Below are 71,452 nucleotides of genomic sequence, written 5' to 3'. Positions count from 1 at the left end.
CACAATTTGGAGAAGCATATCTTAGCCACGACTCATGTGCTTGATCTTATTTATGGTCACCCTAAGTTGACAGCCATATTTCTGCCGGTTCCTTCATACGAGAATGGACAGAGAAACACATATTTTCAGGCAAGAGGCTATACTGTAGGTGAGTTGAACAGGGATGTCATTAGTGCTGCTGACGCCATGCACAGGGCTAGAGGGGACAAGCCTAGCTGTCATATTCTAAAACTAAAACTTATCCACACAGGCAAAAGCCATAAGCAATATTCTCTCTTCAGCCTCTCAGAACTCCTTACCATTTTTTAACTATTTTGAGATTACATTATAATTACGTCATTTCCCTCCTCCCCTTTCCTCTCCACCTCCAACTCCTCTCATGAAAACCCATGGCTTCCTTCTCTTTGGTACACACACACACACACACACACACACACACACACACACACACACACGCCTGTAAATACATAAATATAACCTTCTCGGTCTGTATAATGATACTTGTATGCATGTTTTCAGGGCTGAGCATTAGGGGCAAGGTTACTGTGGAGATGCAGTGCTCTGATTGGAGGCAGAGACTTAGGCCCTTGAGAACCTCTAGTTGAGATTTCTAGAGAGTGTCTCATTCCTTCCTCATGTGATGCATTTACTCCCATCCTTTATGATACAGGCAGAGTCAAAAAAATGCATTCCTTTAATCCCAGCACTGAGGAGGTTGAAGCAGGCAGATCCCTGTGAGTTCCAAGCCAGCCTGGTCTATGGAGTGAGTTCTGGCACAACTAAGCTTACCTAGTGAGACCCTACCTCAAAACAGCAACAACATACTGAGAAAAAAAATATAGATCAAATCCCATTTGAGGGTACAGACACACATAGGGACAGAGACTCAGACCCGGGCACAAATGGATCCACAGGACAGCCTTTGGGCAGGCACAGAGTCAGACCCAAACAATACACAGAGAACAGGACAGAAAACACAGGGAGCAGGAAGTCGAGATTGAAACGTAGACTGGCTCTTTGTTAAATGGTTTAAACAAGGAAATGCCTTCTTTCTTTCCTTGATGAGAATACAATGCATTATCAGACACTGGGCGTGAACCACCAACACATCCGATCCTTGCAGGTAACAGCTGGCGTGCTCTTCCCTGGAGAAGGCCACCTCTCCTGCTCCCACCATTACTTTGTGACCTGCAGTTCTTTGTCTAGGGCTCAGACAGCAAGAGTCCCCCCCCCACCAGCACCCCAGCATGGCTATTGGTATCCTCCTGGTTCTAATCCTGTTTAGGGACTGTTGAGACTCTGTGGGCATGCAGATTCTGACATTTCCAAGAGTCTCAGCCTCTCACAGCAGACTCCCTTTCCTCTGGATTCCTCCGCTCCTTCTGCCCTTCCTGAGCAATGATCCACGAGCCTTAGGTGCCAAAGTTATGTTGTAGACGTCACAGCTGGGACAGGGCTCCACAACTCTGCATTTTCTTCGGGTGTGGGGTTTGTCACAATGGTCTCTGCTTACTGCAAAGAGAAGTCTCCCCGAAGAGAGGTGAGGACCGCACGTCTCTGTTAGTGTAAAACCACACACTTTTCCAGTGTTTTCAGTCAGCGTTCTGCCTGGTCTAGTCACGTGGTGGTTGTAGGTTCTCTCCAGAGGGCCAGGACTTCCCTGCTGCTGGGGAGTTGGCGAGGTTCCCAGTTCCCCTCATGAACTCTCTTGGCCATTTTTGGGTGCTCATCTACCTCTGTGTGCTCTTTGTCTCCGAGTAGCCGAACGCTGTGTCACTTCTCCACAGTATCGTAGAACCTTGTGTGGAGTCAAGAACTGTGAGTGTCTGGGAATCCAAGTCCTCTGGACAGCAGCCATTGCTGGCTAATCACTGGGGTATCCATGTAATTTTGCAACCCCATCTCCTGGGCTTCTGATTCCTACAACTCTGCAGTGGAACCCATAGCATCTCCAGAGACCCAGTACCGGCTTCTGCCAAAATGATACTCGGTACAATCTTGCTTGACACCATCCTATTGCGAGCTTTCTTCTCTGTCCTGCTTTTCTCTCCTACAGTTGGGAAGCCTACTCCTACTGGAGTTCCACTTGTCCTGCTTAACATATCACGGGCGCTGGATTCTTGATCAGAATTAGCACCTGCAGGAATCCACAGTCTTGTAGTTCAAATGGTAAATGGCCCCCTGGTCTCTGACACTTCAATACTGGGTCCCCAGGGGGCGGTCCTGCCTGGGGAGGCTTTGGAGCCTTGGACTTTTTGGAGGTTCTGCCTTACTGGGGGCGGGCTTTGAGAGCTTAAAGCCTTGCCCCGGTTTGAGTGTGCTCCATGCTTCCTGCACGTGGCTGGAGATGTGAGTTCTCTGTGTTGTTGCTGCCATGCTTCTCGACGTGATGATTGCTGACCGGGCCCGTATCCCTCTGGAACCTTGAACCCAAGACTAGCCCTTCCTTCTCTAAGTTTCCCTGGTCATGGTATTCTCTCAGAGCAGTCAAAAACTCACTCATGCATAGGCCGAAGCCAGTATGCAGTCGTTTGCCAAAATGGTTTAATTTACACTCTTGCTTTTTACAGGGGCTACCACTTTCTCACCTATACCTGGTCTTTTCAGAGTCTGGCTCTGTAACAGTTATGTCCCTCTGATCTCATACTGACGAGCTTCATGTCTTCAGTGTGTGTGCTAACCTCGGAACAGTCAAGTCAAAGGAGAGTCTATACCTTTACATTTTTATTTTTTATCTTAAAAAGTTTTAGCTCCTCTCTCCCCCCTCTTCTACCTCCCCCTCTCTATTGGGTGCCTGTGCAATGTATGCATGTGGTACCTCAGAGGGAGGCATTTGTGAGCTCTCTTAAATGGGTGCCAGGAAGTTAACATGTGTCCTCTGCAAGTGTTCTTAACCACTTAACCATCTCTCAAACACCAATTTTAGTTTTAAATGTGTGTGTGTGTGTGTGTGTGTGTGTGTGTGTGTGTGCGCGCGCGCGCGCACACACGCGTGTGTATGCCTGTGCATGCCTTTGGAGGAACCTTAATATATATTTAACAAAAATGGTTATGTAGCTTCAGAATTCTGCATATTACCTTTCTTTTATTTCCTCTCCTCCCTTCCCCTGCCCCTCTCTTTTTCTTTTTGGTTTTTCAAGACAAGGTTTCTCTGTGTAGCCTTGGCTGTCCTGGACTCACTTTGTAGACCAGGCTAAACTCGAACTCACAAAGATTGACATGTTCCTGTCTCCCAAGTGCTGGGCTTAAAGGTGTTTGCTACCATACCCAGCCAACATTATCTTGCTTAACATATTTCTGAAAATCTCTCTGCAAATAGAACATGGATCTCTCTTATTCCATTGTTTGTTTGTTTGTTTTCACACTGTACTACATGATGGCCTGGAACTCACCATGGTAGGCCAAGTGTGCCCCAAATTAACAGCAATTCTCCTGCCTTAACCTCCTAAATGCTGAAATTATGGGCACAAACCTAAAATTCTTGTTTTTTCTAAGTGCTGAGCCCTACTCTATGGTGTTGATTCTTACCTATTTAGTTCCCACCTTTAGGACTGACATACAAAGCCCCTCAGATGGGTGTGCCAGCTGCTCAAAAAGTCATAGTGAAATTGCTAGCTGTAGCAGGATATACTATTGTCCAGATAAAAGCAAAAGTTAGTTTAGAATTATAAAAGTGGCTTTCATCAATTAAGAATATTTGGAATGGGCATGCCAGCATTAAACATCCCCATGAGGCTAGGGAAGCTTGAATTGCAAATGCGTGTTTCTTCATATTTTCCCTCTGTTCAGTCTTACTTTGCTTACTCAATACATATGTTGTTAGTGACAGCATGTTTCCAAGGGAACTGTGTTTAACACTTGGTGCTGGTAGTAGCCTCAAGAAGCAAATTATGAGAAAGGATTTTGGCGCTTAAACTGCCTGGTGACAAGAAGTGAAAAGCACATCACTAAATTGTTAAGGAAGTGATAAAACAAGTAGTGGTGCAATTGTTAAAATTCTCACTGATGGTAAACCAAAACAGTATCAGGGGAAGGAAGTTTTTTAGGAGGTAAAATATTTCAAGTTTGCACAGTTATAAAGATTAGACAAGTGGTTGGTTTTACCAGAGGCTATTGACACTTCATAGGCACAATGAAAGACGAAGTGTGATTGACAACTAAGGCAAAGTGGGAAGCCAAAGAAGGATCTTGCTGAGGCCTGCTCCCTTTGACATAACTATAGCCATTTTTGTTTCAGGCCCATCAGCCTCATCATCTCAGTTCATCACTGACATAAAAGAGTCTCTGTACAAGGTCAGGTTGACTATAAATCATGTTTATGCTCAATGAGATACTCTATGGCCTGCTGTTCCCAGAAATTCCCCAACCATAAGCACAGCTGGTCTCAGCTGCCAGGCACAACTTCAATGTCAGCGAGAACTTGAGTAAAAGCTGACCAACCTGTTCCACCATCTACCCTCCTATATGAACTAATTGTGATTTTTTTGCCTTTATAAGCTAACTGAGAAACACTCAATGTCACAGTTTGGCTTCCAAGTCCACTCTGTGTCCCTAATTCTGACTAGTCTTGGGGTGTGTGTTCAATAAACCATCCATGTCTGATTGGTGTCTGAGCCATTTTTGCGGCTTCCCCTGGACCCTAACAGATCTCACGTCTCTGTAGCAGAAGACACTGAAGTTAAGGATTGGGCATGGAAACTCTCAATAGTTACTACAGATTGTACCACAGTATAGTACAATCACAACCCATTTCTCCTTTCTATCCAAGATAATCCATCAATGAATCAGGCCTTTTCCTACCTCTTATGGGCTGGAAAAACTCATCCAAATTACAAAGGAAGCAATGCTGATTGAATACACGACCCTTTTTATTTCTTTTGAGGAAAAAGTCTCACCATGCAGTTCAAGCTGGGATACAACTCACTAGGACCCAAGGCTGGCAATTAACTCAGATCCCTTTGCCTCAGAGGAACAAATGCTGGAATTAGGGACATACACTGCCTAACTTCTATCCAGTACAACAGGGTCCAAGTGCTTTTAACTATTACAGCACAGTGCTGTCTCAGAAACCCATCAGAGGAACATTTAAGGATGCTGAGATATATATTTATTAGTATGTTTTAAAAGTAGCATACAAAGTTATAGCTTTCATTTTGGTGTGTCCATATATTGTTTTTGTTAGAAATATGACACATGTATACAATGGAACTCTGTTAGAATACTAAAATTTGATTAATAACAGTTAATAAATAGAGATTTTTTTCAGCACTGTACACTTAAAAAGTTAGCTTCTAGAGAAATACTAAGAAGTTATGACTTTCATTCATCCTTGAGGGGAAGATTCTGCCTTAGGTCATCTACTATCCATGAAATTTAATTAATAAATGTTTCTATATTCACCATTCCACATTAACTTATGATGCTTTTCTCAAGGACATCTGCAAACTCTGTTCCTTAGTTAGTTGTTGAAATAAAACTTTGATGTTCAACAAATATTTGGAAATTTATCCATTTAAGAAGTAGCTTTTAGAAATGAACTATTTATTAAAAAACTTTCCCATCTCTCTTCATGTCCTGTCCTGAGGGACAATTTCAAACCAGGGTTCACCTGAAAAAAGGAGTGCAGATGGGAGAAGAACAGAGAACATGGAGACAGGAAGGCCAGGTTGTGGATCTCCAATAGAGACCTTCGTTTATTAAAGCACAATGCAAGGTTTATAGAGAGAGCTGACACTTGCCTGCACACTCCATCCCACCTTGCCTTCAGGGCGGGCTGTAAAGGAAGCATTCTCCTGCTAAGCTCTCCTGCCACAGGAACTTGTTACAAGTCCTTGGATGGGGCTGGGAAGAGAGCAGAGCCTGGAGAGACTCTGCCCAAGTTCCTTTGTCTTTTCTCACCAGCAGGTAATTCACACATTCAGTGTAGCAGCTTCCCCAGCAGCACAGAGGTTTATCCTAACACAAAGGACTCTAAGGCTAGCAGAAGGCTGCCTTTGTATTCACTGAGTCACAGTCATGAAATATGGCTCCCAACATCTTCAGGACACGGAAACAGCAGATAAAATCCATTTCCTTAAGATTGTGAAACAAGCAGAGCAGTAGTCACACAGCACCGCCGGCACTCGGGAGGCAGAGGCAGGCAGATCTCTGAGTTCAAGGCCAGCCTGGTCTACAGAAAAAGTTCCAGGACCACCAGGGCTCAGAGAAACCCTGTCTCAAAACAACAACAGAATGTGGAATGAATTGATTGTAAAAAAAAAAAAATCACAATAAGGGACTGCATGGCCAGTAAAGTTTCCATCCCAAAGTCACTGCAAAGTGCAAGAGTCAATACAGCCACCCACTTCAAGGCAGGCCAATTGCCAACAAAGGGATCCCATTTAAAGGACTCCAAAGGAACAGTGTCATGCTCATCAAGAATTAACTTGTAATAGTGCCTGACATTTACTGAAAGGAAGGGAAAGGCTTTTGCATGTGTAGTGTAGAGGAGCTAGAAAAAACACAGGGGTTACTGTGGTGAACAAAGGCACCCACCAGAGAGCCAGCTGCAAAATCCGTTGAAAACTGGCTTCTCAGGAAAACTCACTGGTACACTGGAGGTGAAAAGTGACAAGAGGTCTCTGGGAGTGGTAGGAAATGGGTCTCACTGAACAGACAGTTTGGGTGGCCCCTTCAGGGGAGGAGGGGCCACCTGAATCAATGGTCATGAACCGTGGTCAGCCTGGGAACCTCTGAGGTGAGTCCACATCCTTAAGAGCTGTAGTCAGTCTGTGTGCAGTAGGTGTAAGCACCAGGGGCAGGGCAGTCTGTCAGAAGATCTACGCAGGAGGCAGTGGGCAGCTACAGGTGGTGGGAGGTCGGTCCAGTGTAGAGTAGATCATCAGCGTACTGCTGGGATCTGGGACGGAATCCAAATGTGCATAGGAATGGCTAGGCTGGCAGCACTGGAGATGTGGAGCCTTCCACAGCTAGGCCCGGAGGCCAAAGCAGCAGAGGCCTGGAGAGCTATTCCTGGAACAGAGGTGAGAAAGACACAGGAGATAAGTGCACAGGAGGTGACTCCAGCAGCGGTGGAGGTGTGATGGAAAGGCACCTATGACATTTGGTGCAGCCCACTCTCCTGGAGCCCCTCCACCAGGCCTAGGGAACTGGAGGTCAAGAAGTTCTCATCTTTCTTCCATCCAAACACCTACTTCATCTCAGCCAGGAGGCTACTGCAGTCACTGAGCTGGGACTAGCCTTTGCAATGCAGAGGATCACCCACTGCACAGTCCTGTCCTAGAGGCCTGTGCTGAGAAACAGCTATCAAAGACTGTGTTGTCCAAGAACATTTGGAGCCCTTCTGCACCATGAACTCTGGGAGCCTGTCCATGTGGCAGGCAAACAGCTCAGAGAAACGGGATAGGGTTCTGCCTATGCCTGGAACGCCTAATGGGTAGGGCTAAGAGGGCTTTTATCCGCTGTATTCCACCATCCATTACTTGGTGCTCACTCCACTGGACTTGAGTGTACTCTGCTAGCCTTGACAGAAGTCAGCGTAGAAGGCTCCAGGGAAGTGCTTCTGCATGGAGGTGTGCTTAAGCCTTCACTAGGCGGAAAACCAGGGAAGAAACTCAGACACTGGTGGTCCTGCTGGGAAGAAATGGTGGTGAAATCACAGAGGCAGGCCAAAAGCTTTGGAGGAGACTTGATCTTGATTTGAGAGGCATGGCTGAGGTTACCCAAGGAGAACCACCCAGGGGAGTCCTGAGTGCTGGGAAGGAGTTAAGGAAATGTGGGGGGAATCTGATTGCCAATTGATTGTAAGTAGGAGGTCCCAGTTATGCAAAGTTTTTGATCATCCCTGCCCCCAACAAACCCTTCCCTGCAAATCCTTGATCTTGCTCCTTAGGTATTCTTTCTTGGAAACTCAGCTTTGGCTGCCAGAGGAATGAGATACTGTGAACATGTTTTCCTTCTCCACATTTCTCTCAGCAAGAGAAATATTGGCGCCCTGACTGCAGAGCTGGTAGTTTTGCAGCATCAGTAGGAATGACCTAAATATTTGGAAACAATATAAAGCCAAATACTTAATGAGTACTGCACCAGAAGCTATTATAGCAAAGGAGAGTCAAATGTCAGGATAGCTATACTTTTTTAAAATGCTGCCTTGCAATTCTGTGAAATGTTGCCCTGTGCAGAGTCAGTTTCCAACAATACAACTTGATTCTTTGTGGACAGCAGGAGAAAATGTGAGTCAGTTTACAAATTAATGTAGTCATAGGGATGTCCTTATCACTTTTTTTATTGGTAAGTTATAGGTCATAGTCTCCACCCACACTCCAAAATATAATCGCCACACACCCTGATTTACTGTAGTTTGTCTCGTGAATGTGAAAATGTTTTTATTTTTTAATTTGTAGGATTGGAAATCTAACAAAGGGCCTTGCAGGATAGGCTACTGTGCTGCTAGAGGTAGTTTTCTTGAGACAGGTGGTCTCTTGTGGCCCAGGTTCATCTCAAATCCACTATGTAGCTGAAGCTTGCAGTGAACTCCCAGTGGTTCTCTAAGTGCATGGGCTTACCATGCCCAATTTATGTAGGCTCAAACTCAGGACCTTGTACATATAAAGTAGGCAAACTATCAACTGAGCTACATCCTAGCCCAGCATCTGCGCGCGCGCGCGCGCACACACACACACACACACACACACACACACACACACACACACAGAGTTCTGGGGTCCACTTAAAGCCAACATAAATCCAACATAACTCAAATGCCAGGTCAAAGCAGATGACAAAAATGTATTGTAATCAAGCTGCAAATGACTGATGAGGATCGCAGAACAGACTCAGGAGCTGAACTACGGCCCTGAAGGAATGTTGTACAGCATATTTACAGGATGAAACCATAGAGCGAGGGGGCGCAGGGTGGGCTGCAGAATTGTCCAATCATATTTTGACATAGTTTCTCCCTATAATTAAATAGAGTCTGAAAACGAAATGGTAGTGCTTAGAATAAGTTTCTTTTGCTCTTTCCTAACAACATTACATATTAAAACATATTTTATACATACTTTTTATTTATATAGTTATTATGTGTATATGCATGCGTGTGGGCACGTGTGCACATGCGCACAGGCATGTGCATGGGGGGAATGTGGGGGTCAGGGCACTCTTACTTAAAGAGTCATTTCACTGGCCCAGTATTTGCTCTTTTGAGATAGTGTCATTTGTAACCTAGCCTTAGGTCAACCTCATGATCCTTCAGCATCTGTTTCTTGTTAGAGGAGTTTCATGTAAAAACCATCATGCATGGTACAAGTTTAACTTACCAGGGAAAAATCAGTAAGAAATAACTATTAATTTTTTAAAAAGGAACATAAAGCCGCGTGTGGTGGCGCATGCCTATAACCCCAGCACTCAGAGAGGCAGAGGCAGAGGCAGGCGGATCATTGTGAGGTTGAGGCCAGCCTCATCTATAAAGTGAGTCCAGGACAGACAGGGCAGAGAAACCCTGTCTCGAAAAAAAACAAAACAAAACAAAACAAGAACATAGACATAACAACGCTGCACCAGAGTTACCTATGTCCTAATCCTCAGGACAGGCACATATAAGGCTAGTAGGAACTGAGATTGCAGGGCAAATCAGATGAATTTCAAACAAGACACTCCTGCACCATCTAATCACAAGAACCCATAATTTTAGAAGGAGACAGAAGAAGGCTATTATGTTATGCTCTTTGAGAAGCTGAGAATGACTATAATTTATAGTGCAATAAAATACCTCAATTTATGCAATGACAATGAATTGAGTTCTGGCAATGACAGAATGAACAGGGAAGCGATTATCTTTTACAGATCCATAATGGAACAGTTCTCCCTAATACTGTTTTACTCGAAGAGCCATACCACAGCTGCCCATGGGAAATCACACCTGTAACCCCAGAATTTGGGAGAGTGAGGCAGGGGTCTACTGAAAGTTCAAGGCTAGCATGGGAGACAGCGGAAGACTATACTTCAAAACTAAATGAATAAATAATAAAATATAGGTACTAGGAACAAACTGACACAGTACCAACAGACATATCTTTTTTGGGATGTGCCAAATAAAAGTAATCAATTTTAATAATAAGGCATCATCAGATAGATTAAAGTACATCAAGAGACATATTACAAAATGGTTGATAAATGTTTCCAAAAATGTGTCAAGGGCTAGGCTCTTTAAAGGAACCCAGAAAAGAAAATAACACGGGATGGGAATACACATATTAGGCTAAATTTAAGTACAAAAATATGCATAATTTCCAACGCAGTGCAGCCAATTGTGAGCTCAGCACAAACTCCCAGAGTATCAGTTCCTTAGGGAAACTAAAGCCAGCTTGTGAACTCCTCCCTACACAAAGTAAGGTACTGGAGCATAAACTCAGAGTCTCCAGCATGCCAGACAAGTCCATTTGAGCGATAGGCCCCACAATTTTTCTTTTCTGGGACAAGGGTCTCACTCTGTGTGTAGACAGGGTGACCTTGAACTCATGGCAACCCTCCTACTTCAGGCTCCAAAGTACTGGGATTACAGAAATGAGTTACCATACTAGCCCCACGCCCACTTGGTGAAAGCCTTGGGCACATTTTACCATGCTCCACTAACCCTGTTAGCGCTCCTACTGGTCTGGCCATTGAGTTATCACATAACCCAGTGGGCTCAGATAGCACTAGCACTAAAGTCAGCCCACGGTCCCGCCCACAGGACACTCCCCTTCCCGAGATTCTGGTCCCACCCATGCCCCCACGCACTTCCGGCGACGCCTTGGAACTGACAACCTCCCTGCTCAGCGGAACCCCGCAAAGCCCAGCGGACCCCCGCCAAGCTCCAGGCCACCCTGCCAAGACCCCGGACACCCCGCGGCGAGCCCAGCGGAGAGAGCACAGCGCCATGGAAGGCCGGGTGAAGTTGACAAAGGCCTTGATGGCCTGGCCCAACAGGCGCAACCGGCGTCCGCCGAACCCCATCCCCTTCCCCGAGCTGTATGATGGCAACATGGACCTGCTCCCGGACTTCATCGTGCAGACCGGCGCCTACATGTTGGCGGACGAAAGGAATTTCAACTGCGACGAAAACAGGGTGACGTTCCTCATCACCCGCCTCAAGGGCCGGGCGCTGCAGTGGGTGATCCCCTACATCAAATCGGACAGCCCCCTGCTCAGCGATTACAGAGGCTTCCTGGCCGAGATGAAGCGCGAGTTCGGGTGGGTGGAGGAGGAATTCTAGGCCGCCTACCCCACGGGCCTGGGGCGGGGGCTCCGGGAGGGTGGGCAGCAGTGGCGCCCCTTTGCCTTGCTGCAACCAGGGTAGTCACCAAGGGCGCCCTCCCACTGCGCCCCCCTCCTGCCCAGGGTCCTCCCACGCGCAGTGCCGCCCCCACCACCCCCAACATCCAGCATGCGCCCCCCCCCCCTGCCCTCTGGCGGTCCCCTCCAATGTCCTCCTAGCCTTTATTCCAGCCATAGCTCCCCAGGCTGCTGTCCTGCTGCTGTCCCTGCTGGGCCTGGCTCTGGAGAGCACAGTGCCCCCAGTGCTGACAGCTCAGCCCCTGCTGGGCACATCTGGACACTGTGCTGGGCTCCAGCTGCAAGGTGGGCTCCTGTCATCCAAAGGACAGATCACGGGCCTCTGGACGCTGCCCACTGCCTCCTGCCAGGTGGGCAGACTGCACCCATCTGCGCACAGGCCTTGTGCCATTGCAGGCAGGCCCCTGCACCCACCATGTGAGGACCCACAGCTGCCCTGCACTGATCTGGACTCATCTGGGAGGTACCCGAGCTGCCCTTGGAGGGCCCTGGACATTGATTCACCTTCAGTGGGACCCTTTCCCTCCCTGCTTCCAGAGACCTCTTGTCTCTCATTTTGTCTTCCTTGTGGACCAGCTCCTTCTCTCCAGAAGCCGGCTTTCTTTCAGAATTCCCAGCTGTCGCTCTGATGTGTGTGCCTTTGTTCAGCACAGTGACCCCTGTGCGCTATCCAGCCCGTCTACTTTACACAAGCGTTTTCCTTACTTTCAATAAATGTCAGATGCTATTTAAAAGACAACCCACTGAGTCTTACCTGGTATAGCATCTTACCGCCTCACCCTTGCAGGGGCCTGCAGATGCAGTCCATTTCTTGTCAGGAGGGGTGTGGGGGGCCTGATGTTCAGTGACTTAGGTTAACCTCTAAGATAATCCTTTTGTGACCCTGCTAAAATCTGCAGAGCAAGTCTTTATATCAGGATAGACCAATGTGACTAGTAGGATCAAGGAGGTTTCTTCCTGGTTTCCAAAAATGTTAAAATAAAACTTCCTAATTATTGTTAAGCACAAATACCACACTTTGTGGTGGTGAATGTATATCAAGCTATTTAACACGTTACTCAGGGGACTAACAGAACGAACGATCTTTATAAAAAGCATTTATAGAATCCTCATTACATAGGCAATGGGGAAAATACAAAATGGGTTGTGAATGTAGGTCCAAACTGGTTGATATTCTGTAGGATGGTGAAGATACAGAATAAATTTGGGATGTAGACATGGTGTTATATATCCTTAATTCTGGCACTTAGGAGGCTAAGGTTTAAGTTGGACAAGTTTAAATTGGACACTGTCCAAAAAACTAAAATAAGCATGCAGAAGAGTTGCGCAAGTTCAAATCAGACAAAAATCCCATCACAGAGTAGTGGAAGTGTACCCAAAATTCCACTCCTAACCAAGAACCTTTTTGCAATTGGTACCTTCTAGAAAAGGGAAAATCAGTTGTTCCAGTGGAGTGTCACTAAGCACGTCTAGCACAATCCAGGGCAGGCTCCTGCCTAGGAAGAGTTGGTAGGGATATGGGAAAGATTTGAAGGAGGGTAAAAAGATGGCAAAAACATATTGACTGTAAAAATAAGGAAATAAAGGCCAGGTGTATTGGCTCTCATGCAGAGAAAAACTGTCAGTTTGAGGACAGCCTGGGCTTTGTAGTGAGATCGAAGCCAGCCAGGGCTACAGATTGAGACCAAAAATGTTAAGGTAATTGATTGTAATAAAGTTCTGCAGCAGGCAAGAAAAACTTAGTGCCTGTGGTACAGGTGCAGTTTAACCCTTAGGCATTCAATGTTTGAAGACCCTTGCACTCTCAACATTTGGTTAACAAAGTTCTCTATCCTGAATCCAGTCGTTCAAAAGTGGCTTACTAGGGTAATATTCTGTGTGAGGTTAAGAGATGTAATTAACTTTTCACTATCAGTTTTGCAGATTTTCCAGAATATGAGATAGAAACACAAAAAATGTATTTTTAAACTAGTTTCTTTTGTCTTCATTTGAAAAGGTAAGCTTTTGTACAGCATATTACATATTGAGTAACTTACAAAAAGCATTTTTTTAAAAAAAAATTGGAGTTGGAGAGATAGTTCAGCAGTTAAGAGCACTTAGGTACTCTCCTATAGGACATGGATTCAGTTCCCAGAACCCACATAGGAGTCTCCAGCCATCTGTTAGTACATATTTGATGCCCTCTACTGCCACCCTCATGGGCACTGGATGCATGTGGTATGCAGACCATGTTGCACATACAAAACATACAATATAATAAAAAATGAAAAAGTTATCAGTTTGTAAACAGGAACGCCCCCCACCCCCCTGTCTCTCTGTGCTCTGTGTATGTGTATTAATATAGGTAGGTAACAAGAATTCGGAAGTGGTTAATGTCAGAGATGAAATATGACCTACACAAGGAGGGATATACTAGCAAAAGGGAAAAAAGATAAAGACTACTTACTGTAAAAGACAGTGGTGGGGAGGCTGTTGGGCAGACAGGGAAGCCGTTAAGACCACATAGCACTCTTGAAGAGCACCTGAGTTTGTTCCCTAGCCCCCACGTCAGGCAGATTGCAATTGCCTGTAATTTCAGAAGACTCTTCAGACGTCTTCCAGTCTCTGCAGGTACTACACTAAAGCATTCTGACACAAAAATAATTTTTAAACTGTATCCCCACTATTTTAATTACATGTACTAGTGTTGCGTGTGTGTGGTGCATATGTTCATGTGAGTGCAGGTGCCTGCAAAGGCCAGAGGCATTGGGTCCACTGAGGCTAGAGCTAGAAGCAGTTGTGAGCTCTCCAGTGTAGGTACTGAGAACTAAACTCAGTTTCTTTGGAAGAACAGCAAGTTCTCTTACACCGTGAGACATCGCTCCAGGCCCACATACATGTCATTAAAAATAATTTTAAAATGCTGTAGGAAAGAGGGACTTAATGTATGGCCCTTCTGTGCTGAAAATCAAACTCGGGGTGTCTTGCACTTTAGGTACATGTTCTTCCGCTGAATTAAACCCCAACCATAAGGAATGGGCGTGAAAAGTATAAAGTCTGTAGAGATTTGGGGACGAGATACCATACGTGCCTTGGCACACATATGGAGGTCAAGTGGAAACCAGCAAAAGTCAGGTTTTTCCTTTCACCGTGTGGGTCCCAGGAACCAAACCCTGGTCATCAGGCTTAATAGATGGTGATTCTACCTCTTGAGCCACCTGGGTCACCCCAAGTCTGCACATTTTAAATGAAGTATTGTTGTTGTTGTTGTTTCAAGACAGAGCTTCTTTGTGTAGCCTTGGAATGTCCTGGAATTTGCTCTATAGACCAGGCTGGCCTCGAACTCACAGAGATTCACTTGCTTCTGCCTCCCGAGGGCTGGCATTAAAGGCGTGCACCACCACTGCAGCTGAGCAATATGAAGTGTTACTCATCAGTGTCCGAACAATAAACAGATAGCACACTAGGGAGTAGCTAGGAAAATTTAAGGAAGGGACTATGTACAAGAGTGTGGGGTGGTGGGCCAAGAGCAATTGTGATGAACTGGATAATTGTTCTGCAAGTACTCATTTTATCTTTCCCCTTGCCCGTTTGGTAGAGTATACACTTGCATATTCCATTGACTCCATGCTTTGAATCAGTGCGGTCTTCGATGTAATATAAGCCAACATGGTGAAAGGGGATGATTTAGGTAGCACTATGTGGTTTTGCTTATCTTGTCGCTCTCCAGGCATTGCCACAGCTTGTTCCCTGCAGTGTCTGAGTGTGAAGCTTGGGCTTCACAGTAAATCTGAACCCACTCTACATCCTAGAAAGAAGCCTACTCTAACTGCACCCTGGGGCACAGACCTTCCAGATAGCTCTAGAGCTGCCTCTCAGTGGGAATATTTGTCATGCTTGTACAAGGTCCTGCCTTAAAGGGCAATGGGCTATTTTAACCACACCACTGAGGAGAACAAATGGCTTACACATTTTTTTTGGGGGGGGGAGATTTCTCACACAGCATTGTCCAGGAATAACTGGTCATTATTGACACTAACTGACAAAGACATTCTGACTTATCCTGAGTGGGGAGCTGTTACCTACACCCAGAGTATAAAGGGAACTGTTTCCGGAACTGGGCTTGCAGCCTTTGTCAGAGGAAAACAGCCACAGATGTTTCTCAATGACGTAGAGATGTACTCTCCAGTGGGGGAAAAAAAAACAATCACAAGCCAGAGAGTGAGGGTGTCTTTATGCAGACTCTGGGCATGGAGGAGAAAGGAGTGTAGACCTGCAAGGTCAAATAAAAGATTTCTACCAGCTATGTGAACAACTGCTCCCAAACAGTAACCAATGCAGAGTCAAACCTCCCCAACTTAAACTCTTCTCTCCAAAATTGCCTAACACAAGCCAAATATTTTTTTTTCGAGACAGAGTCTCTCTGTATAACCTTGGCTGTCCTGGACTCACTTTGTAGACCAGGCTGGCCTCGAACTCACAGCGATCCACCTGCCTCTGCCTCCCGAGTGCTGGGATTAAAGGCGTGCGCCACCACGCCCAGCCCACACAACCCAAATATTTTTTAATAATTTCTTTCTAATATTTTCTTATTGATAAGGTACACAGTCCTCCCTGTTGTATTTTCCTTCTTTTCTTTTCTTTTGTTATCTTTTGTTTTTTGAGACAGGGTTTCTCTGTGTAGCTTTGGCTGTCCTGGACTCATTCTGTAGACCAGGCTGGCCTCGAACTCACATCTGTCCACCTACTTCTGCCTCCCGAGTGTTGTGATTAAAGGCATGCACCACCATGCCTGACCCTGTATTTTCCTTATTTCAATGAACAATAAAACCAAAATTTAAAAAATTATTTAAATGAATTTTTACATATACATTTATATTATTACACATGTATACAATAAACTACATACAGAAAGAAGAACCATAAAACAATCAGGAATTATATAAATGTTACATTCATAGTTGTATTTGACAACCTTGAAAAAAAACATCTTTCCTATCTTGGTGAGTCTAAAATTCTGAATGTCAATCAACATCTATCATATCTCGTCATTATCAACTTAAAACATCTATCTAGACCTAAAAACATCTTAACCCCTAAACAACTAAGTTTCTTGTAAAACTAAACTATCTGGTCTTCAACCTCATCAGAGACTTGAGAAGGAATAAAATTAATGACCTGAGTATATTCGGAGTGCAGGTTAGCAGCTTCCAAAATGAAAAGATGACAGAGACAGTTTGCTGCCTGAACAGTCACCCAAAACTCTCTACAACGTTGGAGCATCATCTTCAGCCTTCTGGCCCAGTGTATCTGACAGACATATTTTTGAGGCAGAAAGTATTGAGGACTTGCTTACCCCATCAACTCTGCCTGCATCCAAGCTTGCCCATTTTAAGGCAGAATTCTGTCTGTGGTAGAAAGGAGGACATTTTGCCCAGTGACTTGTTTGCCACATTTGAAGCCATCTCCATAAGGAAGATTCTTTGATGCTCATCATCTTCTTTGAGGTAAGTTGGGTGTTGCCAGGAGTTAACCTGTCTCGTTGTCAGTGAATCTTTAAAATAATAAAAACATCTTTAAATGTCATATTTTGTAGATCTCTGAGGCTTTTGAAGACCTTTTGTATTTTACCTTATATATCTATAGAATCATGTCTATCTGTTACACCTAGGATGTATATTCTTGTGATAAAAATAGACTAGCAATTGACATGACCATGATTTTTATCAACTACCAATTAGCTTGTATCACTTAATTATCCTAAAGAGCCTGTAATACCACTTTCAAAGCATTGGAAGTAAACCTTGTATTATAATGAATGTAATAATGCATAATAGTGTACATATAGAGTGTGTGAAGAACTGTCTTAAATTTGAATTCTATACCAAAATGTATAAAAATTAAACTTATTTTGCATCAATATATAAAATTCTATACCAACGAAATAAAAATAACCTTGAGAGTAAAAATTGAGGCCTTAAGTTGAGGAGTAGATTCAATAATCTACTTCTTGTCCTACCATCCCTATATATTTCTATACGGCCTCCTTTCCTTGCAACCCCTGTCTCCAGAACCAATGCCCCTGGATTAAGGAAAAAAAATACCAGAAATAAAAATGGAGTTTCACTTCCAAACCATCAAATTACCATGTTTTAGTGTCACATAGCACAATGTTGTGTGGAACTATGAGATATGGATGGTTTCATAAGTGAACATCTCTCAACAAGAACAGTATTGTTTTGTTTTACCTTTGGGAATGCAATGCTTTATTCTCAGTGCAAGGAAACTGGTAAAAAGATTAAAGATGGGGGAAACTAATACACCTCCACATCAAGCCCAAGAACCATCACATGGAGGACTCTTTCTAGATACTGTGGTGAGAAAGGTACGTCCATCTTCCTGTTTGACCGTCTGGGTGGTAGCACTGGGCTGCACTTCCAAGGTCTTGCCTGTCAGGGTCTTCACAAAGATCTGTTTCATCAGCGGTGACAGCAGCCATTCTCACGGAATAGAAGAGACTGCAATCACAGTCTCCACTAAACGTCAGAACAGTTTGTAAAGCATTGCAGGGACACGAGCTTAAAGCTTAGGAGTACATGTGTCTCTTCTAGAGGACTTCATCACCATCCAGATTTGGTGCCTCATAACCACCTACTGTTCCTGGTCTGAGGGATTCCTCGCCCACATCTGACCTCTATCAGTACCTGTATACTATGTATAAAAGCATAGGCATACAAACACACACACACTCACACACACACACATACACACACACACACATACACACACATACACACACACACACATACACACACACTCTCACACACACACACACATACACACACACACACATACACACACACATACACACACACTCACACACACACATACACACACACAGTCACACACATACACACACACTGACACACACACATACACACACACACTCACACACATACACACACACACACACATTTAAAACTAAAATTGGTGTTTGAGAGATGGTTAAGTGGTTAAGAACACTTGCAGAGGACACATGTTAACTTCCTGGCACCCATTTAAGAGAGCTCACAAATGCCTCCCTCTGAGGTACTACATGCATACATTGCACAGGCACTCAATAGAGAGGGGGGGGGAGAAGAGGGGGGAGAGAGGAGCTAAAACTTTTTAAGATAAAAAATAAAAATGTAAAGGTATAGACTCTCCTTTGACTTGACTGTTCCAAGGTTAGCACACACACTGAACACATGAAGCTCGTCAGTATGAGATCAAAGGGACAAAACTGTTACAGAGCCAGACTCTGAAAAGACCAGGTATAGGTGAGAAAGTGGTAGCCCCTGTAAAAAGCAAGAGTGTAAATTAAACCATTTTGGCAAACGACTGCATACTGGCTTCGGCCTATGCATGAGTGAGTTTTTGACTGCTCTGAGAGAACACCATGACCAGGGAAACTTAGAGAAGGAAGGGCTAGTCTTGGGTTCAAGGTTCCAGAGGGATACGGGCCTGGTCAGCAATCATCACGTCGAGAAGCATGGCAGCAACAACACAGAGAACTCACATCTCCAGCCACGTGCAGGAAGCATGGAGCACACTCAAACCGGGGCAAGGCTTTAAGCTCTCAAAGCCCGCCCCCAGTAAGGCAGAACCTCCAAAAAGTCCAAGGCTCCAAAGCCTCCCCAGGCAGGACCGCCCCCTGGGGACCCAGTATTGAAGTGTCAGAGACCAGGGGGCCATTTACCATTTGAACTACAAGACTGTGGATTCCTGCAGGTGCTAATTCTGATCAAGAATCCAGCGCCCGTGATATGTTAAGCAGGACAAGTGGAACTCCAGTAGGAGTAGGCTTGCCCAACTGTAGGAGAGAAAAGCAGGACAGAGAAGAAAGCTCGCAATAGGATGGTGTCAAGCAAGATTGTACCGAGGATCATTTTGGCACAAGCCGGTACTGGGTCTCTGGAGATGCTATGGGTTCCACTGCAGAGTTGTAGGAATCAGAAGCCCAGGAGATGGGGTTGCAAAATTACATGGATACCCCAGTGATTAGCCAGCAATGGCTGCTGTCCAGAGGACTTGGATTCCCAGACACTCACAGTTCTTGACTCCACACAAGGTTCTACGATACTGTGGAGAAGTGACACAGCGTTCGGCTACTCGGAGACAAAGAGCACACAGAGGTAGATGAGCACCCAAAAATGGCCAAGAGAGTTCATGAGGGGAACTGGGAACCTCGCCAACTCCCCAGCAGCAGGGAAGTCCTGGCCCTCTGGAGAGAACCTACAACCACCACGTGACTAGACCAGGCAGAACGCTGACTGAAAACACGGGAAAAGTGTGTGGTTTTACACTAACAGAGACGTGCGGTCCTCACCACTCTTCGGGGAGACTTCTCTTTGCAGTAAGCAGAGACCATTGTGACAAACCCCACACCCGAAGAAAATGCAGAGTTGTGGAGCCCTGTCCCAGCTGTGACGTCTACAACATAACTTTGGCACCTAAGGCTCGTGGATCATTGCTCAGGAAGGGCAGAAGGAGCGGAGGAATCCAGAGGAAAGGGAGTCGGCTGTGAGAGGCTGAGACTCTTGGAAATGTCAGAATCTGCATGCCCACAGAGTCTCAACAGTCCCTAAACAGGATTAGAACCAGGAGGATACCAATAGCCATGCTGGGGTGCTGGTGGGGGGGGGACTCTTGCTGTATGAGCCCTAGACAAAGAACTGCAGGTCACAAAGTAATGGTGGGAGCAGGAGAGGTGGCCTTCTCCAGGGAAGAGCACGCCAGCTGTTACCTGCAAGGATCAGATGTGTTGGTGGTTCACGCCCAGTGTCTGATAACGCATTGTATTCTCATCAAGGAAAGAAAGAAGGCATTTCCTTGTTTAAACCATTTAACAAAGAGCCAGTCTACGTTTCAATCTCGACTTCCTGCTCTCTGTGTCTTCTGTCCTGTTCTCTGTCTATTGTTTGGGTCTGACTCTGTGCCTGCCCAAAGGCTGTCCTGTGGATCCATTTGTGCCCGGCTCTGAGTCTCTGTCCCTATGTGTGTCTGTACCCTCAAATGGGATTTGATCTATATTTTTTTTCTCAGTATGTTGTTGCTGTTTTGAGGTAGGGTCTCACTAGGTAAGCTTAGTTGTGCCAGAACTCACTCCATAGACCAGGCTGGCTTGGAACTCACAGGGATCTGCCTGCTTCAACCTCCTCAGTGCTGGGATTAAAGGAATGCATTTTTTTGACTCTGCCTGTATCATAAAGGATGGGAGTAAATGCATCACATGAGGAAGGAATGAGACACTCTCTAGAAATCTCAACTAGAGGTTCTCAAGGGCCTAAGTCTCTGCCTCCAATCAGAGCACTGCATCTCCACAGTAACCTTGCCCCTAATGCTCAGCCCTGAAAACATGCATACAAGTATCATTATACAGACCGAGAAGGTTATATTTATGTATTTACAGGCGTGTGTGTGTGTGTGTGTGTGTGTGTGTGTGTGTGTGTGTGTGTACCAAAGAGAAGGAAGCCATGGGTTTTCATGAGAGGAGTTGGAGGTAGAGAGGAAAGGGGAGGAGGGAAATGACGTAATTATAATGTAATCTCAAAATAGTTAAAAAATGGTAAGGAGTTCTGAGAGGCTGAAGAGAGAATATTGCTTATGGCTTTTGCCTGTGTGGATAAGTTTTAGTTTTAGAATATGACAGCTAGGCTTGTCCCCTCTAGCCCTGTGCATGGCAGTCAGCAGCACTAATGACATCCCTGTTCAACTCACCTACAGTATAGCCTCTTGCCTGAAAATGTGTGTTTCTCTGTCCATTCTCGTATGAAGGAACCGGCAGGAATATGGCTGTCAACTTAGGGTGACCATAAATAAGATCAAGCACATGAGTCGTGGCTAAGATATGCTTCTCCAAATTGTGACCTCAATACACGTTACAAAACTGAGTGAGTGTGCTGCTCCCGGCACTTGGGAGGCTGAGGCAAGCAGAACCTTTGCCAGTTCAAGGACAGTCTAGGCCACGTTGTGAGTTTAAACCCAGCCTTGGACATAAAAAGAAATCCTGCCTCAAAGAAAGGAAATTGAATAAGACATCATTTTTATGAATTGTTGAGAATGGGGTTTGCCAGGTAGCCAAGTGTATTAGTCACAGCTCTCTGTAGGCACAGAATTCATATAATGAGTGTAGCTATGCCTGTCTGCCTGTCTGCCTGTCTATCTCAGCCTATTCATGCATCTACCCATCTACCTGCCTACCTACCTACTACATGTCTATGTATGAATGGAATTTACTAGTGCGGGTCACATGCTGTGCCCTGGCTAGTCCAACAATGGTTAATTCCCAATACAAATTCCAAGGACCCAGATGGCAGTGGTAACCTACGACTGTAATCCCAGCACTCAGGAGACAGAGGCGGGCAGATCTCTCTGATTTCAAGGCCACCCTTGCTTACAAAAGGAGTTCCAGGACAGTCAGAGCCACACACAGAGAGAAACCCTGTCTGTAAACAAACAAACAAACAAAGAAACAAACAACATCAAGCCCCCAGAAACTCCAATCCAACAGATTCATCAAGGGGGCTGGGTGTCTCACCAGGTCTCCAGTGTATATGGAAATGCAGACAGAGCAGGCTCAGGTACCACTGAAGGAATACACTCACAAACAAGGGCCAGAACAAGAAGGCAGAGAGCAAAAGCACCCCCTTTTCCATGTCCCTTTAAGTAGGCTGCCATCAGAAGGTGTGGCCCAGGTTGAAGTGGGTCACCCAACTTAATCGTAGAAAGTGCCAATTAGGACCTGATCTCAGAAGGTCCAAATTTAGGGAGGGCCTTCCCACCTCCAATGACCTAATCAAGGGAAATCCCTCGACAGAGGGTCCAGCTGCTTGGTCCTTACTGGACTTGAGGAGTGGTCCAGTTCACAACCAAGATTAGCTGCCACACCAAGATTGGCCTAAAGTCATCGTGTCACCCAGGCTGGTGGCAAACATACCTTCCTCCCGCCTCCCCATACCAAGATGTGAGGCTAATGGCCTTCTGCACTGTGCATGGCTGCACCACTTTCAGGTGTGATAGAGTTAAAGGTTGTGCCAAATATGGGGGTGCATGTCTGTAGCCCCATTGACTGAGGAAGCTGAGGGAGGAGGAAGGCTGGAGCCAAGAAATTTGACAGCATCCTGAGCAACATAGCAAACTGCAAGGTTCCCCAAAGAGAGATGCTCTATCTAGTATTGCTGTAATGGCCAAGGCGAGCTTCCTCTTGCAGCTCCAGCAGCGAGTATTTCCTTCACCACTCTTTTTTGTGGTTGTCGTCACCACTGTTGTTGGTGCTGATTTGGTTTGGGTTGTGTGTTTGTTTGTTTTGAGACAGGTTTTCTCTGTGTCGCCTTGCATGTCTTGGACTCATTCTGTAGACCAGGCTGGCCTCCAACTCACAGCGATCCTCCTGCCTCTGCCTCCCGAGTGCTGGCATTAAAGGTCCTGAGCCACCACTGCCTGGCCTTTTCTCACAATCTTAGAGCCTTAACTGATTAAATTACTCCATGAGGCTTATAGGCCATCAGCCTTGCCGAAAAGGGCATTGCATGCTGAAGCACCTCACTGGCCTCCTTTCCTCCTTCTTTATAAACAGCAGGTGCCACAAGAGCACTCTTGGATCCCATGTATTTCCTTTGTTTCCTTCCCAATGTATAAGACATGACCCAATGGAGCTAAGGCTAGCCTCAAATGTTCTATTAGAGAAGTTGATCTTCTACTCTTTTTATTTGTTTGCTGTTTTAAAGAAAGGCTCACACTCTGTCGCCCTAACTGTCCTGGAATGCCATACATGGACCAGGCTGGCTTCAAACTCACAGACATCTGCCTGCCTCTTCTTTCCAAGGGCTGGTGTTGCAGGGATGTGCCACTGGGCCTGGGGTCCTTTCTCCCATCCCCAGGGTTTCTCTGTGTAGCCCAGATGCCCTGGGAACTTGCTCAATAGCCTAATTTCAGCCCCATTTCTCATCTCCTCCCAGTCCAGCCCCCACACTCCCCTCCCCTCATCACTGTTCCCCTTTGCTTCTGAGAAGGGAAAGGTCCCCCAAGGGTACCAACCCACCCTGGCACATCAAGCCTTAGCAGGACTAAGTGCATCCTCCCCCACTGAGGCCAGACAAGGCTGCCCAGCTATGGGTAAGGGACCCAAAGGCAGGCAACAGAGTCAGATGCGGCACCCACTCTGTTTGTAAGGAGACCCACATGAAGAACAAAGCTGCACATCCACTGTACCTGTGTAGTGGGCCATCGTACCAAGAGCAATTCACAGAGTCAGTGCCATTACTGTCAAATTCCCCCCACAATTCTTTACAGACATTGAAAGAGCAATTCTCAACTCCATATGGAAGGAGTAAAAAAAAACCCGTCCAGGAGAGGTAAGACAATCCTGTACAATACAAGAACTTCTGGAGGCAGCACCACCTCTGATGTCAAGCTGCACTGCAGAGACAAAGTAATAAACGCCACATGCTATTGGCAGGAAAAGAGACAGGTTGATCAATGGCATTGAATCCCAAGCCCAGAAATAAAGCCTCGCAGCTAGGGACGCTTGAAGCTTGACAAAGAAGTCCTTTGAACTCTTGATCCTCCTGTCTCCTTCTCATAATTGCTGACTTGGGCCATGATGGTGTCAGCTCTCTCTCCCTCTCTCTCCCTCCCTTTCTCTCTCCACCTCTCCCCTTCCCCCTCTCCGTGCACAATGCTCCCCGAATCTTGTCTGTACTCATGTGTGCAAATGCAGGCTTGTTTGCACAACTGTGCTCACATGGAGTTCAGTGGGCAACTTTGGGTGTTGAGGCAGGCTCTGGGTGTAGTTTTTCCACACTGTAGACCAGGTTATCCCGTTTATGAGTTTCAGGGCGTTCTCGGGTTGTTGCCCCTCATTTTCTACAGGATCCCCGGGACTGAATGCACTTGTGCCAAATATCTGGTTTTCCCACTGCCTCTGGGGCATCAAACTCAGGTCCTCTTACTCCCACAGCAAGTGCTTTTACACACTAGACCACCTCCCAGGCACAGTGCTGGCCTTTCTTCAACTGACATCCTCAATATGCATCCCAGGCTGGCCTCAAACCAGCCATTCTCCTGCCTCAAGCTCCAGAGTGCTGGGAATACACGAGTGGACCACCAGAGCTGGGCTCCTCTGGTCCCTGCCTTTTGTACTCCAAGCCCATGATTTGGGGGATTATTTTGGGGTAAGAAGTAGAACCAGCAATGCTCCCCTTGCTACGGCAGAACTGGGCAGACAAGGAGACACAAAACACTTCCCCCAAAGCCTTCTCTGTTTGGAGACAGAAATGAGGTGCACTCCAAACCATGTCCCCGACCAGAAGGACACTTTATTCTTGGAAATAAGAATCTGCTAGGGACATTTTATCTTCTCTCAGATGAAAGCCAGTATGATGGGTTATAGCTCTACTCCCAGCACTGGTGAGACCTGAGGCCAGTGGATTGCTAGGGTTTTGAGGCCAGCGTGGACTACCTAACGGGTATCTGGCCAGGCAGGGTTTCCCAGCAAGACCCTACCCCGAAACCAAACAAACAAATAATCAAAACAAAAAACAGATACTTCGGGGAAAAAACAGAGACATTTAAAAAGTAAATAAGCAAATAAAACGTGTGTGTCCCTTCCCATTGTCCATGAGAATGCAATCTTGAAAACCATCTCTCCTGGCAAGGAAACTGACAGGGTCATGCAGGTAAGGGCTTCCCTGCCCTTTATTTCAGACTGCAGCTTCAGGGCTCTGTCTTAAGAATGCCTTTTTTGGATCTGGGGAGGTGGCCAGAGAGATGAGGGCAGGAGCAGGGCCCCACAGCATGCTCTCAGTCCGTGGAAGGTACTTGGTGGAAGGGAGAACTGACTGCCCCACACGTGCACCCCCCCCATGTGCATTGTGCACACCACACTCAAACAACTGACGACACAGAAGTGCAGGAAGGAACATTTGAACTACTTTTCAAAGTACATAAAGTAAGGTTGCCCTCATCCACGCCTTGTGCCTTGTGCCTTTTTCTGTTTCTGCCTTGTTATTGCTTTGCCTGCATGTGGAGAGGCATGTGCACATGCCTCAGCCCACCTGTGGATTTCCAAGGACACCTGGCAGAAGTCAGTTCCCTCACTATTGTCCTTCCTGTTCCTGGTCCCAAATGATTAAGTTTGAGTTGCATACTTGCTCAGTACAGTTGGCTGCAGTAGGTGGGCTCTGAGAGGCCCACGCTGGGGAGCAAGCCTGTGCCTCAGCAGCCATAGAAGCACCAGACCACAGACCTGTGGGGTCTCCTGGAGAGAGGGTCTCTGCATAGCCACCTTCCCACTCAGCCAGCTTCTTTATGTTCCTCCAGGCTCCTGGGGAAAAGCAGATGGTGCACTTGTAAATGAAAGCCCTGGCTTACACTCCCTCTGCCCTGAGGCTCACTGTAGGCACAGAGGTGGTTTGGTCACCTGGGATTAAAGGCAGGGTTAAGCATTTCCACAGTGCCTTCCTAGGAGTCTCCAGAGGAACAGGGCCTGGACACACTAAACCATGCCAGGCTGCCTCGCCCTACTACACCCACCTTTGGAGTCTGGAGGGTGCCCAAAGTTGCCTGACATTCATGGTGATTATATGTTCCAGGTCACTCTTGGCCTTAACCACCCAACCCCCTCCCAAAAATGTTAATTACATCTCTGCCTCTGACTTCATCTTCCTTCTGGCCAGTCCTTCTGTTTCCCTAAGGATATGAGATAAGGCTCCTGGGCTAAAGACTGGGTGGCTTACAGGAAATGAGGGCAAAGGAAAAGCAAGTCCAACAATTCAGGAGAGAAGGTTACACTCAGCCTTCATGTGGGTCCCCTGGTGAGGGCGTTAGGGGGACTGTCTCTGACAAGGACTTTGTTCCCAGCTTTTCTATCACTTCCCCCTGGTGGGACTGCCTTGACAAATCAGCCAGAGGGGGAGAGGACAGGCTCAGTGCTGATGTGACTTGCTGACCTGGGGTGGGTGGGAATGGAGAGGCCCCTTTCCTGAGGAAAAAGGGAGGGGGCATGTGGGAGAAGCAGGAAGGGTGGGACTGGGGGGAGAGGAAGGATGGGGCTAGGACCAGGATGTAAAGTGAATAAAATATAAAGATAAGGGAAGAACACCCATCTTTTGAAACCACTGGCTTGGATTCCCAGCAGCCAGGGGATAGCTAGCAAGCCTCTGAAAGCTCAGTGCTGTCCTCTGACACACAGGGCAGTGCATGCAGGAGGCCATACAGATGGCCAGGGAAGCAAACTACTTATACCCATAAAATAAAAAGGAATACAATCTCAGAGAGAGGGGTGGGGGTAGGGGTGGGGGTGGGGGGAGGACGTTGTTCAAGAGGGAGTGAAACACAGGACAGCAAATGCAGGAGGCCATACAGACAGCCAGGGAGGCAAACCCTATATCCACAAAAAATAAGAAGGAATACAATCTCAGAGACAGAGGGAGAGGGAGAGGGAGAGGGAGAGGGAGAGGGAGAGGGAGAGGAGAGAGAGAGAGAGAGAGAGAGAGAGAGAGAGAGAGAGAGAGAGAGAGAGAGAGAGACTGACTGTGTGGCAAGGGAAAGAAAGTCCTCATGATAAAATACACTTTATTTCATGGGCTGTAGACCCAGCTCAGCTGGGAAGAGCACTGGCAGCTCTCACACAGGAGCCAACTTCCTTCTCAGCTCCCACAGGTTCCCTCCCAGGGGCTGTGATCTGTTTCCACAGAGTCCACCCTCCTCTTCTGTCCAAAATGGGTGTTGCATGCACGTGGTTCCCAGACATCCATGCAAAGCAAACACTCCCACACCTTTTAAAAGACACCTCTTCTTGGCTCCATGTTTATGCAACCGTGCCCCCCGTCCCTGGTGGCCCCTCTGCAGGCTACCTGCCGAAGGTAGGAAGACTTTGGACGAAAGGACCAACTTAGACTCTGTGGCTGGATCATTCAGGCAGAAGGAAGGACACTGCAGACAGAGCACTGCTGCTGAAGAGGGCAGGAGCTAAAGGACACTGCCCAAAGCGTGGCCAGCAGACTCTTAGCTAGCCTACTCACCTCTAGGGACACAGGGGCATCCAGGTGGATGACAGGAAGTATGGCAGACTCAGTTCAAGAGGCTTCCAGAGACTTCTCTAAACCTGTCAGGGGATCTACTTAAATCTAAACCGTGTGTTCCACACATTTATCCCTCACACTTCTACAACAACTTGAGTGCTGGTGCTTTCTGCTGGTTTGGGTTTTGGTTGTGTTTTTCTGAGACTGAGTCTCTCTCTTTCCCCCTGGCTGTCCTGGACTCACTTTGTAGACCCGATTGGCTCCAAAGTCACAGAGACATGTGTGCCTCTGCCTCTGGAGTGCTGAGGTTAAAGGCGTGCCCCACCATGCCCAGCTGAATGCAGGCCCTTTTAACTCGAAAACTGAGGCTTCGTTTTCTTTTTCTATGTTGCTGGTGGTTAAACCCAGGTAGCCCTATGTGCAAATTTTCTCTGCTGTGATATATCTACAAGCCTGCTTTCTTTGCAAAGAAATGTTAAGAGTCCAGCATAGCTTGGACCCCGTTTCCTCAAACAATTGCGATTCTCCCTTGGCCCCTCTGCCCTGTGGACACTTCAAGATCTAAGTTACCAGTGGTACTGTCTGTGAGATGAAAATAAATGACATATCATAATACTGGCTCCACAGGTCTATGGACCTCTGCATGTTACGACAGCAAAGGGTTTGCTCTTCCAAGAAAGTGGAGGGATACACATGAAGACATACGCTATCGCTTTGCCCATTCAGCGTGCTGTTCAGCAGAAAACGCCAAGAATGCCGGAAGCAGCAGCTTGAGTTTTTATACTGAACCCCGACTCAGCGATGATCTGGGTGTATTGAGCTCCTTAGCTCTTCCTAGTCCTAGGAGAGTTAGTAGGCACATTTTAACTTAATAATAGCTTTAAGGAGTCATCAGGGAGCTAGGTGCTGAGGAGCAGGCCAGTAATCCTAGCACTCAGGGAGACAGAGGAAGGAGGATCACTGTGCATTCTAGACCAGCCTGGTCCACAGAGTGAGTCCTGGATATCCAAGGCGACACAGAGAAACCTCATCTCAGGAAAAAAAAAATAAAGAATTAGGAGGGAAATATGATCCTGCTTGCCCACCGCAGGAAAAGGCCTTGTGTTACCCCTGAGGTTATCAATAAGGACATTTTAGCCTGCCATTGGGGACCACTAGATGAAGGTCCATCTCCTGGAGGACATAAAAGTCCACCACGGGGAACTGCCTCTCAGTAAGGCTCCCACCAGAACCAAACACCTGGAATATTTTGGAGGAATGAACATCAGACCCCCCCCACACACCCTTCCTGACAAGAAATGGACTGCATCTGCAGGCCCATCCAAGGGTGGGGCGGTAAGATGCTATACCAGGTAAGACTCAGTGGATTGTCTTTTAAATAGCATCTGACATTTATTGAAAGTAAGGAAAACGTTTGTGTAAAGTAGACGGGCTGGATAGCGCACAGGGGTCACTGTGCTGAACAAAGGCACACACATCAGAGCGACAGCTGGGAATTCTGAAAGAAAGCCGGCTTCTGGAGAGAAGGAGCTGGTCCACAAGGAAGACAAAATGAGAGACAAGAGGTCTCTGGAAGCAGGGAGGGAAAGGGTCCCACTGAAGGTGAATCAATGTCCAGGGCCCTCCAAGGGCAGCTCGGGTACCTCCCAGATGAGTCCAGATCAGTGCAGGGCAGCTGTGGGTCCTCACATGGTGGGTGCAGGGGCCTGCCTGCAATGGCACAAGGCCTGTGCGCAGATGGGTGCAGTCTGCCCACCTGGCAGGAGGCAGTGGGCAGCGTCCAGAGGCCCGTGATCTGTCCTTTGGATGACAGGAGCCCACCTTGCAGCTGGAGCCCAGCACAGTGTCCAGATGTGCCCAGCAGGGGCTGAGCTGTCAGCACTGGGGGCACTGTGCTCTCCAGAGCCAGGCCCAGCAGGGACAGCAGCAGGACAGCAGCCTGGGGAGCTATGGCTGGAATAAAGGCTAGGAGGACATTGGAGGGGACCGCCAGAGGGCAGGAGGGGGGGCGCATGCTGGATGTTGGGGGTGGTGGGGGCGGCACTGCGCGTGGGAGAACCCTGGGCAGGAGGGGGCGCAGTGGGAGGGCGCCCTTGGTGACTACCCTGGTTGCAGCAAGGCAAAGGGGCGCCACTGCTGCCCACCCTCCCGGAGCCCCCGCCCCAGGCCCGTGGGGTAGGCGGCCTAGAATTCCTCCTCCACCCACCCGAACTCGCGCTTCATCTCGGCCAGGAAGCCTCTGTAATCGCTGAGCAGGGGGCTGTCCGATTTGATGTAGGGGATCACCCACTGCAGCGCCCGGCCCTTGAGGCGGGTGATGAGGAATGTCACCCTGTTTTCGTCGCAGTTGAAATTCCTTTCGTCCGCCAACATGTAGGCGCCGGTCTGCACGATGAAGTCCGGGAGCAGGTCCATGTTGCCATCATACAGCTCGGGGAAGGGGATGGGGTTCGGCGGACGCCGGTTGCGCCTGTTGGGCCAGGCCATCAAGGCCTTGGTCAACTTCACCCGGCCTTCCATGGCGCTGTGCTCTCTCTGCTGGCCTCGCCGCGGGGTGTCCGGGCTCTTGGCAGGGTGGCCTGGAGCTTGGCGGGGGTCCGCTGGGCTTTGCGGGGTTCCGCTGAGCAGGGAGGTTGTCAGTTCCAAGGCGTCGCCGGAAGTGCGTGGGGCTGGGGCGGGAATAGAATCTCGGGGCAGCCTGTGGGCGGGGCCACAGCCTGGCTGCTTAGGTGCCTCTCTGGGGGCCACAGACCTTGGTGGTCCACAGTGCGCAGGCGTGTCTCTGGGCAGACACAGGCCAGTGCTCCTGGAAGGGTTCTGGCCTCTGTGCTTCAAAGCAGAGAGAAGAGTTTGAGCTCACCTAGGCGCTGATGACAAAGAGTCACAGAGCCTGGGAGGAGACTGGAATCCTGGCATCTTTGGGTGATGGTGCAGCCCACTGTCACAGCAGAAAAGGCAGGCAATGAGGCTGTTTTCTTGCACTCCTTCGAAGCCCCTCCCTCGCCTGCCAGCTGCTGTGTTTCCCTTCCCAAGACCCCAGGCTCTGGACAGCCTTGAGAGCTAGTTCTTATGGCATCTGTGTGGCAAGGACTAGCTAGCAGTCACTCTGGCTGCAGAGTGGATGCTTTCCAGCACCTAGAATAACCTGCTACATTAGCCAGCCGACTACTGAGCCGCCCTCTTGAAGAAGGACGCACTGTGATCAGTCAGTATCAGGGGAGTGACATGTCAAGGAATCTCTATATGCTGCACCAGGATACCAAGAGGTGATGCTGTGAGCAGAGCATAAGCAAAGGCGAGGAGGAAGAGGCTTACCAAGTAATGCACCAAGCAAGGCAGTGTCCAAAAATAAAAGGGAAGGGAAGGAGGTTTCCCAAAACTGGAGAGAAGGAAGAGTAAACGTGACAGCATGCCTTAGGTAGGGAGCCGGTTGTCAGGCTAAATGCCTAGTCAGTGTTCATTCCCCAGTCTCCTTGCTTTGTACAGAACATAACGTGTTAAAGGACAGGACTAAGTGAAGACCCAGCCCCTCCAGCAACTAAGTGGTGGGCTAGGAACAAACCATGAGCATCCTAAAATCGGTATTCGTTTTTGAATGCTTGAGGTAAGATAAGGGTGAGTAGTCAAACAATAGGAACCAGACCCCTAGCACACTGAAAGAGCATTATTCGTCATCATGCATGTGGTAATTTGGCTTCCATAAGGACCACGTGGATTTGTGAGTTTATGGAACACCTGCAGAGTTGCAAATAGTAACCCAGCAGCAGCTGCCCCCTACCAGCCAGGTGACCCTAGGACTCTGCCCCTTCCTGTCTGTGTTCCCTCCTTGCCTGATGCCCAGGTGACCCTTCAAATGCAAATGCAGAAGGTCTCCTCTGCAGCTGTCTCAGTTGCAGCAGTGCACATGTCCCACAGGGTACAGGCATCTCAAGCTCACATGCTGTGGCACTGCAAGGCGACTTTCCTCACTCTGGAGTTCCAACACCAGTTGTCTTTGTACTGCTGCTTGGCTGGTCTCCTGCCAGCGTGACAATGTCATGTGGTGCTTAGACATGTGCTCAGAGGGGGTGGGGTGCTGCACCAGGATAAGGGGTGAGGTGGGGTGCGGTGGCTACCTCTGGCTGCATTCAGCTTCTTCTGCCTTTAGAATACAGAACCCCAGCGAGCTAGCTCTTCTCTGAAGCCTGTGCAGACCCCCCAGCTTGCAGGGTGGGTGCTTTGGCAAGCCAGGAGGAGAGTGTGCAGGGCGGCATAACCGCACTGGCATGCTCATCTCAGATGATCAGTCTCCAACACTGTGAAGAATCCTTTCTCAGCCAAGCTGTCTGGGCTACCTTCTTCTGGCCGCCCAGGGTGACACAACTCATGCAGCTCTGGAGTTGGCTGCCAGGCCTGTCCACTCTGTAACTCCTGCTGTTGTGAATCCCAGGAGGAGCCATTGCAGGCTTGAGGACGAGGTGGCCTCCACACTCAGTTCTGTGGCAGCTTGGCCTACATACAAAGCTACTCTTCATGTGGGGATGGGACAAAGGACTTCTGTTGCTAATTGAACTGAGTCTTAAAAGTGTTGAGGCAGAAAGATATTCACAGAAAGGACAGCCTTGAAGCTTTCCAAATGGACACATGCAGAGAAGGTTTTATAACACAAGACATCCCGCACAGAACATTGCATCAGCAATCCCAGTGAGATAACTGAGGTTTATTACGAAGCCATACCCCAAGCCTGATCTCAGCCAGGGACAAAGAAAGAACTCGAGAGCCTAACTGTGATGCAGGGTGCCTCTAAGGCAGGTTTATTTATTTATTTTTTTAATTTGAAAAACCTTAACCAGGTAACAGCCAGGATGGGAGCAGGGAAGAGGGGGGCAGGGTCTAGCATCACATCATTTTGATTAGCTAAACACAAGAAGAATCAGTTTTGTTCTTAGCACAATGTTGAGAGGCTAGGCAAAGCATTTTTAGCCTATTGGCTGGTGCTTAGGTTAGGGGAGCTCCTGTGGTGTTCCAGCTCTCTAGGAATAAGGAACATAGCCGGATGTTGGGGCCTTAACTCTAACAGGCCTCACATTTAGCTTGAACCCAAGCAGAACACGCACTTACTATCTATTGCTTGATTCTAAGCAGCAAGCAGTGCACCTTCCCGGTTTCAGGAAGGCAGGGCCTGAAAACCTGAAGTTAATTTCCCCCTTATAATCAAAATGGACTTGGGGGCAAAATGGCTTCTGAAACGCTAAGACCTAGTTAATAGAGAGGCTAGTCATGCTAGGAACTCAAAGGAGGGGCTGTGGGCTTTAAGCAGGTTACAACAAGGGGACAGCGAATTCACTAGTAAAAGAAGTCACATAAAGGATGGGTCCAGATGAAACACACAGCGCTTGGGTAACACAGTTAGTTGACAAAACAGTCTGGTCAGTGGTGGTGGCAGTCAGAATCAGGCAGAGCTCTTGGGCTTGAGGCCAGCCTGGTCTACAGAGTGAGTCCCAGGACAGCCAGCCTTTCAAACCAGCTCGGGGCTGGCAGAGGCAGGCGGGTCTCTGAGTTCGAGGCCAGCTGGGTCCACACAGAGAAAGTCTGTTTCAAGACACCAAGAAAAGGAGAGATAATTGAGGCAGAGGGGAGAGGGACAGTGGAAACAGAGAAACTCTCCGTTCTTAGTATGGCAGTTGTCGCAGGCACATGCCTGTCATCCCAGGAACTGGGAGGCAGAGGAAAGTGGATCTCTGTGAGTTCAATGCCAGGGTAGTTTACAGAGAGAGTTCTGAAACTGTCAAGGCTACACAGAGAAAACTTGCCTCAAAAGCAAAAGGGGGGGGGGGAAGGAAAGTAAGTAAACTGTCTGTCTGTAAGGAGTATTTACTTTGGAGGGGATTTCACAATGGGCGGTTTGGGACTTTGCATCATTCTGCCCCCAGTTCTCAGACACTAGCCACACAAGCTCCCTTGTGCTGCCCAGGCCTCTGTGATACAGTATTTCAAATGCACACAGCAGCTGGATGTTGCACCAGCAAGCATTCTGGTGCTATGAGTACATTCTTGCCCTGTTTGTCACTTCTTGGGTCCGTCTCTTTAAATATTGAACTCCCCTGACTGCCCCAAAGCCTTGAAACAAACAGAATAAGCTGCACCCTGTTTCCTCAGGCCAGCACAGTTTGACAAAGGAAAGGATGCATACATTATGAAGCTGGAAAGAGAAAAGCACCAACCTGCAGGCACTTAGTAGCACAAGCAATCTGGAAATCCACCAAGAGCACAGGATGGGGCTAGAGGGACAGTTTAGTAGCTTAGGTGCCTGCTCTGCCATCTGGAGGACCCACATCTGGTCACTGGAAGCCACATAAAGAGTGGGCTGTCCTGGTAATCTTAACTGTGGAAAGGCAGAGACAGCAGGGGGCCTGGGTCCCAGTGAGGGGGGCAGCCTCATGAAAGTGAACAGCTCTGATGGAATGCTGAGAGTGGCACCTCATGCCCCCCTAATTGCTGGCTCAGGAAGCCTCAGCAGTGTTCTGACTTAGGGCTGGCAGCCCAGGGATGGAGCCTTCAGGAGCACAGACATCCTTAGGGTGGTCGTCCCCTTCACAACCCACCCGAGGCAGGGTGTTTAGCGGTGCAGATTCATGCAATGCCCTTTCAGGTTCCTTAGTTGTATTCCCCAGAGAGTCTTTCACAGCCTGTGTCTTCCCTTCCCCAAACGACACCCCAGGCCCCAGAGCCTGGTCGCTATGCCATGCTCTTTGGCAGAAGTATGAATCTGTGTGTCTAAGTTAAAAGGGGGGAAATTTTTAAATACATTCTATAGCTTTGTAGACTAGGCTGGCCTCAAACTCAGAGAGATCACCATGCCTCTGCCTCCTCAGTGCTGCGATTAAAAGTGTATGTCAACACCACCTGCCGTAAATTCATTTTTGTATTTAAAAAAAAAATAGAAGACTAAAAACCTGAAAGCCTCCCAAGTGATGTCACCCTCCACCTTCCTACAGCCTTTACACATGTGTAGGCACCCCAAAACACACACACACACACACACACACACACACACACAAACACACACACGCATGCACACCCATAAACACACAGAACCTACACGAACAAACACGCACCCTCGCATCACATCCGTACACTAAGTCAAACCATGATACGTAGGGACTGGCTCTGTGTTAGTTTACGGCTCTGGTTTCAAATCCCCATCAGTGTACTCTTCCACGGTAAGGAGAGACTGTGGCAGTGGTTCATTCGCTCTGTCTGTGCACCAGAGACAAGAGATCTGCTACTGGCCAGCTGTCATTCATTCCTGGGAACCACTCCCGTGCTCACGGCCCTTTCGTAGTCTGAAGGAGAAGCTATGAAAGGCTTTAATGACCAAGACACACCTTGGGGAAAAAAAGCTGGAAATGTTCCTGTGGGAATGTCAGAAGTGTCTGCTCCCAGTGAAGGTCTGTAGTTAATCTACCCGGGAGCTAGTAACATAAAGCAAGGAACAGAAACAAAGTTCAAAGGCTCAGGGTGGAGGAACATGCCACTATGTACACACTAGAACATTCTCTACAAATCAGAGACCCTGGACTGTGCTGCGGTCAAACACAAACATGGCAGCTGTGTTGTCTTTATGTGAGCCCAGCACTTGGGCATCTGAGGCAGGAGCTTCTCTGCTCCTTTGGGCTTAGCCTGGACTCCGTAGCCTGTGCCGGTGCTCCAGAAAAAGACCTCGTTTCCAAACTTCAGAACACACAAGAAATACAACAGAACAAAAGTTAGTTCATGATGTTTGCACTGAGGCAAAGAAATCAATCTAACTTGGAACATCTGTCTTAGACTGTAAAAACATATAGCAAAAAAGAGGTAGGAAAATATATTTATCACAGCAGATAAACACTAAAGGCCTACCAAAACAGCCCGCCACAGAAGTGTCACATCTGGGAACCAAAGGGTCCCTAATAAGCCAGAGAGGTGCCTTTTTTCCACGGTTAAATGCTGTGTTCCGTGTAATGGGCAGGTGTCATCAGGATAAACACACGCCTCTCGGGTGTACAAGATCTTTGATTTTCCTTTCCTTTCCTTTTGCTGGTCAGCTTTAACCTTTCCTTCCTTACCTAGTGTTTACTCTTTGCTGAGGTTAATCCACATCTCCAGCATCCAACTGTCTCTCAGAACACCAGCCCAGCCAGCCTTCAGGTGGCCAGATTTACAGTTGGGCTCCAAATGAGATGACTGAGGCTACCCTCATGCCCTGAGACCCCAGTGGCTCTCCTTTCCTGTTAACTAATCTACTTATTTCATCTACATCTCAGTAGATGTTCACTTCCCTCCTCCCCTCCCATTCCCCTCCCTTCCCCTCCTCTCCTCCCAGCCCCTCCCTCTCACCTCCCCTCTCCTTCTCCCATGTCCCACTCCCTCTCTTCTCAGGGAAGGGGAGCCCTCCCATGGCTATCAACTGGCCTTGGCATTCAAGCAGGACTGCACCACCCTCTGCTATAGAGGCCAGGCAAGACCATCCAGTTAGGGGAAAGGGACCCGAAGGCAGGCAAGACAGTCAGAGGCAGCCCCTGCTCCTGCTGTTAGAGGTCCCACATGAGGACCCAGCTGTGCACCTGTCACCTACGTGTCAGGGACTAGAACTGTCCCATTCATGCTCTCCAGTTTGTGGCTCAATCTCTGTGGCCCCATGTGGGCCCAGGTTGGTTGCGTTTGGAGGCTTTCTTGTGGTGTCATTGATCTCTCTGGCTCCTTCGGTCCTCCTTTGCCCTCTTGCAGAAGGTTCCCTAAGCTCCTCCTCATGTTGGGCTGTGTGTCTTTACCTCTGATTTCATCAGCTGCTGTGTGAAGCCACTCAGATGACTGCCACGGTAGCCCCCTGTCTGAAGAACAGCAAAATCTCATCAGCAGTTTCAGTGGGAAGCTCTGTTTAGTGCCATGAGACTCAAGTGGGGACACCCATTGACTGCCTGGGTCTGATGTCCTTAGTATGGGCTAGCGTCCCCCCCCTCTCCTGGAAGTCCTTTTCTGCCACAGGAGGTAGCCACCACAGGAGGTGGCCACTCCACCTCCCCTGCTGCTAGGAGTTCCAGCCAGGTTTACCACCAAAGACTTCCTGGAGCCTCACATGTCCTGTAGATGCCTCCCCCCACCAACCTCAGCTATCTCACACAGCCACTCCCCCTGGTCCACACTAGCCCACCACCACCATCAGCACCCCCATACCTGGTTCCCCACCACACCTCTCACACTGTTCCCTGCTTCATCTATTTCAGATGTCTATATTGTTTCCTCCTCTGAGTGACATTTACAAAGCAGTTGTACCAGTTTGCACTTCCACCAGCAGTGGAGGAGTGTTCCCCTTTCTCTACCTCCTTGCCAGCATGTGCTGTCACTTGAGTTTTTGATCTTCCTCTGTCTGAGGGGTATAGGATGGAATCTCAGAGTCCTTTTGTTTGCATTTCTCTGATGACTAAGGATATTGACCATTTCTCTAAGTGCTTCTCTGCCATTCGATGTTCCTCTGTTGAGATTTTTCTGTTTAGCTCCGTACACCACTTTATTTATTTATTTATTTATTTATTTATTTATATATTTATTCAATTTATATCCCAATAACATTCCCTCTCCTTTCCTCCTGGGCCCACCCTCCCTCCTTCTTCCCCCATACTCCCTCCCCACTCCTCAGAAAAGGGGACCCACCACCACCACCAAACCTACCCCAGCCCTTCAAGCAGCATCAGGACTGAGCACATCCTCTTCCCCTGTGGCCTGGCAAGGCAGCCCCGCCAATGGTAAGTGATCAAAAAGCTGGCAACAGTCTTGCTCCCTTTGCTAGGGCACCCACGTGAAGCCCAAGCTAATGAAGCCATCATAGGCTACCTCTGCATGGGGGCCTAGGTCCAGTCCATGCATGGTCCTTGCTTGCTGCTTCAGTCTGTGCAAGCCCCTCTGGGTTCTGGTTAGTTGGCTCTACTGGTCTTTTGGGGAGCTCCTGTCCCTTCCAGGTCCTTCTATCCTTTTCACCCGGTTTCCACAAGACTCCATATGCTTGCCTCAACCTCTGCTCTCTCTTTATCCCTGAACATCTTTCAGGTAGGGCACATTTTGCGCCAACCGCTTTGTGGGTGGGTTGGCGTTCTCCTCCCTCCAGTAGAATTCCTGTGTAGTTGGAGGGTGTCCTCCTCAGGCTCCATGAACCCTGCTACTAGGAGTCGCAGCCAGAGTCCCCCTCATATCCTCCCAGCGGTCTACCCTGTCCTCGGTCTCCAGCTCGTCTCAGAGATTCCCCAGCCCACGGTTTCTCTTCTCGCTTCAAGCCCCTTGTCCTCCTGCCCTTGTTTTCCCCAGGTCTCCTGGTGGGAGTGCAAACTTGTACAACCACTGTGGAAATCAATCTGGTGCTTTCTCAGAAAATTCGGGATAGATGGACCTCAAGACCCAGCTGTGCCACTCCTGGGCATATACCTGAAATATGCTCCACCATACCACAAGGACGCTTGCTCAACTCGGTTCATAGCAGCTTGATTTAGAATAGCCAGAATCTGGAAACACCTAGGTGTCCCTCGGCTGAAGAAAGGATAATGAAAGTATGGTACATTTACAAAATGGAGCGCTACTCTACTCAGCTATTCATAACAAAGAAGTAATGAAATTTGCCCAAAATTGGTGCAACTAGGAAGGATCGTCCTGAGCGAGATAACCCAGGCCCGGAAAGACTCACATGCTGTGTACTCACTTATAAGCAGATTTCAGCCATGTAGTACAGGATAAACCTGCTATAATTCACAGACCCAAAGAAGATATGTCACAGGGAGGACCCAGAGGAGGATGCTTAAATCTCACTCAGAAGGACAGATAGAATAGACAGCAGAAGTGATTAAAGAGGGGACCAAGGTAGGAGAGGGATCACAGAGAAAAATGTGGGTGTACTCCGTTTTTAAATTGTGTTATTTGGTTTGTTATGGATTAATTTCTTGAGTTCTTTATATGTTTTGGACATTAACTCTCTGCCAGGTGTAGGGTTGGTGAAGATCTCTTCCAAATTGTCCTCTTGACTGCATTTTTTGCCTTACAGAAGCCTTCCTATTCAATGCCCTTTGCCTTACAGAAGCGTTTCAGTTTCATGAGGTCCCATTTATTAATTGTTGACCTTAGAGCTGGAGCTATTGGTGTTCTGTTCAGAAAGTTGTCTCCTGCGCCAATGAGTCCCACGCTTTTCCCCCCACTTTTTCTTGTAACAGAGTTAGTATGTCTGGTTTTATGTTGAGGTCTTTAATCCTTTTGGACTTTAGTTTTGTGTGTGGTGATAAATATGGATCTATTTGCATTCTTCTACATCCAGACATTTGGTAAGACCAGCAGCAGGTGTTGGAGATGCTCCATTGTATGGTTTTATGTTCTCTGTAGAAAATCAAGTGTCCATGAATGTGCAGGGTTTTTTTTCTGTGTCTTGGATTAGATTCCATTGATTGACATGCTCTTATGCCAATAACATACACTTTTTATTATTATTGATGTGTAGTACAGTTTGACATCTGGGATGAAGATTCCCCCAGAAGTTCTTTTATTATACAGGATTGTTTTAGCTATTCTGGGTTTTTTATTTTTCTATATGAAGTTCAGAAGTGTTCTTTCAAAGCCTGTGAATAATTTGGTTGGTATTTTGAGGGGAATTGCATTGAATATGTAGATTTCTCTTGTTAAGGTGGTCATTTTTACTATGTTAATACTTCTGATACTTGAACGTGGGAGATCCTTCCATCCTCTGACGTCTTCTTCAATGTCTTTCTTCAGCGATTTGAAGTTGTGCTCGTACATGTCTTTGAATTGCTTGGTTAAAGTTAGAGCAAGATACTTTATATTATCTGTGGCTGGTGTGAGGGTGTCATTTCCTTAATTTCTTTCTCACCCCACTTATCATTTTAAAAAAGAAGGGATATTGGGGGTTTTTGTTTTTGTTTTTGTTTTAGTTAATTTTGCATCCAGCCACATTGCTGAAGGTGTTTATCGGTTGTAGGATTTCTTTCATAGAAGTTTGGGGTCACTTCTGTATATTATCATATCATCTGCAATCAGTGATACTGTGACTTCCTCCTTACTAGTTTGTATCCCCTTGATCTCTTTTAGCTGTCCTTTCTCCCTAGCTGCAACTTCAAGTACCATGTTGAGTAGATATGGAGATTTTGGCAGAATTGCTTTAAGTTTCTCTCCACTTAATTTGATGTCTATCAGCTGTATATGGCCTTTATTATATTTAAGTATGCATCTCGTAGCTATGATCTCTCCAGAAATTTTAACATGCAGGGGTGTTGGACTTTGTTAAAGGATTTTTCAGTGTCTAATGAGATGATCATGTGGAGTTTTTCCCCTCAGTTTGTTTATACGGTGTATTACATTGATGGATTTTCATATATTGTTCCACTCCTGCATCCCTGAGATGAAGTCTACTTGATCATGGTGGCTGTTGTTTTTGGTATGTTCTTGGATCCAGTTTGCAAATATTTTATTGAGTATTTTTGCATCAATGTTCATGAGAGAGATTGGTCTGACATTCTCTTTCTTTGTTGAGTCTTTGTGTGGTTTAGGTATCCAGGGTGATTATGGTCTCATAGAATGAATTTGGCAACATTTCCTCTGTTTCTATTGGCTTTTTTGTTTGTTTGTTTGTTTGTTTTTGATTGGGCGACTTATAATGACCTCTTCTGTTTCCTTATGGCTTATAGGCCAATTTAAATTGTTTACCTGGTCTTGATTTGACTTTTGAAAATGTTTTGTATCAAAAAATTACGCCTTTCATTTAGGTTTTCCAATTTTGTGGAAGTACAGGCTTTTGGAGACCTTATGATTCTTTGGACTACACTGGTGTCTGTTTCCTTTCTTGTTTTGTTAGTTTGGGTTCTGTCTCTCCACCTTTTGCTTAGTTTGGCTAAGGTTTTGTCCAATTGTTGATTTTTCTCAAAGAAACAGCTCTTGGTTTCATTGTTCTCTTTGTTTCTAATGATGTCAGCCCTGAGTTGATTATTTCTTCCCATCTCCTCCTGGTGTGTGTGTGTGTGTGTGTGTGTGTGTGTGTGTGTGTGTGTGTGTTTGCTTCTTTTTTTTCCCTGGGGCTTTCAGGTGTGCTTTTAAATTGCTAGTATGAGATCTCCCTAATTTTTTAGGAAGGTGCTTAGTGCTATGACCTTTCCTCTTAGCACTGCTTTCATTGTGTCCCTTAAGTTTTTCTATGTTGTGCTTTCATTTCCATCGAATTCTAGAAAGTCTTTAATTCCTTTTAGTGTTCCTTACTGGACTCATTAGTTGTGGAGTAGAGAGTCATTCAGTTTCCAGGAGTTTGTAGACTTTCTGTTGTTGTTGTTGAAGTCCAGCTTTACTCCATGGCAGTGTGATTAGATACAGGGGGTTATATCAGTTTTCTGGTGTGTGTTGAGACTTTCTTGGTGTCTGATTATATGATGAGTTTTGGAGGAGATCCCGTAAGGTGCTGAGAAGGTTTTTTCTATTGTGTTTGGGTGAAATGTTCTGTTAATATCTGTTTGGTCCATTTGATTCATAAAATGTTAGCGGCATTCTTTCTCTGTTTGGTTTCTCTCTGGGTGACCGGTCTATGTGTGAGAGTGGATGGTGAAGTCTCCCACTATTAATGTGTGGGGTTCAATGTGTGGTTTAAGCTTTAGTACTGTTTCCTTTACAAATGTGGGTGCCTCACATTTGGGGCATAGATGTTCAGAATTGAGATGTCATCTTGCTGGAGTTTTCCTTTGAATTGCTCTTCTCCATCTCTTTTTGCTTAATTTTGGTTGAAAGTCCATTTCATTAGATGTTAGAACAACTACATTGGGCATGTTCTGGGATCCATTTCTTTGGGAAATCTTTTCCCTGTACTGTACTCTGAGGTGATGCTGATCTTTATTGCTGAGGTGTGTTTCTTGTATGTAACAGAATAATGGAGCCTATCTGCGCATCCATTCTTTAGGCCTGTGCGTCTTTACTGGGGATTTGATTCCACTGGTGTCAAAAGACATTAATAACTAATGATTGTCAATTACTTTTACTTTGTTGTTGGGTTTTGTAGTGTGGTGTGGGGTGGCAGTGGTGGTGGTATGTGTGTGTTTCTCTTCTTTATTTCCCATTTTCTTGTGTGGAGTTAACCTCTTTGTGTTGGAGTTTTCTTTCTAATATCCTCTGTAGGGATGGGTTTCTCGAACGGTACTATCTATATTTGGTTTTGTCATGGTTTATCTTGTTTTCTCCATCTATGTCAACTGAAAATTTTGCTGGATACAGCAGTCTGGAGTGACATCTGCAAGACATTTTCACAGGGCCTTTTGGCTTTTAAAGCCTCTGTTGAGAAATCAGGTGTAATTCTAACAGGTCTGCCTTTATATATTACTTGACCTTTTTCCTTGCATTTTAAAAATATTCTTTCTTTGTTCTATACATTTTGTGTTTTTCTTACTATGTGGCAGGAAGATTTTCTTTTTTGGTCCAATCTATTTGGTGTTCTATAAGCTTCCTGTACATTTATAGGAATCACTTTCCTTAGGTTAGGGACATGTTTTTCTATGATTTTGTTGAAATTATTTTCTGGGCCTTTGGGCTGGGAATCTTCTCCTTCTTCTGTTCCTATTATTCTTACGTTTGGTCTTTTCATAGTGTCCCAAATTTCTTGGATGTTTTGTGTTTGAAACTCTTTATACTTGACATTTTCTTTGGCTGGTGCATCAATTTATTCTATCGTATCTTCTATGCCTGAGTTTCTCTCCATCTCTTGTATTCTGTTGATGAGGTTGCCCCTGTATTTTCTGTTCTTTTCCATCTCCAAGATTCTCTCAGTTTGTGTTGTCTTTATTGCTGCGGTTTTCCATTTCCATGTCTTGAACCATTTTAATCATGTTTAAATCTGTTTGGTTGTATTTTTCTGTAATTTTTAAGGGATTTACTGATTTCTTCTTTAAAGGTCTCTGTCATCCCTATGATGGGGTTTAAGTTTTTTTTTTCTCGCGCTCCGACTATTTTAAGATAGCCTGCACTTGCTGTAGTAGGGTAGCTGGGCTCAGGTGGTGCCATATCGCCCTGGCTCTTCTTGCTTGTGTTCTTATGCTGGTCTTTAGCCATCTGGCTGTCTCTGGTGTTGGCAGTCCTCTGGTAATGCAGGCCAAGTTGTGGGCCAGAAAATGGAGCACTGGAGAACAGGTCCAGTTTACCTCAGTTTAGAGTGTTCTATGTGGAGCAGTGGGCGGGGGTGGTGGTGGTGGTGAGTCTTACTTACCTTGTGGTCCCTGATGACCAGAGTCCTCTGGGGATGCAGGCTGAGCTGTGGGCCAGGTATCTAATGTTTGATTTTCAAACGCAGCATTTTATTGGTTAGCAGCAAATGATGAGGGCAAACTTGAGTATGCATTGGAATGTAAGGGAAATGGGGCCTAGTTTACAGCACACGAGGGTAGATGTCAACCTATTGATCCTAGTAACAGAAGAGTCTAGTTCATGGCTTTAAACATTTGTATCATCTCAGAATTAGATGAATCATTTACATAACTGTACACAACCATTGTCTATTGCAGTACTGAGGACTGTATTCAGGGCCTTGAGCACACTTGTCAAGCACCACATCTCCTGAGTACGTCTCCAGCCTACAAATGTCTCTTGAAAGGGCACGTGGTTTTTTTAAAAGACGCATAATACTCACTAACAATAAATGACCAAAGAAAGAGGATGTGAATTTGAGTACGACAAAGGACCAAGTTTTACAGGAAAACTCCAGTGATTTTCAATCAAACATTGCATAGGTAGCCAAGGAACAGTGAACAGCAGCTCCTGCAGTAGCGGAAGCCGTGCATCTGTGGGCGTGAATGGAATGGGAGGGATGACTAGCACGTCCAGTATGAGTGGTGCATGGGGGATGTAACTGATTTTGATCACTGACTCTTGGTCAAAAAAATTTTTTTAAAGAAAGAAAAAACCCTCCAGTTTAACAGTTTTTGCAACCCGGCCTTGTGATTTATGCCTGCTCTGAGTGGATATTGGCATTGTTAAGGAACTAAGGTTCAGTGCTGAACAGAGCAGCCACCTAGAATCATAGATTGGGCAGAGTTGAGCGAGATGAAGCTGCTAAAGATTTCCCAGCTTTTCTCTAGTTACTGTAGGATGTACGTAAGCAGTCAGTGTATTTAGGTTAAAGCAGCTGATTATGTTAAATGTTGCTCTTAAACATTCATTACATCGAACACCGTTGATGCAGGTTGAAAAGACGTGCTTTTTTGTAAAACTCAATGTAGGAGCTGTGTGTCTGCAAAGTGAAACATTTGGCACGTTTGCTCATTCTAATTTCATTTGATAACCTGTAAGGCACGCGAGTTTAAAGTTTTTCTTTATAAGTTAATGGAGAAAATTTCAGTCGCAATACCATTACTTTAGGATTTTTGGTCTTGGTGTTTATATGAAATTCTGAGGCCTTGATTTAAGTTTCTCATTGTATTGTGATTTCTCTTTAGGTGTATTGCGCTAAGTCAACCTTGTCAAATAAATCTTTTAAAAGCTAAAAAAAAAAAAAAAGATTGAATTTAAATGACACCAAAGTGTGAGCCCATAAAATAGGGAGAACATGGGGAAGCGGAATGAGTAAAGCCACTCACACCAGTCCTGTAACCACAGAAGGGCTCATGTGTCGAATGAACCTGTATCGGAAGCCACAAGATGAGAAACCTAAGCACAGGCATTATACACTTTCACTCATGTATGAAGACATTTAAAAAGAGAAAAGAGATAGAGAGAAATGCAATGGTGGAAGAGGCAGCAGAAGGGAAGAGGACAGCAGTGAGGGTACGGGGAAGGCGAGCAAAAGGGAGGGTAAGCACTCTCACAGCACCACAAGAGCATGCGTGGAGTACCACTCAATTCTACAGTCCATAAGATCAATAAGTACAGTTTAAAACTCAGATACAAACCAATGAGAAGAAGATCAAACTTAATAGAAACAAAACAAGGGCCTGCAGAGGTCCACAGTTGCCTCACAGCACCAGTAACAGCACAACAGTAAACCTATCCATCCAACACCAGGAGATCCTTTGCCCTCTGCAGGCCATCCCCAGTACTGCACTGATGAGCACAATCGGCCTCAATAGTACAGACCCATAATAAAAATAAAGTAAATCTTTAAGAAATTGGCCCAGGCTGGCCTCGAACTCGTGAGCCTCCTGCATCTGCCTCCTTCATCAAATCCTACTGGCGTGTGGAGGACCTGGTGGCACTCAGAGGAAGGACAGCAGGTTACTGAGAAGAGACTTGATACCCTATGAGCATGTACAGGGGGAGGTAATCCCCCTCAGAAACAGTCATAGGGGAGGGGAATAAGAGGAAAATGGGAGGGAGGGAAGAAGGGGAGGATACAAGGGATGGGATATCCATTGAGATGTAACAAGAATAAATTAATTTAAAAAATTAAAGAAAAGAAATTGGCCAAACACTTGAATGGGCCAAGTGTTTGAAATCATGAAACTCAGCTACACGATGGAACTACAGAAATAATTTTAGCAGATTTTGTCATGAGACAGATGCTAGGCAAAACAAAATGAAGTATGTTTTTCTATACTTCTCAAGACTGGTTAAATTAAAAAAATTGTTCGTACCAACGATGAGAAAATATTTCAGACTTTTAAAATGTTTTGAAAGTGGTGATAGGAACGTTAGCTAATTTGCCCCTGTGAGAACCACATTAGTGGGCTTGGGGTATAGCACAGTTGGTAGACTGTTTGTCTGGCTTGCCTCACACCCTGCAGTAAAGCTCAGTGAACTATTTGTTCCAGGCTCAATGATCTGCACCCGTGCTCCCATCACTCAGGAGGTGGGGATAAGAGAACCAAGCGTGCAAAGTGCAAACGTGCCAGGGAATACAAGGCTGACCCATTTGAGGGTCTTGGGGCACATCAGGCTGCCTCAGGCTGCCTCTGGCGTGTTCCCAGGTCATTTGCTTCCTGAAATCAACTAGTGTTCTAGAGGAAACCGCTCTCTCCTCACATTTTCCTGCTGCCCCTTGAACTGGCTCTCCTCCCTGATTCTCAGAGGCTGGAAATCCACCGTTACGTTAGAGGATGCTCAGTGTTCCGGCATGACTGACAGTTCCTGAGGCAGAGCCATTTACCAACCACCATGAGGAAGGTTCCAGGGACCTTAATAGATTCCAAAGGAAAGTGATCCTTTTGGCCACTGCATGAAGGCTACAAATGCACTTGTCAGAAGCAGAGGGGTTGTGGGAAACTCTCTGACTCTGGAAGGGTAAGGCAGAAGGGAGCAGCAGCAGCAGCAGCAGCAGCCACGGAGATGCAGCCAAGCTCTTCTCCTTCCAATCAGGCCATCACCCCTAGGTGTTATAGCAAGAGGAAGATCATCACATGGCCTGTGGCAGCACATGCACATACACCATGACAAGCCAAAACTGGACCTAGAAGCTTCTAGCCGAGCTACCATCGAATAGAGGTGACCAGGGAGTTGAAACCCTCCCTCATGGAGAGAGAAATCTCACAAGTTGGCAACTTAATATATACAAGGCTACTTCATGGGGTTAGCCAATGAGTAGACCATTGCAAGCTCAAGGTTGGGCGTGGGGTCGCTAGGGAGCCTCTCTGGCACCTTGTTGAGGAGCCTGCAAGTCATTCAGTGGTAGGCGCAGGGCTCTTTGCACTGTTACTCAGACTGGGGGGAGGGTGGCGGCACAGCTTCTTTTGAGTCACTCATCACTCATGCTCCTATAAGTAAAACCCTTAGCCTATGCACCTGCAGACCACCCCGATGTCTTTACAGTTGGACTTGTGTTGACAGGGTTTTTGGCATATGGCTGGTACCTTATCTGGGCTGCCTGGGCACTTCTATTTGTTCACAGCTCTCTAGGAAATGTCAAACCGCGGCTGGTGATCAGCAGAGGTCAACTGGGGCCACCAAAGTGTCTCCATGCTGACACAAAGTGCAGTACAACCTTGAAGGCCAAATTACACGTTCATTTAGAACCAGAGAAATAAGGGCAGGGACCCAAGGCTTGTTGCGCTGGCCAGGAGTCCCTGCTGCTTTAGAGTCCAGGTTAGGATGCACCTGAGTTCAAGCCTGACCTGACAATTTAAGGAGATCCTTCTGTTAAAAGAAAATGACATAAAGTATTGCCTGGATGCCCGTTGACATATCAAAGTTGACTTTGGCTGTCAGGTTCTCCCAGCATCTCTCAGTCCCTACCTCTTACAGAGTCCTCAGGGCTGGCATACCCTGCCCCCTATCCTAAATGTCTCTAGACCAAGCATTGAGCTGGCTACTCTTGCCCCAGCAGCTCTTCCATATATAACCCATCCAGATGACTACGGTGGCCTTTTCTCCCCCCATTTGGCCTGTTGTTCTCCAGACTCTCCCTTCTCCTTACCCTCTCAGCTCATCTGGCCCAACTCAGTCTGATGCTCCTACCCACTCTGGGCTCTTCCAGATGCTTCTGCCTCTGCCTGTGCTCTCCACCACATCTACAATAGACCTTCCTTCCCTCCACCACACCTAGGAGCAGTCATTTCTTCCTTTTTTTTTTTTCTTCATGTCATTCATTGTTGGGGACAATAGGCCATTTGGCCAATGCACAGCCATCTGGTCAGAGTCTGCACCTTTAAGTCTCTGTTTTTCCCAAAGCTTGCCTTTCACCAGACACCAGCTGAGCCTGTTGTGGGTCGGCAGTTAGACTAAAGACAGATAGAGATGGAGCGACCCTGTTGTGCTTTAGCAGCTAGCCTAAAGCTAGATGAAGACAGAGCAAGATGCCCTGTGGGACAGGACATTATGACCCTGCCTGGAATTCCCTACGCTTTGAGAAAAGCCTGCAGTTGGGTTGCTATAGCAATATGCTCCCCTGCCTTCTGACTTATAAAACCTGCTGCCTGACTAATAAAGTTTGAGAGCTTGATAAATCAGACTTGCTCTCCTTCTTTGTGTCTTGCATTTTCAACTGGTGAACTTCCTCCCGCATATGAGTTGAACCCACAGGCTAGGACAGTTCATCTGGTGCCAAAACCATGGAATTGGCATAAACGTGTTTCCCCTGAGAAGTCCTCAGCCTCTTTGAACCAAGCTGGTGACCTGTCTCTCTTAAGGACCGTGTGTTTCTGGTCTTCCCTGCCATTCATCAAATTTGACCCCAAATTCCATTTTTAATGATTCATGTGTTTATTTTTATGGGTACTGGTGTTTTACCTGACTGTATGGAACTGGACTTGCAAACAGTTTTGAGCAGCCATGTGGGTGCTGGGAATTGAACCTAGGTCCTCTGAAAGAACAGCCAGTGCTCTTAACTGTTGAGCTACCTCTCTGTCCTCCTGGCCCCAAACTTATAGAGTTTGCCTTCTTGGTTGCTCCTCCCCTCCACATGCTCTAAACATTCCTCCCATGGTCACTTCACTTTTTAAAATGTAATCTCTTTATATGTGTGTGGTATTTGGCCCTACAAGCCTGGCTGCACATCTCATGCATGCAGTACACCTGGTGGCCAGAAGGGGGTGGCACATACCGTCAGACTGGAGTCCCCTGTCTTCTGAGGCTCCTGCTGAGTGATGGAAGTCTAGCTAACCCAGGTAGGTTTTCAGGATGAGCAGCTAGTGCTCTTAACTGCTGAGTGCTCGCTGTCTCTCTCTTTCTCTGTCTCTCTGTCTCTCTCTCTGTCTCTCTCTCTGTCTCTCTCTCTGTCTGTCTGTCTCTCTCTCTCTCTGTCTCTCTCTCTCTCTCTGTCTCTGTCTCTGTCTTTGTCCTTCTCTCTCTGTGTGTCTCTGTGTGTCTGTCTCTGTTTCCGTCTCCCTCTCCCCCCTCCGCCCCCTCTCTCTCTCTCCCTCTCTCTCTCCTTGACCCATAGTCCCTTATCAAGGGACTCAGCAGCTCTGCTGCTTCAACGTGTAGCTCACTCTCTGGAACCCTTCACTGTGCTTCCTTTTGGATGACCCTGAGCCTCGGTGTGAATAGACTCAGAACTAACAGCTGGGGGAAAGGGGGTAAATTCTGTTACTGACAGACCCTGGACTTAGTGTCACACAGTCTATGTCAGTCTGTAACAGGCACACATGACTTCATTTGGAAATAAGGTCCTTGTCCATGTACTTTAAGTTAAAAGAAGGCCACAGTGCATTAGAGAGGATCCTAAATCCAATCACTTGAACCCTTAGAAAAATACCAATCTCAGGGCCTGGGGGGAAAGGCGGAGCAATTCAGAGCACCTTTGGCTCAGTGAGAGCCCAGCAATCTGGGTCCAAGTGCTCACATCAGGTGGGTTGTGCTTGCTGTGCCTCTGCCTCCAGGGCTTCTGACCCTTGCTTCTGGCCTCTTTGGGCAAGCCCAGGCAAAGACCTATCGTTTATGTTGCAAGTAAAACCTACAAGCAACGGAGAAACACTAGCAGATTCGGAGAGCTGAAGAGAGGGGGAAGACCCTGAGTTGCCAGGCACAGAACACAGCTGCGCCCACCAGAGAAGGTAGAACAAGCAAGATGGCCGCAAGATGTGGTCAAGCTCCGCATTTGAGCCGGCAGAGCGCAGAGTACATCATCTGCCTGTTTCCTCAGTCGCCTAGTTTGGAGCAGTTTCTTCCCAGGGCCCCGAAAACCTAGTGAAGCAGGCCTGTGCTAGAGGGGTCTTTACCAACATGCGTCCCTTTGTAGACACAGATGAAAAGCCCACACCGCACCCAGATGTGCAGCTCACTACAGAGCAGCCAAGTTCATGGTGCCCCCACTTCCTCCCCCAAAGCTCATTCAGCCTGCACTGCACCTTGGTCTCCATGGTGACACCTTGTCTACAACATGGCTTGGCCATACCCAAGCATTCATGGCCCTTCTTGACACCCCTTGGGAACTACCTGGGCTGTCAAGGTCCCTCACTGTGTTGTCTAATTCTTGCGTGGTTCAGGTTTGCTTAGGAATCAACAGGACACAGGCAGCTCTTACGTTTGTTTTTGGTTAACGCCCAGCAGCTCCTGTTTTCGTCAAAAACCAAAACTCGATGCTCCGTCCTCGTGGTTTATGACTACACAGGAATAGGATTGGGTCAGAGCTCTTGGGATAGCTGCTCCTTGTCTGTCCCACCATGCTGACTGCATGGGTCCTAACAGTGACATCAGCAGCTTCTCCCTGGAGGTGTTGGATGACAGGGCAGTCATGAGAGGCAGGAAAACAGGTAGGGGGAAGCTGTGGGGCCTTGGCTTCTCTGCTGTGCTGCAAGGCCAAATGTGTGTGACAGCTTACCTGTGAGAGTACGGGGGCAGGGGTGGTGGGGGGGGCAGGGTACACAGGGATGAAGCATGGGCTACCGTTTTGATTAGCTGTGGGGAAAAGTCAGAGAGTCTGGGGAATGGGGAGTCTGTGGGTTTAGGCCGGTCAGGGGCTGTGTGGTGGTTTCTGGTGTGCACAGCAGTGCCCGAACCCTAAGGATAATTCAGGGAGCCACAGGCAGGGCCCTCAGGCAGCTCCCTACAATGCTCCCACAGCCTGTGAGCAGGAGTCCCCAGCCAGCCTTCGTGCCCCCAGGGCCCTTGCTCTGCCATGGTCACCGGCAAACCCTGGAACACAGGGAAGAAGTGCAGGAGGAAACTGAAAAGACCTTGCTGTAGTGAGGGTTGGGGGAGGGGCTTCCGAGTGAGCCCGATTTCACAATGATCAAAAGGGCCTTGGAGTCTTGAAAATTTGCACAACTCACACACCTGCATCTCAAGGACAGCCTCCCAGCTTCCTACAGTGCATCCGCTCCGGTCCTCGCTACACATGTCCTGACTTGTCCCCTTAGCGTGTGAGACGTGAAAAGACACATCTTTCTGCCCACTGGTCACTGTACACAGTTCTGCTCATGTGGCCAGTCTGGCTCTTCCGGTGTCACTCTCCCTGGATGCAAGCGTTCTTCCCTTTGTGTTCACTGCTTCATGAGGGTAGCTCTGGGGTCACACTCCTGCCTACCAGTCCTCACAGCCCTAGCTACCCTCTCTGCGGGTGTGTGCCTCCCACGTTGCCGCTTTGGGTGGTCTCCTGGGGGATCTGTGCCAACACTTACTTTAGGGTCACCCATGGGGAGTTACAGGGAAGAGCATCTGATCTCAAATTCAGGGTGTCCTGGGGTATGTGGCATTCCTGAGTCTGCCTAGTATTGGTGTGAAATGACATGGGTTACAACAGACAGGGGAGGGAGGAAGGTCCTGTGAGTGGCCCACTCATGCTTTCTGTGTCAGCCTCTTGAGAAAAGTTTGGTGGCACTTCTCGGCTCAATTCCGTGTCAGGGGCTTAGGGACTTCTGTGCAGCACTTGGAGAGCCCCTGAGGCCCAGCCAGGCTCCTAAGGGAAAGGTCAAAGTGGGGGTAACACTGCCTTTTTTTTTTTTTTTTTTTTTGGTTTTTCAAGAGAGGGTCTCTCTGACTGGCTGTCCTAGACTTGCTTAGTAGACCAGGCTGACCTCGAACTCACAGCAATCTGCCTGCCTCTGCCTCCCGAGTGCTGGGATTAAAGGTGTGCACCACCACACCCAGCCCAACACTGCCTCTTACGTGGCCAGCATAAGAGTCTGGTGCGTGTGCAAAAAGGTAGTCTGGTGTATGACGCAGAGGGACCCCAAGGCACGCCAGGCCCAGACCTCAGAGAAGGTGCGCTGCCTCTGCCAATCTCACTGGAGAGGCCAGTGGTCCATCCTGTGAAGTGGTCTATGCCAGGGTCAGGGTTAGGGTTAGGGTTAGGGTTAGGGTTAGGGTTAGGGTCCCCAGTCAATAGTTTTTCAATTCCTGGGCTTGTTTGCCCTACGTAAAAGCCTTCTCTGCCTGCACTCCAAGGCAACTGGGGCCTGAGGACAATGACTCAGCTCTGTGCCTTCAACCTTATACAGGAATGACATGGATCAGGCTCCGCAGATTTCAGGAGAGATACTCCTTGAGTAAAAACATGCCTCTGTACAAAGTAGCAAGCGACCTGAAGTGAAGGTGGGAGAGGAAAAATGAAGGCAGGGACGAAAGAGACCCGTTCTGTTTTGTGCTTCACCGCACTCACAGTGTTCCAGGCTCTCACGCTCACAGCCACTGTGTTTTAGGCCCCCACCCCCATCCCCCATCCCCCGCGAGCAGATGGCGCTCATTATACCTGAAACGGTTGGATAGCTTATCTCTGACCTACCTCCATTTGGGGCTTCTGCTGTCGCTCAGGGTGTTTCTTTTTACTCCTTTATCAGTTTAGTGTTGCGCAACAGGCCTCAGAGCACTTAGGAGTCCCGGGAAAGGCCGCAATGTTTTCTGGGACTGATGTTGGAGCTGATTTAAACGTTTCTCAGCATGAGGAGCTAGTGACATCCGGGAACTCACAGGGCAGCCCGAAAATCCACAGCCCTGTCCTTCTCAGCAGACAGAGAGCTTCTGTGCTGGGCATCCTGGTGAGCTGGCTTGACTCACCTCCTGGTTTTAATGCTCAGTCCCTCCTGGTGAAAGATGCCCTGTGTTAGCACCTGGACCTCCAGTTTTCAGCCCAATCCCATAGCTTAAATCAGGCTACAGCCCCTGCAGCTATCTCTGCCCCAGAGGTAGGAGGCGATCCGTGATGTGTTTTGTGAGCCCTCAATACATGGCGCCCAGCTTCCCCACACTCCCTGTCACACACACACACACGGTAGTGAACTAAGTCATGTGATGTGACACTTTCCTGTCACCACTAAATGGTGATAGAGTCAGACCTTGACTTTCTTCTAGGGATTGGTCTGAGGTCCCTCCAGCAGACTGCTGGTGGGTTGGACTAGCTGTGAGGACGGCTCTCTATGAAGACCGGTCTATGAAGGGCTCCATGGCCATCAGGCTCCCAGGCTCCTGTGCCATCCAGCTCCCGCGCCATCTCTGCCCTGGTGGTGGCCTCTCTCTACCTCTTTCCTTCTCGTTTTCACGATCCTTCTGTACTTGCTATCTGTGCTTACTGAGGCTGTGTATCACTACATAGTCTTGGCTGGCCTGGAATTCAGCATGTAGACCATGCTGGCTGCAAGCTCCTGGAGATCAGCTTGTTCCTCCGTTCAGGATGCTGGAATGTAGGGCATTTACCTCATGGCGAGAGAAGGTTCTCAACCTTAATGAAGATGTTCTCAGGGCTTTCAGGGGAAGCCCCCTCCACCCGTCATTATCCATATATTACTTACTGTCCTGCCTAGTGCTCTCCAGTCCACGAGGACGCTGAGTCATGACCGTGACATCCTGTTGTTACAACAAACCTCATTCCTGAGGGTGAATTTTAAGTCAGCTTTCCTGTGAGGATTCACCACTGTGGAACATTTGCTTCTTCTTCACAGCCGTTGGATCAGGAGGGTCTTCCTAGGGCTATGTGAAAATTAAAGGCACCAGGCCAAGACACTCGCACATTTCCCTCACTAACTCCAAGTTAGAGCCTAGTCTGTGGCCTCAGGGAGCTGCTGAAGGTAATCCCTGCATAGCGAGGCTAAGGGCAGATGGGTGGTAGCTGTGAGAACTGAGGGGTTCTGTGGTCATGCACGACTGATCTCCATCAAAGGAGCTCCACCATGAACCCATGAGCCGCACGTGCTGAACAAGGCACGACTGACTCACAGAACCCCTATCACAGACACCCTGCAGGGCCCTAATGTGAAATACTTCAGGGAGCCACGCCCCCTTTCAAGAACCCTACCATGCCAAACATTTGTCCTTCCAGGGTACGCTGCAACAGTCTCTTTCTAGGGATTCAGAGAAGACCCCAAGTGCGCACAGGAATACAATTCCATGGTCTTTCTATGCTATAGACACAATGCACTAGGGGGATTTTTGTTCCCCCACCCCCACCCCGCACCCGCCCCCAGCGCCTGCCATTGGCCAGAGGAGCATCTTCAGCGCGTGCGTCCTGCTCATTGGTTGGTGGGTGGAACAATGCCCATTGGTTACCAGTCTCCTGGGAAGGGGGCTCTGCTGAGCCTGAGCCACAGGGGGAGTAAGATGAGCCTGGGTGTCCCCAGGGCTGCCTAGTAGCCAATGGTACCATCCCCCAGGAGCAAGGCAGGAAATCAAGTGGTGGCACCATGGGTGTCATGACATCCCGGACCTTCTGCTGCTACTGTGTCTGCTGCATCTCTGATTGCGGTTGCAGACGTTTCTTCCGCTCGCTGTGCAGAGCATGGGTCTTCTTTCAGTGGAAGATTGCGTCTGTCAAAAGAGAAAGGACACACATGAAAGGTACCCCTTGGTCACTTGGCGCCCTATCTTCCCGGCAGGAAACACCTCGGGGAGGCTCCACTTAGCCAGGATCACAAAGGGGACAAAGAGATCAATAGAGGCCTGCAGCAGTCCACAGTGGCTGTTGAGGGTGGCTTGTCCTCAGGTACCCATGCCTTGGGGTGAACCTTGAACCCTGTACCGAATTCTCTTGGTGTGCCAATGATTTTGACCAATTCAAACCACCGGGGACACAAAAGGCCTCTAAGAGCTTTTCTTCTACTTCCGGGAGCCCGGGAGCACTCGAATTGGAGCCCAGATTTGGTCTTGCTTCCCATCCCAGCGTGCATTTGGAGGCAAGAATGGAGTCAGTTCTGGTACATTGCCATGCCTGGTAGATCAGGGCCCAAGGTTTAAGGCTGCTCACTTTGTGCCCGGCAACTCGCGTCTCACCTTTAATGAGCACTCAAGCTGAATGGGTGAAGGCCTGCCGGGGCCTAGGATTCCAACACACTGTCCTGAGAGGGATGGCATCCAAGCTTTGAAGCCGTTCTGATTTGTGTCTGGTGATTCAGTGTGCCTAACAGGTGATTCATCTTCACGAGCAACTTTCCTTCTTCTTCTTCTTCTTCTTCCCCTCCTCCTCCTCCTCCTCCTCCTCCTCCTCTTCTTCTTTTTTGTTTTTGTTTTTGTTTTTCGAGACAGGGTTTCTCTGTGTAGCCTTGGCTGTCCTAGACTCACTCTGTAGATCAGCCTGACCTCGAACTCACAGCAATCTGCCTTCCTCTGCCTCCCGAGTGCTGGGATTAAAGGCGTGTGCCACCATGCCGGGCTTTTCATGAGCAACTTCTTAAGAGGACCCCTAGTCTTGCGGTGCCAATCGTACAGCCATTTGGGCGCGGAGCAGGAGAGGGTCACAGGTTTGATTCCAACCTATGCTGCATAACTAATGAGAGCCCGGGGCCTGTCTAGGGCCACGGTGTGAGCCTTGGCCTCAAGAAACCAAATATCTTTGATGAATTCTCTGGTTGTGGTGCTAGAAATGGAACCCAGGGTTGTCGTCATGTAGGCCACCACAGGACCCCTGAGCTCCCCTCCTGGTCCTTTCCTCTTAATGTAGTTTTGAATCAAGGACTCACTCTGGTGTGTCCAAGATGGCTTCGTGCTTGATCTGCAGCTTAGAAAGGTCTGGAGCTTTTGATCCTTTTCTGATGTTCTCCAAGCAGTAAGGTTTACATAGATGTGCCCACAGACCTGTCTCTGGTGAGCCCCTCCAATCTCTCCGTGGGGTCTATCAGTGCAGTGGCTTACATACACAGACTTAGTGCAATTGCGGTCCCGTAAAGAGCACCTACCTCCAGGCACGGTGATAGCAATAGCATTTGGACTTTAAGGCGTACAAGACACTCAGGGTTGTTAGGGGTTGACGCATATGTACCAGTTAATGTGTGCAACAGAAATGGAGACCTTGACTGCAAAAATGGTCAGAGAGGTCAAACAATGTATCTGGGGTTACACAGACCATCACTGAGGGTCACTGTGCTTATAACAGAGGCTATCGGGATACCGGCTTGTGCTTTTAGCCGGGGTCCTCCTGTGCGGAGCAAGGCAAAGCCAAGATTTGAACCTGGACAATCTGCCTTCAGAATCCCACAGTGATCGCCATCTTGTTTCCTGTCATTCCCATCATGCCTCCTGTCTTCAGCACGCGCTCCACGAGTCAGAAGCATTCTGCTTGAAGCTGGACATGTTTGTGTAACATCTCACACTGGGGGAGGACTCATTGCGGTGGGCACCTTCTCTTGAGATTAGTTCATGGCACCTGTGGTGTCCCCAATTCACAGGTGAACCGCATACTAAGGTTGTGAAGGGCGTCGTGACTAGTTGCGGGAAAGATTGGGGCTGGATCGAAGAGTGTGTCTTCTTCAGCACGGAGAGTGTGGCTGGCTCCGTGTATCTGCAACCTGGAGATAAAGTCCTTGCCTTTGTGGAGGAAGACCCAGTGTCCCACGACTTGAAAGCCACCGAGGTAAGATACGCGAAGGTTTGGAAGGACTCTCTTTTCCCATGGGGCTTTCCACCTTGCTATCTCCTTTCAAAGCAACCTCTCTACAGCACCCATATAGTGTAAGTCATGAATGCAATTTCCTGTTGTCCTGTAGGTGTAGGTTCCTCTTTGCTTGTGTGTGTGTGTGTGTGTGTGTGTGTGTGTGTGTGTGTGTGTGTGTGTGTGTAAGAGAAAGAGAGAAGCAGAGAATGAGAGAGAGAGAGACAGACAGACAGACAGAGAATATGAGTACAGGATGGGATAGGTTCTCCTAGGATCAAAGCCTCCTCCAACCTCAGTCTTTTGAGCATGGCGGATGTGCCACCACACCCAACCCTAGGTTCCATGTTTTACCGTTTAAAACCCAGAGTGAGTTGTCCCTGTGTTCCAACAGCAGGGTCCCCTTAGATCACCATCTTCTCAGGTGAAAGTCTGTTTGCAAGGATGCCTTCCCAGGTGCAGGCGCTGTCCCAAATGAGGTGCCTGTCAGTCTTTCAGAAACAGTCACTGAGCCAACACAGACACTCCACTGGATTCTCCCTTTCAGGTGTGAGATCCGATGATTTTTGTGGTTTCTAGAGTTGTGAAACTAAACCCCAGAGCAAAGATTTGGTGAAATTACCTGTTGTTACCTATGTTGCGCTAACTGATACTCCTCCCACAGTCTGCCTGTTTCCCAGGATCTGTGGGGAAGGGTTCTGAACATCCAAAGCCTTGCAAAGGGAAAAGGGAAATGCAGTGTGAGGATTCCCTAGGGAGACGGTGGAAGTGTTCCGGGGGAACACCTCCATTTTTATTTTCTGACAGCCATTGATCAACAGGACGCATCACAACTATTTGCATAGCAAGCAAACTGGGACACTGCTAAAAAAGAATAAATGCAATATATGTAGGCTCCGTGGGTCATTGTCACATCACCACCTTTTGACCTCTTTGGGATTCATTGTTTATGTGTTACGTGTAGCTCTTCTTGTTCGTGGGGTCGGATAGAAAGCACAGAGAGTCTTACACTAATTCCCAAGTCACCCCTGTATTAAATCGAGTTTTCCACCACGGTTTACTTACATTTGAGCATTTAGCAAGCCTGCACTCAACGTGTGTGCATACGCAGAATGAGGCTCTCTCTCTCTCACGCCCTGTTGCTTCCCACAAAGTCAAGAATCCCTTACCTGTCCATCACACTGAAGGGTCGCCTCCACTGTCCTCACAGACATCTGAATCTGTCTGCATTCCCTGTGGAGTTAAGGGGGCAGGGGAGACTGTGGTAATGGATCCTGGATATGGGGCTTGCGGGTAAGCTCATTGGGCACTGTGGCTGTGAGGTAATGTGGCGTCCTGTGCAATGGACCATGCACCTGGGGGCATACGGTAGCGCACAGACAATGGCCTGGGGCTTCACTCCTCAAGGAAAGCCAGTTTGGGAGAAGCGACCATGGAATGGGTGTGGGCAGCGGGAAAGACCCCAACAGAGAAAGGATTCCCAGTGAGCCAGCTGTTCCCCCGCAAAGGAGGATGAGTTCAATCTGGAAGCTTGGATTCCATCAGGGCCTTCACCACCTCAGCCCTTCCACAGGCAGCGTTTAGACATACGAGATTCCATTTTGAACTTAATCATGTTTCACAGCTGCTTCCTTATCTTGTAGGTTTGTGTTGTCTTGGAATACTGTGCGCTCAGAGAGCCAAGCTCCATCATCCAAGATTTATCAGCATGTGTTTCCTACGTGAAGGAAGACATCGTCTACCTCGCTGATGAGTACTTCTTCTGCCTAGACAGCATTTCTAAAGGTTGGATTGACATTGGAAAGACATGCCACACCTAACGTGTTGAGGTCTCAGGGTAGGCATGGTTTGCCCGGGCTGCATCTGGGGAGCTTCAGTATTGGAGAAGGACCCTGGGCACTGAAAATAAAGTGCAGCAGAGAGATCAACGGGGAGTTTTTGTAGGCACCACACTATCATTGTTAGGTGCTGAGTAGTTGAATGCCCAGGAAAAAAAATGGACAAGTTTTTCTTTCGCATACGTACCGAACTCTGAGAGTAAACCTCATTAGAAATCTTTACATTTTAAAATCTGTACTTAAAGTGGGTGTTCTGTGTGTGGTGTCTGCTTTGGTGTGTGTACATGGGGACTCTGAATGTGACCCCTTAACCTGTAAGTTCTCCAGTGTTCCCAAAGCAATGGCTGGGATAGGTAGCATTTGCCCGTTTGACTCTGCTAAGGGAGTGGAGGAAAATCAGTGTCTAAGCACCGCACAGTGCCATTCGGCCTGGGAATGAATAGGCCTCCTGCGCTTTACCCCGAATTCTCTCTTGACTGTGGTTTTACAAGTCAGTGTAAGCAGTGCAGTTTTGCTTGGCAACAGTCACAAGGGAATGGCTTGTATCCAGACCTTTGTAAAGATGAGGCTGGAACCGGGTGGTAGAATTGCCTTCAACTCGATTTTCTCTTAGCCATCTTAGGTTTTCAGCCATACAAAGGGGACTGGTTAGATCTGGAGTATTCTTTGGAACACAGCTCATCAAAACTCACAATACACTCACTGAAGGCCACAAGACGCAGGCAACTGGAAGAGGTAATTGTTTTCTGTATTGTTGGCTTGTCTCAGAGCTTCCTCGGGTGATATTTGTGACTAGCTATCTGCGGGGTGTCCTGGGAAATGCAAACACACAGAAGCTTATATATCCTGGAGCCCTTTGCCTAAGCGCTAGGACTTTGTAAGGAAGCAGCTAAGGGTAGCAGGACGCACATGGACATACTCTGCTTCTGAGGCACAGAGCTTCCTAGGGGTGGGGGTTGTTACTTGGGATCCTCTTTTTAAAAAAAATACAGGAAGAAGAACTCAGCCGTCCAGAGAACATTGCCCTGGAGGCAGGAGTACAAAGTGTGGGGGTCTGGGGGCAGTGGTTGAGCTCACCTGAAAGTGAGTTTTCACAAAGATGCAGGTGAAATCATGAGCTTGAAGTGTGAAGGGGCGGGGCTGGGTGGGGTGGGGAGGAGAGTGTGCTTCATGCTGTTTTTCTGTTTCAGTCAATCCTTCATCCATCAACATTGAGCACAGGGGCTAATGGCCAGTGGTGATTAATATCTAGGACATGAACTCTCATGAGCAGGACAGAGCCACTGGAGTGCCTCCTCTTTAAATGGTGTGAAGGGGCATGTGGAAGGGGAGTAGGAGACACTGCACCCCAGCTTTGGCAGTGCAGCAGGCAGGACAGGAAACAGTGACAGAGTGGGGCCAACAAGTGGTTAGAGCCAGTGTGCAGGGACAGAGCCTGACCAAGGGTCCTGCTCCCGACACTCACTGGCACACTTTCTCGTGACAGGTGTGCGTGACCAGCATCCACAGACGAGAAGGAATGCTGAATCACACTATCTTTTTCACCTTCCACTCGCTGAAGCTTCCCAATGGATACACCCCTCTTGTAGGCCACATGGTCAACGTGGTGATGGTGCAGAGCATCAGGCCCAAGTACAACTGGAGAGCAATCTCGATGAAGCCCGTGGAAGCAGTGTAGTGGGCGCGGGCCTAGAATCCCTCCTCAGGGCCTGTTCTATATGAATAGAGGGCCTGGCTGAACACAAACGCTTAGGGCAGGGGTTCTAAAGAAAACATGGAGCATGAACTTTCCAGCCAGCAGGATGCCTAGATCTATCTCCAGGGAGCTCCCCTCAGTGTCGGGGTTCCCGCGCTAGGCTCAGCTTTGTGATCCCAGTCTTCTGGAGAATGAATCCCAGCAAACCCTCCACTTGCAGTGAGAGAGCACACGAGAGCAGAGTTCCTGCTATTGATTTCAGTAAATGAATTGTATGAGCAGATACAGTGCTTTTTGCCCAAGGCCAGCTGACCACCCAGTCCCCAGAACAGAAATGTTCAGCTTCCCGTTAGAGCATATGGACTTTTCACACAAAAGCATCAGGGCCCCTAGGTCTGTGGGGACTCTGTGAACGTGAACAGGCTGGTGGCACGTGGGAAACCTGGCAGGACGATTCGGACAGACAGAGTGGAGCTTGGACAATCGGGTATATGCCTGTATTGGCAGATGGCACATAGACCCACCACCCACGCTGCTGGGAATGCTGTTGTCACCAGTGTGCTTTGGTCCTGGGGTGCTCTTGGTGACAGGCAAGTGTCATCTGACACGCTAGATCCAGCCTGCTTTTAAGAGCCTGAGCAGAATTCTCTGTCCCAAGAGAAGCCCCCCACTTGGGAAATGGCAGCCCCTCTTCCTACCTCCTCCTCTTTCTTCATGGACTTCCTTGCGACTCTGGCCTCTTTCTCACTCATGAGGCTACTTCTTCTGTCCAGCCAGGCTGCCACCTTCACCTCAGCCTCTCAGCTTCTCACACACCCTCCTGCTCTGTTCCTTAGGATCAGGGTCTCCCCTCCAGCCCCCTGCCCTTCTGGCCAGCCACCTCACCTTATCTCCACACCATTTCCTGAACTTCCTGCCACCCTACTTGGCACCCTCCTGTTCTTCAGCCTCCTGCGCCCTCCTCCCCTGGTGTCCTGATGTGCTTTCTAACCCCACAGCCCTCTTCCCCTCTCCACAGCCTTTTCTGTCCTTCACACATTTTCCACTTCCTTCCCTGTCCCCCAGCATGTACTCTGACCCTCCCTTGAGCACCTAGCTTCCTAAGCCTTCTGACAACTTCTCCCAGCTCCCTGCCCTCCCTTCCAATCTTCCTCCCTCCAGCAGAAGCCCACCCTACCAGGAGCCTCCCGCCAGCCCCAGTTAGTCCTCTCACCATGTAAACCCCACATTGCTCCTAAGCTTGCACCCTCCCCATAGGCCTAGGATACCTGGAACCTCCTAAGGGTACCCTGGGCCTGCTTCACTCCTCCTAAGGGTACCCTGGGCCTGCTTCACTCCTCCTAAGGGTACCCTGGGCCTGCTTCACTCCTCCTAAGGGTACCCTGGGCCTGCTTCACTCCTCCTAAGGGTACCCTGGGCCTGCTTCACTCCTCCTAAGGGTAACCTGGGCCTGCTTCACTCCTCCTAAGGGTACCCTGGGCCTGCTTCACTCCTCCTAAGGGTACCCTGGGCCTGCTTCACTCCTCCTAAGGGTACCCTGGGCCTGCTTCACTCCTCCTAAGGGTACCCTGGGCCTGCTTCACTCCTCCTAAGGGTACCCTGGGCCTGCTTCGCTCCTCCTAAGGGTAACCTGGGCCTGCTTCGCTCCTCCTAAGGGTACCCTGGGCCTGCTTCACTCCTCCTAAGGGTAACCTGGGCCTGCTTCGCTCCTCCTAAGGGTAACCTGGGCCTGCTTCGCTCCTCCTAAGGGTACCCTGGGCCTGCTTCGCTCCTCCTAAGGGTACCCTGGGCCTGCTTCGCTCCTCCTAAGGGTAACCTGGGCCTGCTTCGCTCCTCCCCAGGGATGCTCTGCATTCTTCCTCAGCCTTTAGACCTCCTCTTGGACCACCACACCACACCCAGTGCACCTGCCCTCCTCCACCTCTGCCTCCCATCCTCTCCTCAGGCCACTCCATGCCCTAAACACCCCTCAGTCCTCCACAAGCCTCCTACCTCCATTCAGATCTTCCCTCCTCTCTCCCCAAGTCTGTGTCCTCCTCCAGCCAGAGGCTGCTGCCTTCCTCCTTGCCGTGATGCCCTCCCATGGCATACACCCTGCTGCTCTCCTCCAGACTTACCCCACGCCCCACTCTTCCCGCATTTATCAGCCTTCTGTGTCATCCAAGCCTCCCACTATCTCCTTAAATACTGCCCCTCCCCCACCCCACTGTCATGCACTCCTCCTGAGCCTACAGCCTGCCCTAGGGTCTCCCTATCCTGGTGCCTACTGCTGCCATAAACACACTGCTAGGATCTCCACGCACTGGGGCCCACATGCCCACTTGCCTACCCTTCCTTGGATGGCATTCATAATCCTCAACTCCTAACATCTAGATGAGCCACATCTCCTGAACCCAGCCTCCATTCCTTACCAGAGCTTTCTTCCCTCCCCTATACGCGTGTATTACTCCCCCTGCCCTATCCACTTGAGCTTCTCTGCCTCTCTACAACTTTCTTTCTTCCCCCAGGCACCCACCATGAGTTTGAGACTCTTGCCCTACTCTGGGACCATCTACACTCTCTCAGGCTCACATCATACCCCGAGGCTCCTGCTCTCTCTCTCCTTAGTCACCTTCCTCCACAGGCTCCTGTACTACCAGACAGTCCCCTGGCCTCTGCCAGACACCAAGTTTCCACAGGAAACCTCTCCCTGCGTCTGCTGGTTCCACCCAACCCAAGGCCCCAAGCTCTTACCCTTCCGGGGCTGCTCTACCCAAACTGTCTGCCATCCTCCAGGCTCACACAGTCACCCTGGTCGTTCTGCCCCCCTCCTCCTCGGCCTTCTGCCTTCCTCCACTTCCTGTTCACCTATGGCTCTCTGGTCAGGAATGCTCCTGCCTTCTTCTCCAGTCTCCTCCATTTCTTGGGCCTGCAGCCTTCCCCCACAGCCTTCCAACTTCCTAGTCTAGATCCTGGGGTGCTCTGCAGACCTCTGCCATTCACTAGCCTCCTAATGCCCCCTTGATCTTCCCAACCTTCACCTCAGAGCTCTCTGACGTCCCCCACATCCTGCTGTCACCCTCAGCCTGTAGCTGTCCTACTGAGGCTGTGTCCTTCCATTCTATCTGGAATCCCGGCACCTCCTTCGTGCCCACCTGCACATCAGGAGCCTCCCTGCTTGCTCCCCCAGCCTCCTGCCCGACGACTAGGCCCCACCACAGATTCTGCCCTCCAATTGAGCTTTTCACCCAAGTTCAGGTTCATTTACCCACCCACCCCTACCCACCCCCCAGGCTTTGCCTCTCCTCCAGTCTCTTAGTTTTTCCCTCTCAGCCTCTGGACCTCCTCCACCAGGCTCCTAGCCTTAATGGCCGCTTTAGCAATTCCTCCTTAGGCTCACTGTCTCCCATAGCTTCCCAAGGTTCCTTCGCCTCCCTCCCCTCCAGCCACCTCCACTCTTGCCAGGAAGCCTCCTCTGCACTCTCCTCCAGCCCCTCACACCCCAGGCTGCAACCGAGCTTCCCTGAGAACGTCATTTTCCGACCATCTCCGGAGTGAACTCGACTGACTCTTCCCAAGCGTCCTGCCTGAAGTCCCCAGCTTGTATCATGGGCCACGCTCCTACAGCCTCCTGAACGTGCTGTTGTCACCCCCTTCCTTGTAGACAGCCGTGTCCCACTGTGGTGACTGCTCCTGTTGCCTACCCTCCCTTGAGCCTCCTGCTCTCCTCCTGAGCCTGCTGTTGCCTTCTTCATTCTGTCCCATCCTCAGGGCTACTGGCCTCCCTTACCCTCCCACCATCTCAGAGCCTGCTGCTCTCTTCACCAAATCCTTCCTTGCACATGGTCCCGTCCTCACTGTCCTCGTCTTTCTTGCTCCCCACGAGCTGCCTATTTCCTCTCCGAGGTCCAGATCTCCGTAAAGATCCCCATGGGGCCTCTTACTCACTCAGTTGCTTACCTCATCCGCACCTTTGTTCTGTTTATCACACTGTTCTATCTGAACTTTCTGCCCTACGTGAAAGGCCTGTGTGACTGTTCTGACAACCTAGCATGTTCCTTGTCCTAGAGGAGGCCAGAGGAAGGCAGGATGTCTGCTCCCATGGACTTTGGTTGAAGATGGCTTGGAACTGATCCTGGGTCCTGCAGACGAGCAGACCATTTTCTTTTCTCTTTCTTTCTTTCTTTTTTCTTTTTTTTGTTTGTTTGTTTTGTTTTTGTTTTTTTCTTTTGTTTTAGTTATTCTTTTTGTTTAAATTTTTAAATTTTATTTTATTAATTTATTCTTATTACATCTCAATGGTTATCCCATTCCTTGTATCCTCCCATTCTTCCTTCCCTCCCATTTTCCCCTTATTCCCCTCCCCTATGACTGTTCCTGAGGGGGATTACCTCCCCCTGTATATGCTCATAGGGTATCAAGTCTCTTCTTGGTAGCCTGCTATCCTTCCTCTGAGTGCCACCAGGTCTCCCCATCTAGGGGACGTGGTCAAATATGAGGCATCAGAGTTCGTGTGAAAGTCAGTCCCCACTCTCCATTCGTTTTCTTAATGGCTGAGGCCATCCTCTGGCCCCAGATTGTTCCTGTCTCTAGTTAAGTTTTGGCCCCTCCCTGCAGTCTCCTTTCCTCTCAGGCTCCAGCCTTTCCATGCATCTTCTGTATTGCTCCTCATTTGACTTCACACCGCCCGTGCTCCCTCATTTCCTCCCCAGCCTGCTGCCACACCCAGGCCTCCTACTGTGACCCCCATCCTCCTGCATACTTCCTCAGCCTCCTGGACTTTCACCGCATCTCTCTGACCTACACATGGTTTGCGTCCTCCATCCTAGCCTAGCCTTCTGTCTTCTCCTGCAGTACGACCACCCCTCAAAGCCACCCTCCAAGTCTCTGAGCCTAGTGCTATCCTAAGTCTCCTGACCTCTTCCCATCTTCCCTCTGCCTGCTGAGTCTCAACTGGATCTTCCCTTGCCTGGTACCCAGATCCCTAAGCATCCTGGGACTGCTTCTAGAACCTGGAGTCCTAATCTCCCCTAGAACTTCCTTCCCTCCTCCAGCCTCCTCATATGCCCCCCCCCAAAGAAAACCTCCTTGTCTTTAGCATCCTGCATCCACACCCAGCACTTCCATCCTTCCAGACTTCTGCCATCCCTTCCCCACTCCTGCCCCTCCCATCCGATCTGCTCAGGCTCGGGCCCTCCTGCTTCCTGTCTTAGATTCTTCTACCCTATTCCCAACACCTTCACAACCCTTCCCCTGGATCCTGCCTTTCCCTGTCCTCATTCTCCTCCCTTGTACAGCTCCATTTTCACCATCCTTCTGCCTTCCCAGAGCTCAGTAGTACCCTCCTTGGGAGCACTGGGCCCTCACAACTGTCCTCCAACTCCCCTGATACCCTTCCCAGTCTGCTCACTTCTCAATGTCCCTGAGGACCTGCTGGGGCCTTTTACTTCGCCCTGAGCTTTTTTGCGCACTTGTGCAGACTGTTCTTCTCCAGAGAGTCTGGACTTACCTAAGGGCATCTTACCCTCCTCCACAGAGATCTTTGCCCACAGAGGACCTCAAATCCAGGCCATGAGCCTGGAGCCCTCCTCCACAGGCCCCACCCCTGTGCCCCAGTGTAGGCTCATTATCTTAGCATTGAGTCCTAAGATGCCCTTGACTTAATCCCTTCTACCCAAATCTCCTGCTCCCCCAGATAGTCCTCCATCCTCTTTTAGGTTTTTTCACCCACACCAGCACCTTCTTCCAGCACTCAGTTCTCCAACCATCACAGCTGTAGACAAAATGCTTTCCTACTTATTGAAACCCCTCTCTTGTTAATGAGCATCATCTCCTCCCTACTTCCTTGAGCATCATCCCACATTTCCAGTGAATGGCTCTTCTGCTGTGTGTATGTGTGTGGTCTAAGCATTAACAGCATGTCTGGTCCCAGGTCAGGCCAGAAGAGCACCTGCCCTTCCACACTGAAGCCTCAGACGACAGGAGAAGGGAGTTGCAGGCCACCGTTCCCCCGCTGCTGGTGTTTGTCATCAAACTTCAGGCCCGTGGAGAAGCAGACAGGGGTCCTGAGTGAGTGCTCAGATGACAAGCTCCAGAGGCTCCTGGGCCAACAGAATTTGTGGCCCTATTCTCCAGCCCACTTTCCTATAGCAGGCTTCTGTTTTCTATGAGCATTTTTTTCCTCCCTGGGACCTGTCCTCTTCTCCACTCTTCTCCAGGACTCCCGCATCACCCTGCCAGGCCCGTGCTCCTACCACCCCCCTCATCCTCTTGTCTGCACCCTTCACTCTCCTTCCCTCCCACGTTGTCTCTTGTTCACCTGCCAAAGGTGCCTGTCCCTTCCAGCCACCTTACTATATGTAGGAAGGTCTTCCCCTCCTACTAGGAGCATACCAGGCTTCCGGCCCACCCCAGGTTTTGACTGTTGCTGTATCCAGGAACCCTTGTCTCTATCCTCATTTTCATCCTTCTTACCTAAGCCAGCATAGTACCTACATTCTTGGAGCAATCCTAACAGCCTCCTCATAGAGTCTGTTCATCTCCCCCATGGCCCTCAGGACCTACTGGAGCCTCCTGCCCTCCCCCTGAGACTCCTGTCTCCTTGCCTAGACTTTGTGTCCCTCTATAGCTCCTGGATCCATCAATGGACACAGAGATCTATGTCCACCCCTGAGCCTCCAATCCATGCTCTGATCAGGAAACCACAGACTTATGTTTGGCCTATCTGTGTCCTTCTTGGCCAACCCAGCCTAGTTCCTGCTCTCCCTGGTTAATAAACCTCTCTGCGGCATGCATCTTGCTTATCCTAACATCCCTCTACGGCACTCAAAATCACCTGGTCCTGGCTTCCCCATCTCCCTGATCGTCTTCTCTGCTGCAATCCCATGCCCTGTTATCTTGCCACGTAGGAACCACTGTCTCAAAGACTCTGCAAGTGAAACACCCATAGCTTCCTACTCTCATGTCGTCTCTTTTCCCATGCCTCTGCACTGTCCTCTGCCCTTCTAGCCTCTGAACCTTCTCATGTCTCCCTAGATACCGTACCTTAAGCCCTACTCTTTTGTCCTCCCTGTGTCTGTCCTGCCCTCCTCAGAAGCACTGTGCCCTTGGACGTCTTTTATGTTCCAACAACAGCTTCCACACCACAGTAGTCAATCTCTTGTGCTTCCCACAGTTTCTAAGCCCGAAAACATTCCTCCTCCAATGCAGGTACCATAGGCTTACCCTGGCCATCTCATCCTCCTCCTAGCCTACTACCCTCCCTCACAAGTTCCTGATTTCCTTTGTCCTCCCAGGAACACCCTGATCCTCCTGTCCTCCTCAACAGAGTTTGGCTATCCTCTGCAGACTCCTGCTCTCCTTTCCCAATGCCCTAACCACATCTGCGTAGCCACATCCCAGTATCTCTGACACTACAGTTTCTGCTTTACATCACCCTCCAACCCACGATTCCAGAGACTTCTGTTCTTTTCTTCAGCTACTTACTCTCTTGTCCCCAAGCCTCCAACATTTCATGCAGATGTTGGCTTTACCCAGCTAGATATCCTATCCTTAGTCCATTGGTCTCTTCCTTTCTACCCTGTATCTGCTAAGTCTCCAACCAATTCCCCAGGCCTGAGACTGAGAGTCCTAGACCCCCCCCCCGGACTGCTTCTGGAACCCAGAGTCCTAATCTCTCCACGGACTTCCTGCCTCCCAGCCTTCTCAAGTGCCCAAGACTCCTCCTACCTTCTCTTTAGCATCCTGTCCTTAGAGCCAATATTGCCAATTTTCTAGGCATGCAGCACCGCCTCCAACTTCCTCCCCACACCCATGCCATCGCTCAAATCCTGTCCCTCCTGTATGCACCTTTAGTTTCTTTCAATACCTTTCTCTGTCTCCGGCTCTCTTCCTCCTCCTCATATCCTTCTAATTTGTTCCCCAGGATTCTGATTTCCCCCTCTTCCCTCATTATTCATCATCCTTCTGCCTTCCTAGGGCCTCACACCCTCTTTAGGAGCATCAGCCCCATCCTCTTGTCAGGCCCTCATCCCCAGCCTGCCACTCTCCTCATATCGTTCCAGTCTACTCAAGTCCTCACGTCCCTACTGGAGCCTCCTATCTTCGCCTCGAGCCTCCTGTTCTCCCTCATTCACTTTGTCCCCCTCCATAGCTTCCGGGCCTACCATTGGTCATCCCTGACCCCTCCTCCAGATTCCTACGATGACACCCTGAGCCTCTGATTCAAGCTCTAACCCTGTAATGTGGCTTCACAGGCACCTGTTCTCCTCCCTAGTCTGGCCCATTATCCCTCGCATTACATCCCAAGGCTGCCCTTGACTTCCTGGCCTCTCTCCCAGGCTCCTACCTTCCCAGATGCCCCCTCAAGACCCTATGTAGAATCCCACATTCACCAGAGCCTCTTTCCAGTATTCAGTTCTCTGAACGTCACACACATAATCTCTACCCTTCTCTATTAGTAAAATTACCCACTTGTAAAAATCATGACAATTCTCTGAGTGTGGCTGTTTGATGTACACGTATGTTCAAAGGAGCAAGTGCACTCCTGGTCCCAGAGAAGTCAGAAGAGAGCACTGGACGTGCTGTGAGATGATGTGGATGCCTCAATTCAAATTTCCAGGCCATGGATGGCCAGACAGTTGTCATGAGTGCTGAGACAAATGTCCAGACTCTCTCAGTCTACCTGAACTTGTGGCCATACACTAAAGTCCACTTTCCTATAGCAAGCAAGCTCCCACTCTTTTATGAGCCTCCTGCTCTCCCTCAAACCCATCTTTTCTTCTATATTCATATCTCCGAATCCTCCTGCCAAAGCCTGGCCTATTATTCACATCCCCATTCCCTTGCCCATATCCTTACCGTCCCTATCTCCCACAATGCCTCCTACTTTACTTCCACACACACCTGCCCTCCTCCCTAGACTCCGTTCTGTCTCTCCTGCCATCATCCCACCATCCTCCAGGGCCTCTTCCCATCCTGCTAAGAGCCTCTTGGCCTCTGACCTGGCTCCCTGCCCTCCTCCCAAGCTTCTCACTCTCCCCTTGGCCTGGACCCTCTTCTGCAGCCTGATCACCAGCCTAGTCTCCCCGGAGACTCCCCTGTGAACCACTGCATCCCCTAGCCTTCAGCCCTCTTTTCCCCTTGATCCTGCCTGCTGTTGCCTTGTCCACCTGATGTCTGGGCAACTGTGCAGCCCTCCTCTCCAGCACTCTGCCCCCCACTTGCCTCCTACTGACTCATGAGCAGTTGAGGCTTCTCCTGGGACCTATAGCCCTTCCCTGTCCGTCTGCCCCCCCTAGGCATCTAATGTATCCGGGAACCTTTTCTCTTACTCCCTAATTTTTTGGCCTTTGGGTGACTGCCTTATGCTTCTCAACAACATCCGTGCCTTAGAACCATCTCGGAATTACGGCTCCACAGTCCCACTGCCCCGGGGTTTCTATCCTCCTGTGAACTCACTGTGCTTACCCATGCCCACATCAGCCCTTAGCAACCTTGCTTCTGTCTTCCTGTGCCATTCTCCCAGGGCTTCTGCCCTCCCTTCCGGTCTCCCTCTGCAGCCCTGATACCTAGACTTCTGCCTTACTTCAGACTCCTATTCACCAGTCCTGGGCCTTCATCCTTCATCCTTGACTTTTGCTTTCTTGAACCTCATCCTCTGACAGTTCACCCCAGACTTTCCCTATTCCCTAGCTAGCTAGCCTGCCCTTAGCAGCTTTCTGCTGTCCATCTCCTAAGCCTCCATTGGATCATCCTGTCTTCATTTCCAGAAAGTACACACCCTGGCAATGCCTCCAGCCCCTAATAGTCTACTCTTTGTCTTTCCCTTGTCCCAAGCCTCCTCACGAGGCCGAGACTGTGATACCCTCCCCACTCCCGCCACTGAGCCAAGGATTTGCAATCTTCCAGACATATGCCATTCATCATTTCCAGCCTCCAGCCACTACCCACACTCCTGCTCAACCCGTGTCCCATGCGCACTCCTCCCTGGCTTCATGCTCTCCTACTGTTTGCTGCCCTCCTCCCCATCCTCCCTATCCACAGCTGCCCATTTTCCTGCTTTCCCCTCGACTCATTTGCCACTCTTTTAGACCTATAACCTCATCACCTCCCATATCCCCCTACCCTCCTCCATGTCATTCAGGCCCCACTCAAGCCTCCGGCAGTCCTCCCAAGTCCACTCCCACCCCCATACACCCCAAGACCCCCTGCAGCCTGCTACCCAAACCAGGAGCCTCCCCTCCTCCTGGTCAGTCTTTGTGCCCGCCCCCCAAACCTCCTGACCACTTTGGGAGCCTCTTGAGCTCCTCCTCAGGCCCCTGTGCTTCTCTGGAACCTCTAGCCCATGCCCTGATACTGCGATCCCCCTTGAGAGACACCTACCCTCTGCTTAGCGTAGTCTTCTTTCCCTCACATGTATCCTCAGCTGCCCTTGTTTTCCTGCTTGCCCGTTCCCATCTCCTCCTTCATCGCCTAGCGAGCTCTTCCCTTGAAGCTGGAGCTTATGAGCATCCTGCCCTCCCACCGAGCCCCCTTCATCTTCCCTGAGCTAGTTGACTTGCCCAGCCTGGCCACAGGGCCTCATAACAAAACCCTCATCCTCCTGCCCACACCCTCACCCTTCTCTTATAGTGCCTTGCACTTGCCTCCACAGACATCTGCCCTCCTCCCCAACCTTCTTTCTGTGTCTCTCCTGCCATGGCACCGTCCATTTGAGCATCCTCCTGTCCTACATAGAGCCCCCTTGTCCTCTTCCCTGGCTTGCTCAGCTTCAAGTCTCTCCCATTCTGATACCCTTCCTCCCATCCTTTATCCCCTTTCATCCTTTCCACTCCGGCCCAATGGCTCATTTCTCTGCCTCAGTATCCCCCCAGAAGAACGAAATCCTGCTTTCTTGTCAGACTCCTCATGTCCTGGCATAACATTTTACTTTCCTGCCCTTGTGATCTGCTTCCCTTGACCCTTCTGTCTATTGGTACCCTGTCCTTTTGCTATCCTGCCAAAAATGCTGCCTTCCTCTCCAGCACTCTGGCCTCTCTAAGGCTTTTATGCCTTAGCCTTCTCTTCACCTCCCTGGCCGCTGCCACTTTCCTGGCCCTCCTTCCCTCTTAACCCTTCGATGTCTCCCTGAACTTCCTACTTCACTCACTAATCCTTTATCCTCCCAGTGAGAAGAGCTCTGCCCTCCTTAGCAGCATCGAGCCCTCAGCAAGCCTCTGACTCTCCATCCAGGCTTCCACCCTCAACCCCAGCACCCCTGAAGCCTCCTGCCTCCTCCACAGCCATCTCCACTCTTGCCCCTCGGCCTGCTCAAAGCTCACTCAGGAGTTTTGTCTTTCACTAGTTAGTTGCGTGGTACTGTCATACATTGTGATGACCATTGAGTGACAGCTCCTAGTTGATGTCCTCTGTGTGATGGCCACTTTATGTTGGCCATGGCTTGATCCCACAGTATGATGGTGATTGTGTGGTGGCTACTGCGTGGTGACCACTGAGTGATGACTAGACCTCCACTTTAGTCTTCTGGCTCCATCTCCCAAGCCTCCACTGGCTATTCCTGACTCTACGCTCCGAGTCCTGTACATCCTGGGACTGTCGGGCACTTCATGTCCTTCTCTCCCCAATCCTTCCCAGTCTCCTGCCCATCATTTCCACCTGCTCATCACCTACCATTCCCTGATCCCCTTGCTCCAAGAACAAGTGTTTCCAATCCCCCCTACTTCTGCCACCACCTCCAGGCTCTTGCCTTTCCTCGTGACACATGTTCAACCTGTCCCTCCTGTGTCGCTCCTCAGCTTCTTGCTCTGCTCCTGTGTGCCATGCCCTCTTTCCCACAACTCTCCTTTTGCTTTTCACTATCTTCTATCGACACTCTCTTTGCCCCAGACCTCATCATCTCTCTGCCTTCCCACGGCCTCCTACTCTCCTCCCGATTGGCTGGGCCCCATCCTCAACCTTCAGCCTCGTGCTGTCCTCCCTGGACGATCTGACCCTCTAGTTCTTAACCTAGGAACCTGCTGCCAGCTGGTACCCTCCCCTTGAACTTCCTGTCTTCTTGTCCTCCTTTCTAGACTTTGTACCCAAGCTGCAGGGTACCAGTGTGTGTCCTGCCCTCCTCCCCAGACATAGTTCTCTCCCTGAACCTCCAATACATTCTCTGACACTGAAGTCCTCCTCTGCAGGCACCTTCCCTTCTCCCTAGTCTGGGTTTACTTGTCATCCTCCTATGGCACGCTAAGCTTCCCCTGACTTCCTAATCTCCTCCGAAGACTCCTACCACCCCCATAGCCTCTTATATTCCCTGATTATTTTCCTACCCTATACCAGAACATCCTCCCAGTACTCAGCACTCCAACTACCACTGCAG

At 48.8% G+C, this 71,452-nt stretch overlaps 1 protein-coding gene across 1 annotated transcript; it reads left to right on the top strand.

The window, feature by feature from the left end:
• Positions 1-53,282: 53,282 nt before the first annotated feature.
• Positions 53,283-59,336, top strand: LOC311601442 (cancer/testis antigen 55-like). Its single transcript, XM_084788898.1, has 5 exons — positions 53,283-53,546; positions 55,370-55,554; positions 57,216-57,357; positions 58,024-58,145; positions 58,897-59,336. Exons 1-5 carry the CDS (start codon positions 53,393-53,395, stop codon positions 59,086-59,088), a joined length of 795 nt encoding a protein of 264 aa, XP_084645024.1. The 5' UTR covers positions 53,283-53,392; the 3' UTR covers positions 59,089-59,336.
• The last annotated feature ends 12,116 nt before the right edge of the window (positions 59,337-71,452 follow it).

The sequence above is a fragment of the Acomys minous genome (genome assembly GCF_964271855.1).
Source record: "Acomys minous genome assembly, chromosome: 7".
Taxonomy (NCBI): domain Eukaryota; kingdom Metazoa; phylum Chordata; class Mammalia; order Rodentia; family Muridae; genus Acomys; species Acomys minous.
This window is presented reverse-complemented; position numbering and strand designations above follow the sequence as displayed.

Excerpts from the sequence above, each read along its gene's own strand:
- LOC311601442 (XM_084788898.1), top strand. The coding sequence starts at position 53,393 with ATGGGTGTCATGACATCCCGGACCTTCTGCTGCTACTGTGTCTGCTGC. Across the intron at positions 53,547-55,369 it reads AGAAAGGACACACATGAAAG|GTGAACCGCATACTAAGGTT; the intron begins GTACCCCTTGGT and ends CCCAATTCACAG. Across the intron at positions 57,358-58,023 it reads CCTAGACAGCATTTCTAAAG|CCATCTTAGGTTTTCAGCCA; the intron begins GTTGGATTGACA and ends ATTTTCTCTTAG.